The sequence below is a fragment of the Acipenser ruthenus genome, chromosome 1 (genome assembly GCF_902713425.1).
Source record: "Acipenser ruthenus chromosome 1, fAciRut3.2 maternal haplotype, whole genome shotgun sequence".
NCBI classification, from domain to species: domain Eukaryota; kingdom Metazoa; phylum Chordata; class Actinopteri; order Acipenseriformes; family Acipenseridae; genus Acipenser; species Acipenser ruthenus.
The window spans coordinates 67,968,225-68,040,313 of NC_081189.1; the positions used below are offsets into that span (position 1 = coordinate 67,968,225).

General features: G+C 38.3%; 2 protein-coding genes across 2 annotated transcripts; one reads left to right on the top strand and one right to left on the bottom strand.

Annotated features, from left to right (window-relative positions):
• The first annotated feature begins 6,305 nt into the window (after nucleotides 1-6,305).
• Nucleotides 6,306-19,795, top strand: LOC117420664 (protein phosphatase methylesterase 1-like). Its single transcript, XM_059028221.1, has 14 exons — nucleotides 6,306-6,373; nucleotides 7,229-7,326; nucleotides 7,849-7,943; nucleotides 8,296-8,353; nucleotides 8,954-9,005; nucleotides 9,622-9,776; nucleotides 10,630-10,720; nucleotides 10,809-10,874; nucleotides 11,367-11,493; nucleotides 12,364-12,493; nucleotides 12,971-13,015; nucleotides 13,846-13,910; nucleotides 14,486-14,553; nucleotides 18,180-19,795. Exons 1-14 carry the CDS (start codon nucleotides 6,345-6,347, stop codon nucleotides 18,259-18,261), a joined length of 1,161 nt encoding a protein of 386 aa, XP_058884204.1. The 5' UTR covers nucleotides 6,306-6,344; the 3' UTR covers nucleotides 18,262-19,795.
• On the bottom strand, nucleotides 19,179-58,901 carry LOC117421360 (TBC1 domain family member 9-like). Its single transcript, XM_059028205.1, has 21 exons — nucleotides 57,986-58,901; nucleotides 50,699-50,809; nucleotides 47,529-47,647; nucleotides 46,768-46,996; nucleotides 45,853-46,114; nucleotides 45,093-45,300; nucleotides 44,174-44,380; nucleotides 43,465-43,635; nucleotides 41,615-41,765; nucleotides 40,197-40,411; nucleotides 37,109-37,226; nucleotides 36,653-36,938; nucleotides 36,172-36,301; nucleotides 32,575-32,673; nucleotides 32,412-32,480; nucleotides 28,847-29,087; nucleotides 28,337-28,402; nucleotides 23,142-23,228; nucleotides 22,486-22,554; nucleotides 21,902-22,002; nucleotides 19,179-21,582 (listed from the first exon to the last, which is right to left on the bottom strand). Exons 1-21 carry the CDS (start codon nucleotides 58,095-58,097, stop codon nucleotides 20,551-20,553), a joined length of 4,083 nt encoding a protein of 1,360 aa, XP_058884188.1. The 5' UTR covers nucleotides 58,098-58,901; the 3' UTR covers nucleotides 19,179-20,550.
• Nucleotides 58,902-72,089: the final 13,188 nt, after the last annotated feature.

The window sequence follows — 72,089 nt, forward strand, 5'->3', positions numbered from 1 at the left end:
AAGTAACATAACAAAAGATATCCCAACCTGTCACTAAAGTTTGGCACAACTTTGTGTTTCATGATAGGAAGGCAGTGGTAATTATGTAGCAAGTTATTCAATGCATAACTAATGTGGGACGATAGCTTCAAATCTTGCTATCCATGGAGTTATTACTCAGATCTAACTAACTTTAAGGTTGTAAAATGGTTTAAATGCCTGTACAATAAATGTGCCTTTTAGAAACAGACATACACCCTGCTTATTTGCATTTATCTAACCAAATTATGATAACGTAGCCTTTCAAGAGCTTTAACAGATAATTATGCGCAGGGGTTAATTTGTTCCAGATCATACCAGATCCCAGATCCAATACCTTTTTGTCTGACAGGAGAGAATTATACAGTTTGCAAATGATGAACTGTATGATAAAAAATAAAAAAAATGTTGTTATAAAAAATATCTCTATAAACACAACATGTACAATAAAAATAATTCTCCTGTTCTGTGAATTGAATGACAAATGTAACAATATATTTTAAGACGAGAGTAAGAAAATGACTAGTTTTTTACAACTCAAATGGCAACCTGCCAAAAAAAAAAGCACTCTTAACAACAACAGTGTCATTACTCCTGTTCATCAGATTAGACGTCCCACCACTGGTAATGTTCAAACCTGAAGTTTATGTTAAAACATGGCTTGGCAAAGGTCAGCATGCCAATACCAATAAGGCACGAAACCTACAAGCATATGAGACCTTGAAGCATATATGGAAGCTACTGTAAATCAGGGTCAGTACATTAGGTCTAGAAAGAAAAATGCTATCCCTCTTCCTTAATTATAAGATCTGGTACCTTTTTTGTTTACAGATGAATCCCTAATTATGTTCATAAATCTGCTACTAGCCAGTGGGAGGTTTTCAGGGTTTTGGGGGAACCATTTGTTCCAACAATCTGCTATATTCCCAGTTTCGCTCCAAGTAAGAGCTCTGCTAACTGTAAAATTGTAAAATGCTCGAAAATTTCTTTAATCAAATGTAGTACCAGATATTATTTATTTATTTATTTATTTTATTTTTTTTAATAATACAAGTTTACTATAACATGTGTTTCTTTCAAAACTAGACATGTGAGACCTGTAGAGCGGACATTTTGAAGAGCTTTGAAACAAACTCTAAAGTTATAGGTGTAAAAAGTTGTCAGGGTGGTAACAATGAAAATAAAAATGACAAGTATGTTTATTTATACAGTTTTATCAACACATGGGTTTGTCTAACGCTATATTTTTCAGAACCCCACTACTTACTCTTTAAGCAAGTGTATGATTAAGTTAATAGGCATAACTGTATAATGTTTAGCTTCAAATGATAATCATTAATAGATCCTATGATGCAAATGGCTGGTACTGTAAAGGTGGTTGACCCAATGCTAATACAACTACTCCAAAAAGCATCACATCACTATGTAACAGGGGATGCTGAAGGATAACCATGGGCCCATAGCAACTGATTTTATTTTAAAGAAACAATAAATTAAGTCTACTATTTTATTTGAATGTAAAATAAACTAAACCAACTTTACAAATGTTTCGGCAAGTGCCTTCATTAGTGTTTAATACTTGCATACCTTGTTAGGTAGGCTTAGCAAACTTTTTCCCCATAAGCGTAAGCAAAAGCGAAAAAAATGTGTACTGGATCTGACGTCACCTAGGGAGGGATTGTGATGCAGAGCTGTATTTGAACAGTAACAGTTGCCAAAAGGTCTTTAAACTTTCAGAAAACAGGAGTATTTGATTGGCTCACTGACTCTCACACCCCTGTGTCTCCTCCTAATATCATAGAAAGAAAGAATAGACAAACGCTCATTAAACTGGTGCAGCAATCAGACATCACAAAGTCCACATTTTGCATTGCAGTAAGATAGATAAAGAGCCCATCTTGTTGCACCACAGAGTAATACATCCTTTGCTGTATTGTTAAAGAATTAGAGCACCAGTACATTTAGAGGTGGAGCTTCAGACAGTACCCTTTTCATTTATTTTTGTTATCACTGTGCAATTGAAATGTTGATGTCTAATACATTTTTTGTCAATTTGAAAAGTCTTGCATCCCTATTCTTTGTTTGTCTACACTACAGGTACGCACTTCCAGACAGGACTCCACCTAATTCTGAGAGATCCTGCATCATTGGAACTGTGAATGAGACAGAGTTCAATCTAGTACCATACTATGTTGAAGAAAGCTCTCAGCTTGCATGCTGTACATTCCGGTAGTGTATTATGCACTTGCTAATGACACCCTAATGGTTGATATACCGGTACTTTCCAGACATGGGAAGACACTGCTGATGAATGACCAAGGAAGGGCAAGTGTAACAGATACTCAGTTCTGTGCTGTAGCCCTTTTACTCAGACGCTTTCTTTTTGTAATGTTAAAGCACAATGAATAACCCTTAGGTGCTTTATAGACATGTCAAGTAAAACGGGTTTGTTAAAAAGGAGCAGCTGATGCTCTGTAGAAGAAGTACATATTCATTCTAAACTTATGTATAAATTGTTCTTTTTGTATAATGGGAGTGTTATTATAGAACTGGAGAGTACCAGAAGAGTTTCTTTACCACATCCCAGATAATGCAATGCATTGGCAACGTGCAAAGAATATTTGACACAAGCTGAAGCAATAACAGAAACCTGTGCTTCAGGCTGCTACAACTTCAGAATTAGGAACCAACTTTGATTGTCTCCCTCTAGTGGAAAAATACTGGAACTTTTAACTCATTCTGCTGTAATGCGATCCTCCACCAGGGGCTGGGTTTTCAAAATTTTGTAATTTGGATAACAGTGATCCTATGTCACTGCTGGATTACATTTATCCAAATTACATAGTCTGTCTAGTTTTAGATTACATTTTAACTCTGTTTTGTAAGCATTTTGTGAATATTTATGAAAGTCTGAAAATAATTTAATGTTTAATGTTGAAAAACTGTTTAATGATAGATGGATCCAATTTCCAAGCTGGGGTTTTTAATCTCAATTAGTTCGGATGAACATACACATACTGTATTTTACTAATATTTGATTAGTATTCTAATCAAAATAAACTGGAACAAGGAACATAATATAATTGTTATTTAACTAATACAGAAAAAACCCAGTATAAGAATGATACATCTATGTTATAATAAAAACAGAACAAAAAACAAAAGAACAATAATACCTCACAATTGTTGTCCATTCAGCCTAAATCTGCATTTTCAGTTTTTTGTTTTTTATTGCAGTGTAAAGGTCATTATAATGGTCCACTTTTACTTATAAAACAAAGTTAATTATAACTACGACTAACGTATATAGTGACACATATTGGTGAACCATGATTTAACACATTTCAGTAAAACGTTGCATCTCTGCAGAGGCAACTGTGGTTTCTCTGACATCAATTTATAATCAAAATATTGTAACTCAACAGGTGCTCTGCATCAACAGAATTCTCTCATAGTCCACAACAGCCATTGCCTGTTAGATTGTCATACAGTTTAAATTGCTTTTGCTATATGTAAAGTACTGGTCAAAAATACAAGACTACACTGCCATTGTTGAGAATCAATTAAAAAGCAAAAACCTTTTTTTTATGTTTCAAAATGAAAGTTGACACTTGAACACCCAGTCGCTAGGAAACAGGCAATGTCTGTCAGAACCATCTGAGGAGGCGAAAGGGACCAAACAATACTAACATTGCAATTCTTGAGTGATCAGTTATCAGCATGGTATTTTATTTAACAGAAAAGCAATCCATTGACTTTTAGTGCTTTGCTTTTAAATTGACCTGTGTTGTTACATAAATGGCCTGCCGGGACCAATCAGGGTGCTTCCGTCACGTACCCCTACCGCCTTGCTTCCCGTCAGCTGAGCCTGGCGGTCCTCTGTTCCCCGGGGCGCTTTTCCCGAGAGGCACGGTCAGCATAGCTGTAGAGTGGAGAAACACAGCTCTGCAGCTGCAGACTGCAACAAACAAATCTGTCCGCCAACCTCTGTTACACGCAGTGGAGTGATGTGTGTCTTACGGATCCCGCTTCTGCTACTGTCTCTGCCTCCTGGTCTGGCAGAACGCAGGCCACTTCTGGCCACTTTGTGAAGTTTTAAGGATTATGGTTTTATTCAGTATTTATTAATTAGGTCTTACTCCTGAAAAACATAACATTTGACTTATGATTGACATACACTTTATTAAACAGAATTTAAACAGAATATATAACAGACTTTAGACAGAATTCAATGGTTCCAATTAATACAGTTTTGCAAACTTCAATTCTAGGCGAATTAAAGTAGTTAACTAGCTTTTAAACAATGGTTAGATAAGTATATTCACCTCTCCATTGAGAGCCATGTTGATGTGGAGTCCACAAGTTCTGCCCATCAGCACTGGAGGTTAGGAATGCCTCTAACTGCAGCTTGGGATGTCCCCAGTCAGAGCGAGGAAAGGGACCTAGGATGTTAACACCCAAGTGCTCCATGGGGCCCCCCACTGGGAACTGCTGTAACGGGGTGTGCTACCGGTCTGGGGTCCTTTTCATGCTACACACTCGTCGTAGCGCCGGCTGTTGTCTTCAATGTTGGTGTCCCGGGGCTTGTTGGTGTCCCGGGGTGCTGTGTTTAAGGAGCCCAGTACCACCACCTGCCATCTCACCTCCCCAGCAGATCAGCACCAGTTATGAGGGTTCCTGGGTCTTGCCTCATACCACCACCTGCCATCTCACCTCCGCTAAAGTACTCCGCTCTGATAGCCAGGCTGCTCCACTGCAATCACAGCCCTTTGGTGGCTGCAGACTGAAGGTCGATCTCATCCCAGGGCGACCGCTGGTGCTCTTCCAGCCAGTGTTGCAGTGTCGCAACACTGGCTGCAGGTCAGGATCCTGTTCTTTCTGCTGCCTCCACTCCACCATGGTGACTATGGACAGTTCGCTGCAGGTCACAGAAGTGGCCTGGCTCCCCCGCACTGGCTGGTGATCTGCTGGGATAGTTCTGGATAGTGCTGATCTTCCACGGCTCGGTATGTCTGCCCTCACCACCCACTCTGTGTTCCAGGAAAGAGACTTCTCGCTGCATGAAACAACACTTATCTGGATGGAACTTCAAGCCAGCCGTCTCCAGCCATGGCATCACCTTGCACAGCGAGTGTAGTGCTTCCTTGAAGGTCAGTGCATGTACCAGCAGGTCATCCAGATACACTAGGCTGTGTTGCGGCAGGATCCTGTTCAGTACTTTCTCCATCAGAATTTTTAATGTGGCAGGAGCGTTGCAGCATTTAAAGGTCATAACTTTAAACTGCCACAGCCCTTGAACAGTGGAGAAGGCAGTCTTTGGCCAGGCTGTAGGGGCGAGCTCATCTGTCAGTAGCCACTTTTCAGTTCCAGAGAGCTGAACCAAAACAAGCCAAGTCCAGAGATTCATCAATGCGGAGCAGGACCGACGCAGAACCGGCACTCTCCATCCCTGAAGCCGCTCTCCACTGATTATTTTTGCCTCTCTTTTCTCCTTCTCCTCTGTAATGGAGAGTTGTTCCCGCAGCCACTATCGTAGTAGCCTCCAACTGCGCTGACACCCACCTCAGCAGTGGTGGCGTGTCAGCTCTGGTTGTGGCTTTCTCCAGCTTTTACAGTCTTTACGCTTTCAGTCCATCACACTTCTAAACACAAGTGTAACAAGCTTGCGAAAGAAGGAGCATAGAAGCAGGTAGTTATTCGAAAACAGCAGGTTCTTTTATTTTGAATAAAAGGTTAAACAGCACACAAAAGCTGGCATGCAGGCCGCTTATATAGCCCCAGACTCTTCAATGCTGGCCAATCAGGGTGCTTCGATCACGCCCATAGCATATGGGATCTTGGTTAAACATTTTACATAATGTGATTATCTATTAGATTAAATAAAACATAAAGATTAAACTTCCTAATTAAATTGTTGTATAAACTCTTGTGCTAGATTGTCACGATTTAGATTTTGGTACTCTTGAAAAAGAACCACATGGTTGCCTAACAGCTGTCTCTACAACAATAATTAGGGGTATCACTTTCAAGAAATGTGCAGTGTGTCTATAAAACTCTACACAATTCTGGTTTTGTCACAAAAGAGACACTAATACCCCTACCGGTCCATGACTTTAAATGCAATAATCACTTTTGTGCATTTAGACAATCCTCATGAGGCCATTGTGCTGGCTGTCACTTCCATCTGCTAGTTTACTGTTCACATGGACACTTGACAGGTGCTTACGTTTTGGTGTTTGTTGCTGCAGTCAGCTTTGTATGGCATTTTGTTGTTCTAAAGAGTAACTGCCCTGTTTTCCCATCACCTGGTCTACCTTCTTTTCAAAATGTGGGAAGAGGATTATGACACAGAACAGTAAGCATTTCTTTGACTTTTTTGGCTGATTGAGCAATATTTAAAGAAAATGTCAAAATTTACATGGTAATAGTGCAACATATTTTCAAAGTTACTTTATTGTTTTTGCAGAGGGGGATTTCAAGCTTCATTCATATTACTTTGAACTTGTTATTGGTCTCTCTTGCTAAATTGCAAACAAAGGCAGTCATGTTACTTAAGCCATTCAGTTGACAGTTGCTCCATACTGCTTTGTAAAATGCATAATACAAATACTGTAGCTGAAGAATCTTAGTCTCTGTATCTGCTGGAAGCAGAACCATATTCATTTATACAAAAACTGTTGGAAGATCTTCTGTAGAATAACTTTTTTGTACTCAGCGGTACAGTATTTAGAATCTGATTTGCATTAATTCAAATCCGAAGACAGGATGACCAGGCAAATCATACTGTTCCAATTTATACCTCATTGCTAAGCAGATTGAGAGCTTGATACAAAGAAAAATATTTTCTGTGTTTAATTTAAGTTTAAACTTAGTTTCTTTGCTATACATGCTTGTTACATACTCTATTGACTATTTCATGGAATGCTGTGTTTATTTCACTTGTGAAGATGGCTGTAGATTCCAATAATAATCACTGTACTGTTATAAAAGTTTGTCATAGTAACAGCCTGGCGAGGCATAGGTAAGCACTGTAAAGCCCAGAGAGAAACGGTAAAGCATATTAAAAGACATGGCAAGCCGTGGATTACTAACTGTGGGAAAAGCACAGGAAAACTGCAACATTACCGTGCAAAATGACTGTGGTAAACTTTGATAAGGGTAATCCATGAATGTTCATGAGGTATCCAATGTGTGTTTGTTTCCCTGACAGCCATGGTGTTGGTAGAAAAAGAGACTATTCCCCAGTGTCTTGGAGTGAATATTTTGAGATGATGGATGACGTGGTTGTGGGATCAGGAGAAAACAAAGATATATCCTTTTTAAAAGTCTTATAATTTGCAAACAGCATGGTACCATGGGTTTACCCAACATTTCTTAGTCAGACTGGTCAACAGCAGCACTACATATAATTAAGCTGGTATTTGTTGGTCCACGTTCAAATTTTATTGTAATCCTGGATCTATCACATTGAAAAATGTCTGAACTCCATGTATTTAACACACAGAACCCCATTGGACCTCAATGTAATGTCTGTTTTCTGTTTCACGGTGTATTGTAGCCCAGCAGTACTTTTATTTCAAATGCAATGAAAGATGGAAAACCCGGTGTAACATGTAAACACATTCCCCCTGTGATTTAATATACATTGAGAGAGACTGATAGTAAAGGAATAAATGTAACTAATGGAGGCTCCAAGTTTGCCTGTAGCTGTGGTTGTTAGATCGACCACCACCCCTTCCTGAAGTAAAATAAATATGATATATTTATTTATTTTCATAATCACTTGCATTCGCGCATGAGCTTCTTCAGTGTAACTCTTTAACTCTTCACACAGCTATCGAGTTTATAAGAGTGGGTTGGAAGGTCCCATACTGGTACTTCTGCATGGCGGGGGACATTCAGCACTCTCTTGGGCAGTTTTCACAGTATGACCTCTTTAAGATTGTTTTGCATGTTAACTGAAGAAAAGCTAATGCAGAGATCTATTTAGTTCTGCAGCTTTAGAGACCCAATAGCCTGATTTTAGAAAGACTGAATTCCTATCCAGTAAGAAGTGAAGAGCTACTGCTCTCAGAGGTTTCAAAGAGATCCCAGTGAAAGGATGAAGGAAGGGGGATTAAAGGGTTAGGGTTGAATTAAGAATAGGAAAATGGATTTTAAACCCAGGAATCAGTTGCAAATACACTGTATCTAGTTTGTTTAGTCCTGTATTAGTTGAGAAGGCAGTTTGTAGTTTTTTGTGAGAAATTTCTTACTGAACTAACCATGTGTCCTCAGGCTGCTATGACGAGCCGTGTTACCTGCAGAGTTTTAGCAATGGATCTCAGAGGTCATGGTAAGATAATATTAGCATTCTTTTAAATTTTCTTCAATCTCTAATACAAAATCGTATGTTTTTTGGGGTTTTTTTAAGTTTTATTACCAGGGTAGACAAAACATCCCTTATCAAAGTTTCCTATCGTAAAAGCACAGCAAAGTGTAATAAAGCAAGGTGAAACATGGTAAAGCATAGGTAAGCATTGTAAAGCACAGAGCAGTATGGTAAAGTATATTAAAACATGATAAATTTAAGTAAATGCATACTATAACCATGGGAAAAGCATGGCAAAATTACCATGCAAACTTGTATAAGGGACGTCAGGCATCTTTTCATTTTTTGTGTCTTTAAAAACATGCAGGTCAGGGTACTACCTAAAAAGCACTTTGTTCTGCTTTACATGAAAGTCTGAAAAGAGTACGTGCTAATGTCTACAAAACATAGTCCAGACACCCCCAAGCACCCACCAAAAATCCTGAGCAAAATGCATGTCCTTCAGATTAATTCAGTTGTAAATTGACATTTACATTGTTCTGTTACTATTGTATCCCAAAGTCTTTTTCATAAAATGAATTCTGCTGCTAACATGCATACCCTCCTCCTCAATAACCTCCACAGGCGACACTCAGGTTCGAAACACTGATGACCTCTCAGCACAGACAATGTCCAAGTAAGTGTGGAGAGCTGTTGATTGACCTAATCACCTTCTTTCACTTCTGTAAACTAAAACACCTATTAACTAAACCTATCTTGTGACAGAATGTAATGCAGTCCTTTTCCCTGACCCAGGCAACTAGGAGAGTAACAATACCATCACCATGTGCAGGTCACGAGGAGTATCACATAGCTTATTGCAAAAGAAAATGTAGCCATGGCAACATTACACAGCGTTTATTTATCTTTCAAGAGGGCTAATACCAGAATGTTGTTTTGACTATTATATCTAAATACATTTACTTCCCCACAAATTGGGTCTGGAATCCCCAGAACTGAGATGTTGCTGTCTTTAAATAAATATTGAAAGCTAGGTTGCTTTTTCCTGTTGCTCGGGTATATTAACAAATTGCCTAAGAGTGTTGAATTAATGAGATTTCAGTTAATGACCCCACATAAATAGCATTCCATTTATACCACTGCTTTGAAACACACACACACACACACACACACACTCAAAATCTCATGCAGGTTGCAGGCTATCGATGACATGATAAGAAAATGCATTCTATTCAAAGACAGGCAAACCAAGAACTCACAATATTTTCTAAGATTGATGTCTTCCTCTGTAGGGATGTGGCCAATGTGGTGAGAGCTATCTATGGAGAGATCCCTCCCTCTTTGCTCCTGGTGGGACACAATATGGGCGGAGCAATTGCAATTCACACGGCAACTGCCAATCTGATACCTTCAGTGGTTGGACTGGTCGTCATTGATGTTGTAGAAGGTGATGAGATCATTGCCCTTTTATTAGACTCAGGCTGTGTCTCCCTGCTAATGAGGCTCTGCTTCTGTGATACAGTCACCGAGTGGCAGTATCTTGCATCTTTGTTCAGTTATATTCTGCGGCTCTGCAGTCTTAGAGCACTGAGAGATCTCAATCGTGTGTAAATACACAATGTGATCTCTACTATTATTTGTAGTTGCTTTGTCTTCAGCAGCATTTTTTATATATATTGTGTCAGAATAAAGAATTTACACTTACTGTTTACATTTCTTTGTCAATGGCAATAGGAGGTCCACCCCCATATTAAAAGGTATTCAGCAGTGTAAGGTACAACAGATATAGAAAGCATAGAGCACCTTCCATGGATTGTTTTGGCAAACATTAGTATATTATTGTAGTATTTATGGGAATGCTGTATTAAGATATCGTAGTTATTACAGCTTTTTACTGTCAACTATATTGTGCCTGATCACGATCCTTTTTTTGTGAAAAATCTATTAATTAATTAATTAATTAATTAATCAATCAATCAATCAACTGTTAATGTTGCAAAACTAGAAAGTTAAAAGCAACTCTGGAGCTTCATTTAATTTCCAACTCACAACTTTCAGCTTATTGATTTTCTTTGTTACAGGTTTCACATAAACACGTTACACATTTATTTATTTGTAAGTTGATGCCGCTAACCAACATTAATATTTGGTTATCGATGATAACCGTGGGTCATTAAACCCCACAACCCTTGCCCCTGATACATTTTATAGAGTATATTTATAGCATTGTGACAAAGCGAGGTGTCCCCTCTTGCATTATTATTTATGTATTATTTTATTTTATTTTTAATTATTTCCAGGCAGTGCCACAGAAGTACTACACAGCATGCAGAATTTTCTCAGAGGGAGGCCGAAGACATTTAAATCTATAGACCATGCCATAGAGTGGAGGTGTGTTCAGTGAACATCAGCATTGACATTAATCCTATTGCCAGTCATTTCGCCTCTGAAGTTATTGTATTTTTCTTTTACTACACAGTGTAAAAAGTGGCCAGATCAGGAACTTGGAGTCTGCAAAAGTATCGATGGTTGGTCAAGTAAGAAGGTATTACTTTTTAAATAATATATGGTATATATATATATATATATATATATATATATATATATATATATAGATAGATAGATAGATAGATAGATAGATAGATAGATAGATAGATAGATAGATAGATATAGATATATGCTTTCTTCCCACCCTGTATTTCACTTTTGTTTGCCATCCTTTTGTTTTTGCCATTGTTTTTCTTGCCAAGTTTTTACCATTGTTTTTTCAAAACAGGACACACAAAGAAATTAGATTTGAAAAATTAGTAATAAAACAACTCAAAGTGTATGTACAGAACCTGAAGTACTGGTACCTAATCTTATTTATTTCAAAGCACTTTTAAGTAAAACTGAGATTCAAACAGCTGTTTTTAAAATCTGGTTTCAGCCATTGTATTTTAAAAGATTAATTTATATAATTCATTGAATTGATAAAATGGAATTATGTTAAATTAATAAAAGCAATACCATGTATTTAATATTCACTGCACTGCAGGTGTGGAAGTGTGGATTTGGCTCAGTCGGAACAGCTTCACCCTATCTATGATGTCATAGCCGAGAGACACGAGGAGTTCTATGACCTCAACTATGTCACTGATAAACCTGATAATCCAAGGACAGAGGTGAAGATCATAAACATAAAGGGAGTATTTGTCTTTAGTTGTATTGGGGTTAGTTTTGGCTTTACAGTATAAGCAGTGCTTTATTAAAAGTTCTTATATCTGCTGTGTGTAACAGGGTAGAGGCTAGGTGTGAACTGGTGACCCCACTTACCACAAGCAATTGTCTTAACCACTAAGCAAAAAACTGGGCTCTTTTGCATATGTGGTTATAGAGCTTTTAACTGCATCTCATCTCATCTCACCAATGGGACAGAATCCATAACAGCAGTACACAACACTGCCCATTACATGTACATGTATAACATTCAGTTTAATCATGGCAGAATCTCACAAAAAAATCACTTAAAGAAATTAGAAAATGCAAATGTATACAACCTATGAAACACAGCAGATTAAATGTGTATATTTGAATAACACTTCAGAGACACAGGTGATCCTGCCATGGTCTGGCCCATTTAATTGGTTCTAGGCAGCAAGACCAAATAATCTTGTGTTTGATAGTCTGATATCAAACAGACTGATAAGTACGTATGTATTTTTCCAACCATTTTACACTGTATTTGTATCTTTTTAATACTAGATGGCAGTATCACTGTTGCACTGTAAAGTACAGACAACAGGTGGGATTGGCCATACCTGAATGATATATTTTAGTATTTGTCAATACTTGAATTTATGCAGCTCTAAAAATCCTCACTTTATCATATTTTGCAACAAAAAAAAGTTGCTTGTCTGTGGTTCTTTTCAATTAACATGTAAATCGGTCTGAGTAGTAAGATGCATCACTGTGGTCTTTTAATACACATCTTTTGGTTCTTTTACGTGGAGCTGCTTGAGAAATTAGAAATTCTTGATTTTGTGTTTTATTAGCCAAAGACACTGAATAATTACAGTTGGAGAATCGACCTCTCCAAGGCAGGAAAGCACTGGGATGGATGGTTCCGGGGCATCTCAAACCTTTTCCTCAGCTGCAACGTGCCAAAGTTACTACTTTTGGCGGGTATGTGCTAAAGCTTTAACTCTTGGGTTACTGTATTGTATAGTTGTTGTTTTTTTTCAAAGTTGTATTAAATATAGTTTTTTATTGTTGTTTTATCATTTATAATAATTACCAATATAATTTTAAAAATTCTTTAAATAACTCATAAGTTTTGTGGCTAGGGCCCCATAAAGCAATGGGTGACTGTAAACGTATATGTTTGCACTACAATTCAAAAATACTATTTTCTTTTATAAATATGGATATTACTACAGTACAGGTACTCCATATTGAAATACAGATTTTATCAAATAAATAAAGCATATCTTACTGGTGTACAAATGGTCTTTCAGAGGGTAGTGGCTTGTTTACACATCTCTCTCTCTCTCTCTGTATGTGTGGACTGGCAGTCTGATTCTGGAAGTAGAACATGAATGTGACAGTCTGGCTTTGGACGTGTGATATGAATGTTTAATATGAATATTCTGTGACTTGCAGGTATAGACAGACTGGACAGAGATCTCACTATTGGCCAAATGCAGGGTGAGTTGAAAACATTTTTTACCCATTAGACAGCTTGAGCTGTCAAAAGCTAAACCTAATTAACAATTAAGTTCCAGCGATATTATACATCAACATAGGGAGAAAAGCAATAACCCTGAACAGGAAAACATTTTACTAGCCTGGCAATCACATCTTGTTTTATCATTGAAATGCATTGGATTCTGTGTGGCTGTGCCCCCTGTTGTTTGCTGTTCAACATGACTGACAGCAATCAGATGGGTTTCTTCAGTGGCTAGTCTGTCTATGATAAAGTAAACCACAAGAGCCGAGGGCAGAGCAGGACTGCTCCAGTCAAAATAGACTGGAGCTGACAACTTGTTTGTCATGTGGAAAGTAGGGTTCACTCCTTAAACGCTCAGTCAATCTCAATTCAGCGAGGGTATCAAATTTGTTCAAAATCTGTACAGGTAACTGCAAAAGGATTGGTATGAAAAAGATAACTGCATACTTCTAAAACATAGAGCTGCAGAAGATATTACGAATAGAGGCACTGTTATGAATAGCAGCTTTTGACTGTGTGTTTGTTTATATTTTCATTTGTGTGTCTGTGGTGGTCATTGTGTGTGTGTGTGTGTTTGTACTGCAAATGTTACTCAGTTTCACACAAAAGGTTTAATTGTCTTAAAATTAAACATGGACACACAAAATTGCTTCAATCAATGCTGTTCTAAATACTAATTTAGTGCATAAATTAGTTTTTTATTTTCAGTTGCGTTTTACTAAGCCATTTTGATAGTACATAAGCATAAAAGTACCAAGTTTGCCAAAATTCTCAAGCAACTCGTTTGATGTCATTTAATCTGTTACAGGAAAGTTCATGATGCAGGTACTGGCCCACTGTGGACATGCAGTTCATGAGGACATCCCAGATAAAGTAAGAGCTTGGGTGGAGAACACTGCAAACACAATCAGGAAGGCTAAAGTGTTTTCACAGAGCTTCATGGACTTTTCAAAAGTCACGAAATGTAAATGTTTTAGACATGCAGGATTACAATTGGATTTAGTTTACTGCAGCAAAATATGGTGAAAGCAAAGCAAAGTGTAGTAAAGTAAAAGCACAGTAAAGAATAAGCAAGCATGAAGAATCACTGAGAACTGGCAAAGCATCGTTAAAAAAACGGTAAATACAGTATATAGCATAAGCATGGGAAAAGCATGGCAAACCGCAAAAATACAGTGCAAATATATTACGATGATCTACAGTACAGAAGGTGGAACAATTGTATGCTTTTGAAAATGTCTCTTACATTACAAATATGACCCATTGAGCTACATTATAATGTACGGTACATGTTGTAGAACTGTCCTTTTCAGAAAAAAAATCATTTTATAATAGGCAAATGTATGCATCTAGCAATAGTGGCTTCACGTATATTACAAATAATAATACAGAACTTTGTTAATACTTTGTCTTAGGAGACTGAAGATGGGTGTTTTGTCCTCTTTTAGGTGGCCGAGGCCCTAGCAAGCTTCATGATCCGACAAAAGTTTGCTGAAGCTAAGAGTGGCAACAAGAGGTAGGCATTTATTTCAATTAGATAAAAAAAAAAAAACACTGCGGTGGAGCCACTTAATGAACTCCTCAGCACTGACATTAGACGAAAGAGAGGCATATAAATTGGCACCCATCAACAGCACTATAAAACTAGTATAGTTATAACCACAGTAAACGTGCAAAATACTGTAATTTTATAAGGGCGTGTTTTTAATGTATGGATAAAATACTAAAAGAAACTTCTACGTCTAACCTCTTTGTCAATAAGAACATAAGAAAATGTACAGACAAGAGGAGGTCATTTGGCTTGTCCGGTCCCTAGTAGGTGATTGGGATTAAAGGATTCAAGTGTTTCTGCCTCAAAACGTGACTCGGTATCCTATTCCATACCCTGTCCTAAGTCTATCTCCACTTAATTTCCAACTGTGTCCTCTGGTCCTGGTCTCTTTCTGTGCTTAAAGTAATGGTTTGGGTCAACTACTATTAATATTGTAAAGACTTCGATCATGTCCTCCAGATTTTTCTTTTTCCAGGCTAAACAGTTCTTTCAGCCTTTCTTGGTGACTCAGTCCTTTAAGTCCTGGGATTAATCTGGATGGTTGCTCTTTTTTGGACTCTCTCCAGGGCCACAATGCCCCTTTGTTGTGGTGACACAGTACTTCCAGTCTTATCGGTGCAATATAGAACCTCATCATATCCTCCTTAGATTTGTACTCTACACTTTTGGCTATAGCCAAGCATTCTGTTTTCCTTTCTGATTGCTTCCCCTGACAGTGATGAATCTATTACAACACTGAGGCATCTATCTTGGTGTGCCTGGTCTAGTTTAACCCCCCCATCCCATCTGGTATTTGCATTTTACATTTTTGTGACCGGTGTGTAACACTTTACATTTGCTGACTGTCTTGATTACAATGTCTTCAAGAAATTGAGAAAGACTTATTTTCGAATTACTACTGGCTTATTCTGCCTAACTGAACTATTGGTCAGTCATCCATAATTACAAAATAAACTGAAACAAATTCAGAACAAGTTATAACATGCTAAGGATAAAATGAAGGGTAGAGGTCATGGTTGCTTCTCTAACTGATCCCTCCCATCTTATTTAAACCTCAGGTAATCTCACCTGGATGCTGGGCAGTTCCAATCCCCCACGTCCCCAATTTTCATTTATTGCAGAAGTTACCTTTAGCAGGAGGGTATCTTTATTTCTTCTTGCCATTGTCTTTCAGAGAAGAGGGGAAAGGCTGTCAGATTGGACCAGTGGCCACATTAAACATCACTATTACCACCTATATGCTAAAAGAAGTGCACATGGTTCAGAAATATAATCATATACTTCCTTTTCTTATGCACTGACTAAACAAATATGTTCTATTCCATTTGTTAGCAATCCATCAAGTCCTTTTCACAAAACATCAAGTAATGCTTTATTTAGGGACTTGTTAAAAGCCTGTTTTGATTAATTAAATGTTTTGTCAAGTGTTTGCTTGCACTCTTTACAGTAACATACTAAAATGTGAATGGTAAAAGTGAAACACTATTTGATTTCTTTTTGATGTTATTCATATGCTTTCCACAGCTCCTCCTATCCGTTCATGAGGTGAAATGCAGGTTAGTATTAATTTGTGAGGGACATATTTTGAAATTTCTACAATGTACGTGCATAGATTTACCAAATAAGTCAAAACACAATATACAAATCATTTGATAGATTAACTTTTATAAAAAAAAGCACAACATTATACTGTGGTACCATAAATATCACAGTTATATGCAAATTATAGTAAACTAGATTATAGTAAAAGATAAATGCTAACTACAGTACTGCAATTAATATCTATCTAACATGCTTACTGTTGTAATTACACAGGCAACAAAGGAGAATACAATAATGACAGTATTTGATAAAGTGCACAACTAAAATCTATGTGGGATTCATTTTATATTAAGCATATTTAAATAATTGTTTTGTTTCTTTTTATTCTGTTTTTTAATAACCCAACTCTGTCCTATTTCCTATCTCCAGACTAGCTTATTTTTCTATTCCCCTTTTGTCTTTCTCCTTACAGTTTTTGTTTGTAATCATTAACAATGATTTCTTTGAAGAACATTTTGTAATGTTGGTTCAAAGAGATTAACTGTCTGAACGCTCTGTAATCATTTTCACTCCTACACAGTTTCTAAATTTAAGGGTTCATAAAAAGTGCAGTAAGTGAACATACTACTTCTGCCATGCCATTAACTGCACTAGAGAAGGGCAGGTGGCAAAACATCTTTTGCAATCCTTAGGTGCCCACGCAGGGGTTGGCAACTTGTTCGTGGCAAGAGTTATCAATAGAGCCCAGCAAATATGAAATAGCACAAAATAAAAAGAAATGCAACATATAAAATGAAATAAAACAAAATATAAAACCAAAATCATTATAAAGCAAACATAGAATGACATTTTTAAATTGGGAGGTTTATACAAAAATACTTGCAATTGTAGTTGTCAAGGCTCAGCCGTTACCATATAGGCAGAAGCAAAATTTGTAGTGAGTTGTTTGGGAATTAAAATTGTGATGGAAGAGAAAGACATTTGTTTCTAAAATGCCTAAACCACGCATAACAATTAAACAATGCTGAAAAAAATTGAGCATAAGAGGATGTATGCAGCTGACGGTGACAACATAATGATGTACAGATTTTGCAACGGTCGGCAGGAATGCAAGTTGAAAGATACAGTCGTTAAGCATCATTAGCTGTTTATTCCTTTTGGGGAAAGCATGGCTTGCTTGCTTATATTTTGTATTAGTATGCCAATTCTTTTTTTTTATTTCAAGTGGTGCAAACTTTGCACTGGAGCAAATGCTGTTTTGGTTTTGAATGAATGAATCTGCTTTGCTAAACAGATTGTTGAGTGATTTAAATGCAGTTTCAGTTGTATGTTGACATTTTTACCTACAGAAACACTGTTTAGATAATTGTTACTATTAAGGCGTATTAATAGTAATAGATCAGGCAAGTAAGTTGGTCCACGATGTCATAGCCGTGCGGTAAGACAGTTATTACTGCACGGTCATGTGATCTTGTTCAGCCAATCACAGCACTTAATTTATCCAAGCCATTTTATAATTACATTTATTCAAGAGGGGCAGTATGTTGCAGGGGGCCAGGTTAATGGTTAACACTGAGTGTGTACTGGTAAAACAAAAGAAAATTGAAGAGCTGTGAAGGAGGGCAGGGCATATTGAAGGGGTTATGGTATGGGATCAGGTGCATTTTATTCGTTTTTATGTGTTCCTTTAATTCCCTTACAGAATTATAAAATCACTGGCCAAGTGGAATAGCTGCATATTCACAACAGTTAATCCGATGTGAAGTTATTTTTTGCCAGAAACTCTTCCTGCATTCATAATCTTGTCAGAGAGATATATCCATTCGCTGAAGATTGTTTTTCAGGGAAATAAAAACAGCTTTTGGATAAGTTGCCCAAATTAAAGTGTTATTGCATTAAAACTAGCAGACTCCTAAAGCTATATTAATGAACTACTATCTTAAAATAGCATGAGCTTTTAAGACCTTCTAAATCATCTTTTATGTAGATTAGGACTGGAAACATCTCCATTAACTTTTATTTTTGTATTATTTTTATCCAATATTCAGAAAGTCGCTGAAAGAAAACAGGATATCTCCTCCAGATCTGAAGAATGGAACATCAAACCAGACACCATTTTCACCATTTTGACTGTTCTCATCATGTAAAATGAAAATATTTATGTCAAGATTACCAAGTTTATCCTCAGTGTTGGAGAATAACTTGTAAGAGCTTGCTTGTCTGTGAAATGTTAACACAATTATGACTTTTAGATCCGAGATCTAGCTATTTACCTGCCTGACTTAGAAGCTATACACGTATCTGTCATAATCATAATGTTTGACATTCAACAAAGGTAATTTGTGCTTAATGTGAAGCATGTATTGTCCTATTCTTAACATATTCCAGTTACATTAAAACCAGTTTGTTCTGTGACAGAAAATGTTCATTGCTCTGTCAATTGTGGCACAAGGGTTAAGGAGAACAATCCATAATTATAGACAACCTTCTGAAGAGAACAACAAAAATACTACCCCTTTCTGATTTCAGTAAAACATGACAATCGAAGCAAATCTCTGTACTGGCAGAGTGCTTGATCGCTGCAGGACTACTGCAGTTCTTTGGATCTGCAATATTGCTACCAAATTGTGTAAGTCTACAACCTGTAGTGACAGGCGTCTAGAGCAGGGATTCTTGGCTTTACTGGACTGTGGCCCTTATTACTTTTGTCTACTTGACTGAGGACCACCCAAGTAATCTATAGAAGCGAGATTTCTTGTTCTACTCACAATCAACCCTGTATAATTGCTCATTTTAGGGTGTTAGGCATTGGAAATTAAGATTACAAATGCACATCAAGGTAGTAAGTGTTACATTGAAGATAACCCCAGGTATCTACAGTAACAGCAGTATTGTTGTAAAGACTATTTCTGACATTGGAAAATAAGGACAATACTATTGTGTGTTCTGCTAAGGTGCTGTCACAAGAGTTTTTTGTCAAAAGGCAAAAAAGCAGAATAAAAAAAAGAGATTTCACTACACAGACTAGAAAATGTGCAACATTCCTGTGGATTTGGGAGCTGTTTATTCAATATTCATATTTTTGTGGCTTCACCATGAACATAACTTTTAAAAAATAAAAACACTGCAGCTTTAGTTCTACAGCAACAACATAAAAACAACAACAGCATAAATAATAACAATCATTAATGAGATCAGCTGTTTTTTGTGGGTGTACAGTATTCAAATATCAGGAATGATTCTGTAATAAAAAGCAGAAAAACAGTCCCAGTGTGGACTTAATAAAACCCCCAAGAACATAAACATATGTTCTGAAAACAAAGTAATCAGTGAATCAAAGTGCAGGTGCTCCAGGAGTCAATTCAGCAGCATAATTTCAGTAGCCTGCTAATATAGTAAAGCTATATAAAGTGACATATCGGGTACAGTATGTAGTTAAAACACAGAAGTACAATTCAGATTGGATACAGTCCTGAACATACAATGTTAGGCTTAATCTGCTTCTAATAGGAGAACAGGTGTAGATCACTACATAAGAATGCATTGCCTTACATGATCTAAGAGGTTATTAGTAATGTACATTATTCCATATAAAGTACAGCAAGCTGATTTTGTATAGTACGGTATAGATGTATAACGATTTTCAACTGATGGCATTTCCTTCTCTCAAAAGATAAACATTAACCCTGTGGCGGGGGGGGGGGGTATTTGGTTTGGCAGGGATGGGGTTAATTCCATTCATGCCGAATACACATGTGGAATGTGGTTGTGTCGTGACTGAATAAATGATCACCAATAAAGACCCAGCCACATGGTATAAAAGCAAGGATAAATCCTTTGTTTGGTGGAGGAGTGTAGGGTGAATTTGTGAACTGTGCTTTCTCTACTGTTCAGTGAAGGCAAGTGCCCAGCCTGACAGCAATGTTTGTGTTCAGTGTTATTTTGTTTGAACATTTTATTTTGGCCCTCGTGCTGTGTTTCTTTGTTTTGTCTATTCTGTTTTATTTAATAAAAGTACGCAACAGTGCTTTAAAACTGCAGCTTCTGTCTCTGGGTTTGCTTCCTGCGGCTGACCAGCCTTGACCGCAACACTACTCTGCTACAAACCCTCTACCTGGGAAATAGCATTTCTTAAGATTGGATAAATATTTGTTAACAGTCAGATAATACAACTTTTTCCCCCACTTAATAAAATACAGTGTCAAACTTTTTTTTTTTTAAATCTACTTAGCATATAAATAAAACAGTTAATCACTTTCAATACATTAACCAACATCCAGGCTTGCAGTTGTCTTACAGCAGGTGAAACACAACACCCACTTACAGGAAAACACCAGTGCCTGTATCTGCATTTGTGTCATATTCACATCTGTTTAAAAAAGGAAGGTTATTTCCTTTTACCAAGCATACGGTTATCTTTTATCCAGAGAGGGTGGAGATCTCATACTCGCTAGTGGACGAGACCTGCTTCCCAACTTTCCGAATGTTCTTGGCGTTGGTGATCCGAGTCATGATGGCCACAGGTTTCTCAAAGTAAAGGACTAAGGCTTGCTCCGTCAGCAGGGAGGCTAGAAACTGCTCGAAGGTGATGGCCCAGTCCTTGTCGATGCTAGTGCTGTGGGGCAGGGAGCTGCCGTGGCCGCTGCGCACCAGCACAGTGTCGTCAGCAATCTCCTCGCACTGCAGCTTCTCTTCCAGGTCATGAGAGCCGGCACTCAGCACCGAGTAAGAGGACATGGAGGTATCGTCCTTGGTCTCGTCGTCTGAGATAAGCATGGCTGAAGACATGCCGTTGTCCTTCGGGGATGAGTCCTCGAGTTTAATGTCCTCCATCTGGGAGCACAGAGGCTGCTCACCGCCACTGCAAAGCTTCGATTCCATGAAGGCGTCTCTCTGCTCGCCAGGGACGAAGGCGTCTCTCTGCTCGCCAGGGACGAAGGCGTCTCTCTGCTCGCCAGGGACGAAGGCGTCTCTCTGCTCGCCAGGGACGAAGGCGTCTCTCTGCTCGCCAGGGACGAAGGCGTCTCTCTGCTCGCCAGGGACGAAGGCGTCTCTCTGCTCGCCAGGGACGAAGGCGTCTCTCTGCTCGCCAGGGACGAAGGCGTCTCTCTGCTCGACAGGGACGAAGGCGTCTCTCTGCTCGACAGGGACGAAGGCGTCTCTCTGCTCAACAGGATTGAAGTTGTCTCTCTGCTCGCCAGGATTGAAGTTGTCTCTATGCTCGCCAGGAATGAAGGCGTCTCTCTGCTTGGTCTGCTGGTTGTGAGGGTTCTCTTTAGCCGAGCACAGCAGGGGGTCTTCCTTGTCTACAGGGATGCAGAACAGTTTGCCCACCTCGCCGATCTCCAGCAGCAGGCTGGTGACAGTGGCAGTGGCATGATACAGCTCCTGCTCATTGGGGTCCTCCCTGAACATGTTGTAAAGGGTCTTGCACAGTTCAATAAACTGCTCCTAGAGAAAACCAGATCAATACATTCTTACTAACGAGACTCTGGAAGGTTGGAGAAAATACTTAGCACATCACTTGTAGGCAGTAAATAACCGTGTGCCAGTGTGTTGAAGATGCAGGTCGCTTTCTGGCTAATCGTCTGGGTGATATTAATCTGTATGGATACCAGGGTAGCATTTTTTACTTTTAACTTGGTACTACTGCTTGCTAAATAATAGCCAGCATAACTTTGCTTTCAAGGACTGCTATTGTACACACTCACCACCTCTGTAATTCAGAACATTACAACAAAGTTCTAGGGCAATTCATGTGAGAAATTACCTGGTTTAGTTTAGGCAGCTCCTTCGTATTTTCTGTTTTGGACTTAGCCTCTTGATTCCATAATTTTATGTAAGTCCGGTAGTCTGGTAGTGTCTTCTTAACTGCAGAAAGAAATACAAATTAATGGTGAAATGCAGTATGGTTGCCATTTCATTAAATAGATTTGCAGTTATAGTTCATGTTAAATGTTCCAAAGAGTGTTTTAGAGATATTTTTTGTATAATTTATCCATTAAAAAAAAAAAAAAAAGATGCTCAAAAGAGCCAACTTCCCAACGTTTCGGTATATTTAACATATCTTTGTCAAGGGAAAGTGTGTTTGAAAACAGTGGTGGCACTTGTAGGCCATGGTAATAATGTACTGCATAATGTACTTCACACATCTCTGCACATTCAGGGATATGATTCCACTGAGCTAGCTTACCATTTCTGGGCATGCAGGATAAATAATGAATTTATTATTATTATTATTATTTATTTCTTAGCAGACGCCCTTATCCAGGGCGACTTACAATTGTTACAAGGTATCACATTATTTTTACATACAATTACAATATTTTTTACACATTATTTTTAAAATCTTACCTTTCTCTGTTTTGAAGGTGACGGTTACAAAACCATCATCTTTATCATTCTTAGATCTGGAATCAAATCCTACAAAAAGGAAAAATAGATTTTGTTTAAAAAATGTTCCAAGCACTGTGGCATACACCCTGATCCCCAATAGTATTCCTATACGTGTAGAAGAGTAGACTATATATAATGTAATTCCATTTATAGATGTTTACACAAATAAACAGTAGATTAGTCAAGTTAAAACCGAAAATAACAAAGTTCAGTGAAACAACATTTAGCTGAAAAGATTAAACTTTCAACAGTTATATAACAAAGCTAATTTCAACATAACTACATTAAAAAATAGTGAACAAACTAAAAGTAAGCTAAGAAAATATAATGCTAAGCTCAAGTTTATTGCTAACAGATTAAATATGAACAAAGCAACAATACATCTTGCCCTGCAGTTAATTTTGAGCTACTGTTAACTTATAAACAGCTAAGAGGCAAAGCAAAACCTGAAAAAAAAAAAAAAAACCCTGTGGAAATGAACCAATGTAACAAATTACCAAGGGGCTGAATAAAACAAAGGCAGCATTGAAGTAGTGAATAAAAACTCATTTCAAATGGAGTTACGAGTAGCACTAACATTTATCTTAAGAAAACACTGACAAATATATACACACCTTGTGAAGTCTCTGGTGTGAGATCTTCAAAGAAATACTGAGTAGCTTCAAAAGCGGAATCAGGTTCCCCATGTTCAGCGGCTGGCTCTGTGGCACATGAAAAGAAGCACCTAATTACATCAAACCTGCACGTTGCTGAAAGACAACAGCACATACTGGATTCACTGTACACCTTCAATATAAAGTGTGGCTCGCCAAGGTTTTAAAGGACATAGAGCTAATAAAAGAATTCCAGCAAATCTTACCTAATTTGAATTACTGTCACTTTGTAGGCCTGACATTTTAGACTTGCATGTGTATTACATCTTTTTATTGCATTTTTTTTTTCATAGCCATTTAGAGAAGACAAAATGTCCAAGCACTCCTACATATATTACAGTCCTGTGTTTCTGTAGTAAGTTCATTTCTTACCCTTCCTACTTCAAATCAAGGAGGTCACATGAAGAAGTGCAGAGACATTGAAAACATGCGAATCACAGGAAAAAGCGTGACTGACAATTTGTCTTCACTTATTTTTAAGAAAATAATATCATTAAAAAAAAATAAAAAAAATCACACATTTATCATAATGTGTGCATCCTTCATACAGCAAAAAATGTGCATAGTGATGCTGATGCATTTTATTATTAGGTATAATTTAATGGAATTATTTTGCTAGCTTTTGTCTTTAATGATATTGCACTCCGCAGAGCCAGACTGACACATATACAGTTGTAGTCAAAAGTTTACATACCCCAATGGAAATGTATAATTTTTAGAAATTTCTCGAAAACAAATTATAGGAAAAATCTTTTGGAGCAAAAGTTTTGGTTTTGTGGATGAGGAAACAACGTTACAAGAAATAGATGTCTACAATTATTTATTTCAGCAATTTTTTTGCAAAACTGACAAGGAAAACTCCTGACAAGGAAAATGAAATTAATAGCTAGTTGAGTCACCTTTAGCAATAATAACCTCTTTTAAAACAATTAAGATATTTGTTAATGAGCTTTTGGCATGATTCTTTAGTGATTTTTGACCATTCTTCAAGCAAAATTGTAAGGCTGAGGCGATACATCGATTTATCGATGCATCGTACCGTTTGACAACTACCGATAGTCAAGCCTGTGCATCGTTTTTGTGTAAAGGGTTTAAGTAAAGGAAAGCTTTTATTTTTTATTAATTTTTGAATCGGCAATTATTTTTTGCATTAAGCACAGAGCTTCTCTGCTCCCCTCAGGTCTGACTCACTGAATATGCATGCGATTGAGCTCACCTTCTCCCCCCTGCCCTGCCCCCTGTGAGTGTTTACTGATGGGATTGGGTCTGTGCAGGAGTCTTCAAAGTAACAGAGCAAGTTAAGAGCGTTGTGCTAGAATCACAAATACTGTATCGACCGAGATACAAATACAATGCCTGCCGATATCTGGCAATTGTTTTCTAAAATAAGATCGAAAGAAAAGCAATAATGTTTGGGATACTCTGGTAACTAATTTCTGTGACTATTTAGCGAGATGCAGAGGTCGCGCTAGCCTTTAAAAATGTGCATTTGTAAAAAGCATACCATCTCAAAATCTGCGTTTTCAACCATAACATCTGTGTTTTTACATAGTGCATCAACATAGTTATATTATTTTCCAGTTTAACTATTTCAGATATGAAGTTAACATGCAAAACAGTACACAAACAATATAAATAATGGAAGTAGAAATAGACATAGACAAGTTTACCATGAAAAGATTTCTTGTGAAAGTCCCCCATTCACAATGTAAAGATCAGTGTTGTAGAACATGTACCAATGTCTCTGCAGGTAGCTGTCAACATCATAACTATTTACAGTTTTGCTGTTCAAGAGTTCTTTAAATTTCCCTTTTAGCACCCAAGTCCAAAATGACTGGTGCTCTTTCTAAATCAAATAAAAAAATTGAAATTGTCAGTGTTTGCTGGTCTGCACTCTGTTCAAACAGCTAAAACCCTGTTCTGCTGGTACACGAGATACAGGTATTTCACTTGCAATTGCTGTAAGTTTTGCTAAAGCAGGAAAGATGTCGGAATAGTTCTCAATAAAAACTTGCAGGCCTCACCCATGGTCTTAAAACCATGATTTTTGAGCATGTGTTTTACTTGTCCAGATTCTCTGCTGAAATTATCAACAGGTAAGATGCTCCGATACAGATTACCAGGGATGTGCGCAGTGCTATATGGGATACAGAGACTCCTGCATCTTTTTTTTTTTTTTTTTTTAAGAGGATGCAGGGAGCAGTGGAACCATTTTTATACGTTTCATGCATAAAACTGATTTGTAACATAAACTAAATTATTGGACAGGGATAAAAAGGGGAAACGTGGTCTTTTACATCTGCGTTATTTTTTTGTTGCGTTTTATTAAAATGTCCGGCGTAAACGCGACCTCTGGAGACGGCACCCTACAAAACTTCAAACAAAATCTGCATTTATTCATCTGAACTACCCCTGAGTAAAAATTAAGAAAAACAACCAAGGTCGTTCCAAAAGTTGTATCTTTAGTCAGAAGTATTAAGCATCCAGGCAACGTCAGTTCCCAGGTATTCAGTAATGCTGGGCAGACTGTAAGCAAGTGCCAGTCATCGCTTAAATTAAAACAAAATGTGGACACTATCATGTTCTATAACACAATTAAAATATAAGACATGGACAACACTCTTGTTACTAAACTGCTGTGGACAGTGATAACTTTTTAAAATTTGTTTGTTTCTCGATTGATTGTTACTCTGGGGTTATGGATTTAAACAATTTTTTTTTTTTTTTTTTAATTTTGGTTTGACCACCAGCTGGTACAAATCCACAAGACTAAGGTAAAAAAATATAATTTAATATATATCATTACTATTTGCATAAACTGATGTAATCAATGTAAAATGCATAATAGTTTTTGAAGCGTTTCTAGCAATGTTACACAGTAATCCACAGCTCCACATGTATTACTGCGTTTTTTTACCCTTTCATAATGTCGATGAATTGATGAATCTGTTTTTTTGGAGAACGATATATATCGAGAGTGAAAAATTAGGCATCGCCCCAGCCTTACTAAATTGTTCCAGTTCATTCAAATTCCGAGGACTTCTCTTGTGCACAGCCTTCTTCAACTAATACCAAAGACTGTCAATCGGATTTAGATCGGGACTAAGCCATTCCAGAACCTTGATTTGATTCTTCTTTAACCATTCTGAAGTAGATTTTGATATGTGCTTTGGATCGTTGTGTTGGAACATCCAGTTGCGCTTTTAAAGTTTTCTAGCGGAGAATTTCAGATGATTGGCCAATATATTTTGGTATGCTATGGAATCCATTTTACCATGAATTGGATATTACAACCTCCATTCTTGACAGCAGGTATGGTGTTCTTTTCTTTGTATGCCTCACCAGACTTTCTCCATATGTAACGACTATCAGAGTGACCAAATAGCTTGATTTTTGTTTCAACACTCCACAAAACCTTTGACCAGAACTCATACCCATCATTCAAATGCCGTTTTGCAAACTTTAAGCGATTGTCCTTGTGACATTTTTCTAAGAGTGGCTTTTTCCTTGGCCTGCGACCATTGAGCCCTGCACCATGCAATACTCAACCTATGGTTGAAATGGAAACCCCAGTCCCACTTGCAGCCAATTCACTTTGAATATCTTAGGCAGTCAATCTCAGATATGTCATATAGAATCATAAGAAGATACAGTGAAAAATCAGAAGTAGCAAAGACACAACAGCTAATAACAGATATCCGGCTTAAGAGCATGGAAAGCAAAAGAGAACAAGTGGATCTTGAGAGTTGAAATGACAGCAATCATCCTATGCCTAACCCTTTTATACTCTCTAAGAATGTTCACCTACAATCCAGCATTTCCTAGACTTCTAGAATTAGGTTCTGCATTATCACATTGAAATTTCTAGCACCTTGTAGACAGTACTATCATAGCATCAAAGGGTATGCACACTTTTGAATTAACATTTTTGGACTTGCTGAAATAAATAATTGTAGAAATCTATTTCTTGTAACTTTTTTTCCTCGTCCACAAAAGCAAAACTTTTGCTACAAAAGGCCTTCCCAAAAATTCTTTGTTTTTCGAGAAATTCCTAGAAATGATAAATTTCCATTGGGGTATGTAAACTTTTGACTACAACTGTATATTGTACACCACAGCCAGACTACCAAATGTATAATACACACCAAAAGCCAGACTGCCACAGTAATCTGATGTCGTATGCACTGTATATGGCAGTCTAGCTAAGAGGGAGTTATATGCAGTACTTAATTCAACTGTATGCAGTGATGGAAACCTTCCTATTACCCAAGGTTTTCTGCATTCAACCCTTAATATGCTTTTGTTAGCTTCTCAAATGCATATCCATGATCCTGAAATTATGATTAATCATAGCCTGCTGTAGTGTCAGACATTCATTTGGACACCAGTCTGAAAGCACCAAGCAAGTCAGCAAGGATTTTCAGCAAACATTAGCTTATAGCACACCAATGATATGTGCAGGAATATAACACCCAAAGCCAACACACAACAAGAGCAAGCTCATTTCCACTGGCACTACTGTATCAAAACACAAGAAAGTAATTGACCTGTTAGGGCAAAATAATTAACAATTCTATTTTCTAGTTCAAGGTTTCCCAGATTTTGTTCTTCTAAAGCTCAGAATTACTCTTGCTCAAATTAAAACAAGCAGCACAAACCAAGTTCTTCATTAACATAAACAGAATCCTTATAATGTCTTAACCAATCTCCTGTTGTGTGGCTTTGATACAGTTTATATTAAAATGTAAAGCATATATTTAATAGGCCTAAATATGTGTGCAGTGTACATACCAGCATGTTCTCACATTTTTTACTGTCCACATACTGCATGGAGGATAGGAAATGATAAGCACCAGTTTTAACCAAATCAAATATTTGACATCCACAAAACATGCAGGACCTCTATTTCTAAGAAGTTGCATCTCTATTTGTAGCATACTTTAGAAATGTTGTAACCCAAAACAACACACCTAATAAGATCATTTCTGCTATCCCACATCTGTTGTCAGTGCAGTTTCACTTCACAATATGCTGAGGCATTCAGAGAGGAGACACTGTATGCTAACCCCATCCTTGATTCAATAATTTGGGAAGGGAGTACTGCATCCCTTCCGAGTTCTAGTTACGTTTACCAAATTTCTCAAGTTTTTACTTACCAGCCAGTATGTGCATTTCATACAACAGTTTTATTTTTTCAGTCAGATCTCCGTGACACAACACACCTACAAAATACAGATACAAATACATTATTTTTTTATGAATAAATAACATTTGAATGACCAATTCCTCAAAGAATATGCATCAACTACCGTTTAAAGAATACCAACATAACCTGCCAACCTCCTGTACAACTGTATTTTCAATAGTTAACGTCAATGTGAGTAGTAGACTTTATTTATCTCAGGGAGGAGTGTTAGGAGTTAGAGTATGTATGTCATTGTACACGTTGGGAGAAATCTAGGAAAACAAATTCCCCAGGTGTTGCAGCTGTAGTATTTTAAGGCAGAAGAAAATGTAAGATAAATACAATTAGGAGGAAAAACAATATTTACACAGAAGGAAAAAAAAACAGACATCAAGTCTGAACTATAAAAAGATGTTAAGTCAACTGTATGTAGTTTCTGCAGTTTTCAAGACACAAGTATAAGCTGCAATATCTAACATACTTAAACCAGTGACAAACTCTCTGAAGTTGATGAAGGAGTCGCCGTTCTGGTCCAGCAGTCTGAAGAAGCGTACTGCGAGCGAGTTGGAGTGCACCCCACAGGCCCATGGGAAGAGCAGTCTGAAAAGACCCTTAAACTGCTCCAAGTCAATGCGGTACTGCTCCAGGTAGGGCAGGCTGGGGTCGTGTCTGTCTGTAGGATTGCTGTTCCCACCCCAGTAGCAGCTTGTCAGGTGTTCAGCCTGCCCAAGAAAGGAAACAATATACAGGAAAATGTACCGCGGGGAAAAAAAAAGAATGCTATGCACATTTCTATTTTTAGAGGATACATAATGGCACCCCTAATTTACACCAATAGACACAATAATTTGATATCTAATCCATTTTTTTTAATTTTTTTTTTAAATTTAGTCGTTACCAATTATTTTTATTATTTTCTCCCAATTTGGAATTGTCAATTATTTTTAGGCTCAGCTCACCGCTACCACCCCTGCGCTGACTCGGGAGGGCGAAGACGAACACACGCTGTCCTCCGAAGTGTGTGTCGTCAGCCGACCGCTTTTTTTCACACTGCGGACTCACCATGCAGCCACCCGAGAGCTACAGCGTTGGAGGACAACACAGCTCTCGGGCATCTTACAGGCAAGCCTGCAGGCACCCGGCCAGACTACAAGGGTCGCTGGTGCGCGGTGAGCCGAGGACACCCTGGCCAACCTAACCCTCCCTCCCCCTGGGCGACGCTCGGCCAATTATGCGCCACCCCCTGGGAGCTCCCGTCCACGGTCGGCTGTGGAATAGCCTGGACTCGAACCGGCGACGTCCAGGCTATAGAGCGCATCCTGCACTCCACGATGAGTGCCTTTACCGGATGCGCCACTCGGGAGCCCCATCTAATCCATTTTTATGTGAACAGGTTATATTTACTGTTGTATCGAAAGATTTCATTTTCTTCACTTACAGTTACATTCAACTTTTTATTTTTCAGCAACACTTTTTTTTTTTTTTTAAAGAAAAAATATAATCTCAATACTGTTGACACACAAATTATTCAAGGTGCTATTGCTAGATGATAGGCTTTCTGCTTCATTACTATCAGTTTTCATGTTAAGTCTGATTGTATGTACTGTGTATCAAGTGTATATTGCACTGTTGTCTGCTGCATGGTATACTTCAGTATAATTATTTTTTAAAAGCTAAAACTTGAATTAAGCTTTCAGACCCTTCATAAACCCCTTTCATGTTGACATCTTACACCACTATGCAAGACCAGACAGTTATTATCTTTAGGCACGGTACATGTTCAACTGTCAGGCCTGGTGAGATGCAGAGTCCCAGATCCCAAACCAGGTCAGCCAGCAGCTGAAGGAGACTCTGTGTCTCTGCACCCTAATTGACAGCACTCAGTATTATCACAATTCAGTAATGTTTATCCTAGATTGTGAAATAATGTGGGAGCACAAAGTGTCTGCACAGACCTTACACTTCCAGTAAAGAATGGTAGTGAAGGACATGTTTGACTTAATAGGGCGTTAACAACGTGCTATGACTCTATGTTGAAAGAACTTCAATTACAGAACAAACTCTCCAGCACTCTCCTAATTAAGGAAGAGCACTGTGCACGGATTACATTCCAGTGTAACATGGCGAATCAAGAAGGCGATCAGTTCTATTTATGTAAAACTTTAGTAAACCAGACGCTTATAGAAGCTGTTATTCTTTCTTGTAGATAAAACATGCATGTGACGTTTTTGTAGAGAAATATATATAAGCTTTACTGTTCTCTCTGAAAGCAGGAAACCGTGTCTGCTAACAGTAATCATGCTTTGGTAAACATTCACAGCACTACAGTGATTCTAGAGTAAAATGTGTCTTGGGAGTTGTTACGGGTTTACAGGAGAGATCATGATACTTTTTTGCCCAGGCGAAACGCAACAACGACAAAACCTAGCTGTTTGTTTTGGCTGCTGTCCGTCCCCTTATGGAATATTCTATTTGCATGGAGTCAATGTTAAGAATGTTTGTTTCCGGCATTGATAAAACACAAATGTTACCTGCTTGGAAATCCTGCATGTTTAAAGATGGGTTCCTTGCTACTGGTGCTAGATTTATGTATTGTTTTTAACATGGAATATTTTTAACATGGGAGTTATCAAATTCACTTTCAATCCGTCTTTTCATTTTGGTTCGGAAAACTGGGTCTTGAGAATGCTGTCTACAATAGTGTATAGCATGAAAATAAAAACAGCGACAAAACTTTCTTCAATTGCAGCATCCATGGCCCGGGCACCAGCCCTGGCCTGCAGTGGAAACAAGGCATTAGTTATATATAGGGCTTTTGATTTTTGGTTTTAACCAATAAAACCCGATAAAACTCCCCAGATACAAAAAAAACTGAAATCGGTGGATAGCTAATAAACACCGGAAAACACCAGAAAAACTGTGGAAATGGTCAATCTATTCCCATTAAAAAAATAAAACCTACTACAAAAATAATAATAAATACATTTCCCAGTGCTGCTGGGCAATGTCCCGCCTTCTGACTTGCATCTATCATTGATTTGTTCTCAATACTTTAAACCCACCCCAACTACTGAGTGACAGCACATTCCTACATTTCTATTGGAGATTTAAAACTAGATTACAATCAGGTTGGAGGCTTGTTAGCGGGATTTCAAGCGTATTACAGTTAAGGTACGGAGGATTTAAAACAGAATTGTGGTGAAATTTACAAAAATGCCTAGCACAAAAACCCCAGAAGAATGTGCTCATAGGGATTTCGTTGTGGAAGACAGCAAAGGAAAGAAGGTACAACTTAAGTGTGCAAGTACTGTCGATTTACTACTATACATATTTTGACAGAAAAAAACCCCCTTAAAAACGCTCAAGCATTTTGGAAAGTAACCGAAAACACAAATTTCATACAGTATATCAAAAACAAAAGCCCCCAAAAAAACGATTTACATAAAACTCAAAAATAGCTAAAAATAAGCACCGAAAAATCCAATGAATAAAACCTGAAAAACAGAAGCCCTAGTTATATACTATTACAATTGCTTGTTTATTCCACTCAGAAAATGCCCCTTTGCCTTTCCACTTGCTTCAAATGTAATATTAATATTTAATATTTAATTTTCTACCTTGTTAATACACTGTGTCACTGTGTATTACTGAATCTATTTGCCTAAGGCCTGTGTAGAGACAGACTTCCATTTTGTGTCACATTATAGGCCTGACTTATTCTTCTACCAAGAAGCAGTCATTGTCACCACAAAACATTTAAAGAAATTAAGTAATCTTATGGCTGTACTGGTGCTCTATCATTTTTCACTCACAGCATTTATTTATTAAAAAAAAACTAGAAAACTAAAACTAGAAAAAACTGAAGCACACTTGCTCAACACAGCTTGCTTGTTGAATTCAAGGTGGCTACCACACATGGTCATGGGTATCTTATATGGCATCTGATGCTTTCCTAAAAGCATTGTTGGAAAGGTCAGGTCCTCCACAGAGTAAATATAGAATCATGTTTGAGGCCAGTCCAAACATATTACTTAATATTAGATTACCTTGAAGAGGACATACAGTTCTTCAAGCTCATCGATACTAAATGCTGTTTCAGTCACAATAGTTCGTACCTAGAAGGAACACAATAAAAACATTACCATCCAAATCTCTTTTGCTCAGTTTTACACAATTCAGTCAGACAATCAAGTTGTTGTTCAGACTCACCACGCTGCGTTTTGTGGTGTCTTCAATTGTCTGGATCACCCGCAGCCTCTGTTTAAACCGCATTTGTTCAATGACAACTGCCCTGATGGTCCCGAATTTCTAAAAAAAAAGAATAAATAAAAAAAAAACAATACTGATTAGATTTGTGGGGTTCATTTAATAGAATACATCACAAGAATTGTAGTAAGACAAAGCTTGATCTAGCTACTGATCTTGCTGTGCGAGTGTGTGGAAGAGTTCAAAATGTCGCCACAAAAAGAAAATCATGCAGGACTGAAGCTATTTTTGTCATCCTGTTTGTCATATTTTGCTTCACTGTATCAGTTAGTTAGTATACAGCATTTCAAACAATTTCTTCACCTGTTTTACACAAGGTATTTGTATTTGTGTATGCTAAATCGTGATTAGATTTTCAGCATCTCTCTTGACAGTTCAATAGATGGATAAACGAAACATATTTTAGGGATGCAAATTACCACTCGCCTTCATTTTTCAAACAGGAAGGACTGCATCAACTATACCATCCTAACACTATCTATGTTTACTGACAACAAATTCACTTTAGTGCAGTGTCAAATTCAACAATAAACTAAACTAACCAGCAAGAAACACTAGTGATTAAAATGAGTAGCTTAAATTGTCATACTTTTTTATATAAAAAGTTGCTTTATTCCTTTAAGAAAAAAAAGGGTAAACTGCTAAGTGAACCTGGCCCAGTGAATCTTAAAAACACACTTTGAATGCCAAGAACTAAAGCATGCTTTGAAGCATTAATCCATTTTCCACAGTTATCTTTCCAAGGGTTGCAGTTAATACAGGATGTGCATAAATGGAAAGACACAATCAAAGTTACCAACATCAACTGCTATCCATCTACCTATGCCTTTCTACATTTCGTCTCCATGTACCCATTCCCAGTTCCCAGGATCTGCATTGTTGTATAATAGATTACTGAAATATTATTTAACATCTGCTCCAAAGAACCTTGAAGCTCTGAGCATGTGACTAATGCCTGTGGTCAGAAAAAGATTAGATGGTTTTCCCTATTTTAAATTATAGCGGATAAAAACTCAATGCAACCTATTCAATTCATCTAAAGACTGACATGGTTTAAATCACTGAAAGAAGGGGACTTGTGTAAAACCCAACATCTGTAACAGTGTGTGTGAGTCACGTAACCGTTTTTTGCGGTCCTATGTCAGACCTGGTCCGACATTGCAATTTTCCCTTTCCGGTCCAATGTCGGACCCTGTTCGACATCATCAAAAAGACGTTAAAAAAAAAAAACAGGTCTCTAGTTGTTTTTTCTCCGGAAAAATCAGAGAAAACCGTTCAATGGCAGAGCGAGACCGATGGGAGCCGGAAAAAAAGGGGCAGATCTGAGCAATACACATAGCCCCGGCACCACAGAGATAACATGGACATAAACAAATAAGATAGCTGCTTCCGCATCCAACGCTCAATGAATATCACAGACATTTGCAGAGCTTTTTGAGATGTTACAGTAATAAAATAATGACTTTGATTGCATTATTGAGGAGTTTGGTGATAAAACGAATGATCAGGAGATGATTTATCGGTAAGCACTACTATGAAGAGGTATGTGAAAAATACAGCAAACAAGGGGTGGGTAGGGGCTGGAGATGCAGTACTGAGTGTCCTGTTTATATGCAGTGCCTTTTAACCCTTTGTGGTCCATTTATTCAGAACGTGTCAGGCGCGTCAGGTCCAATTTATTTTCACACGCGCAGTTTATTTTAGACGCGCTGTTTAAAAGTATTTTTTTCACAGTAAAACAGGTTTAAAAGGCACTGCATATCAACAGGACACTCAGTACTGCATCTCCAGCACCGACCCACCCCTCATTCACTATATTTTTCAAATAACTCGTAATAATAGTACATACTGATAAATCATCTCTTGATCACTCGTTTTATCACCAAACTCCTCAATAATGTGATCCAAGTCGTTATTTTATTACTATAACATCTCAAAAAGCTCTGCAAATGTCTGCGATATTCTCTGAGCGCTAGATGCAGAAGCAGCTATCTTGTTTGTTTATGTCCGTGTTATCTATCTCGGCTCCTATCGGTCTCACTCAGCCATTGAATGGTTTTCTCAGCTTTTTCCGGAGAAAAAACGACTAAAGACCTGTTTTTTACGTCTTTTTGATGATACGGACCGGAAAGGGAAAATTGCGATGTCGGACCAGGTCTTTTAAAACAGCGTGTCTAAAATAAACTGTGCGTGTGAAAATAAATTGGGCCTGACGCGTCTGAGACGCGCGGTATAAATGGACCGCAAAGGGTTAAGGGTATTTTTGAAAGCATGTACAATGCCAGGTTTGGTCTCATGTTAAAATGTAAACAGTTGTTGTATTTAGATCTTCCACTGTGAAATGTGATTGTGGTCCTGGTCTCATAATTTGTATTTCATAACACAAATATTTATCTGTAAAAATAGTTTGTATCAAATATAAAAATACATGTACTTTAGTATAAATTTAGTTTTTTTCACATTTTGACAATTGACATGGGTGATTAAAATGTAAAATTAAAAAATCTGTTTATCTTTTTATAAAGCACATAAGTACAAGGCAAAAATGGTGCAGAATAACCTGTAAAAAAAAGTTACAACACATTTCCTCCCTTATAGTGGTTTGATGTTCCTTTAAAAAATAAATGGTTAATTGAACAAGCTGTTTTTTTTTTGTTTGTTTTTTTTAATAAAGTTATTGGTGACCGGCATATAGGAGGGCGATGAAAATGAGTGGTGTAGCCAGTATATAGATCAGTGTTCTCCCCAGGAATTCTGTACAGCCGGGCAGGAGAACATTCTAGATGGGAGCGCTTTTAACAGAAAAATAAACTTGCCTTACATTAAATATATAATACAACAAAGAATTCGAACAATGTGTTGTCTTTCAGCTGATATCCCATCACGCCTTTCTTCTTAAAGGCGTACAGCCTCTATACATGAACTCCCAATATCTCTCACAAGACTTTTTTTTTTGGTGCATATGTATAGCTATTATGTACTAATATATCACCTTACAGTACAATAATGCAACAACAAATAGACAATGATAATACCCGAAAATAATCTTAATATGTTTTTAATAAAGTAGCCAGTGCAAATATAGTATTAGGCTGTGGATTGCGGCGATTGCCGGCTTATTTTCATTGTCACTATTTTTGCTTTAAAAATAATCGGTTATTTATTTTAGCAGTCGTTTTTAACACTTTAGCCTCTCGAAGTGCTTAACACAGAAAACCCGCCCCTTCAACTCTCTGATTGGTTTAATGTTGTGTCAAGACGTAACACAGCTGTGGTTCGAAGATTATTATTATTTTTTCACTCAGCAATCCTTTTTGTTAAAGGCGCAGTAGCATCTGCAAGACGGGCCGATGGGGTTTTTTCAGCCGGGCGACGACAGCCACTTCGCTGGCCAGTACGTCTGGCTGAAAAGGCCTGGGGAGAACCCAGTAGATAAAGTATATACATTCCACATTTATGTATGTATATTTTCTGTGAGCAGGCCAGTAAAATACTTAATTTAAAGCAACGGGTCTAATTGAGTTTTAAAAAGATCCCCACCTCGTATGAACTCCTCACAAGCTTGAAGATGTCAACCTCAGGGTGTGGCTCCCCATCGTCAGTAAGAAGAGAGTGCAGGTGAGGGATCGGCGGCAATGTGCTGTCCTTGTTGGTCACACTGTCCAAATACCTGCACGAAGGTATAGTGTCCCATTATGTAAATAATAATACACACAGCCACAACATTCTGTACATACATACTGTGTTATATAGACACCTGGGGTTCAACCACTCGAAGTCCACACGTTACAGTATGAAATTACGCCACGTGTCGTTTTGTGCCTCAGTATTTCAGTGTACACTTAAAAAGATACTAGCCAAAATGTGTGTCTACTTGACTTGCATTTGTATAAGGTTTCCTTTTTTACTGCAAACAAAGAAATAGAATAAACAGCAGGGACTGCCTTAAGCAGACTTCCCACTTGGTATACCTTGCAGGTTTACCATCAACAGACACAACCGTGGGAAGATGACTCCTTACCTTCCCAAAACAGTCATGGCCTCCCCATCGTCCTTGCAGTTAAGCAGCTTGTCTATGTTGGAGTCGAGCACGGCGAGGGCCAACTGGAAGATGACTTTGATCCCCTCGTAGAAGAAGCAATCCACCACCACCACGGCACTCTCGAAGGGCATGACGCTGAGGAACATTGTGAGGAACCAGGACAGGGAGATGGTGGAGATCACGCCCAGGTCCTGCATGCAGTCGTACAGCTGGGGCACATACTCGTGGGCCAGCTCCTCAAACACACCCTGATCCACCAGCGCGCCTGACAGACAGAGGGAGTGAGGGAGGGGGGGATGTGAAAATCATCCCTATACTGTTAACACCATGGTACTAAGGACATAATACAGGCGAACTACATTCTGTTTTGCTACATAACTGGAACACGTGGTTTAAAAAAAGTTATGCAATGATGAATTATGGAGCTGTACTTGCCAACAACCCTTGTGTTGTAGTAGTCTGGCAGCATTCTTTCACAAAGAGCCACAAGCAGCCAGAAAGCCTCCTCCTCTTTTGCATACAGCAGCAGCACAGAAGTCACGATATTCATGGCCTGTCAGGTACACAAGCAGGGGTAGAAGAGGAGAGGTTACACAAGGGCACATCATCTGCGGCAAACAATAACAACTTTCCTTACCAGTGTCACAGACGGTTCTGGCACGTTTCTTTTGTGCTATAAGTCATTATATCCTTTTGATTGGAAGGCCTCGGTTGCAAGGGTGTGCGGTTCTTTGATGGACCCAGATTCAGCTGAAATGTGTTTGCCCACTAATGATGGGAATGAGAATGCAGAGCTAACAAGCTAACAAGATTTAAGTTTTTGCAGGTATCAGGCTTTTAAAGACCCGTGGTGGCTTTGACAGACTCACTGAAAGCAGAAACTGACCCAAGACTGTCACAGCTACTGGAAGCAGGCCAATTTTTGGGAAACAAATTGAACATTTGTGAAACTGCAACAAATACTGTAATGACTGTAATGTGTTTTAGAAAATATTTTAGCAGATGTGCACAGGCCTGTCATGGTGTTCGCAGAACCAGTCCAAGCTGAGCCTGGCGCAGAGTTCAAATCTTGTGGGAACGTGCCGAGTTATTGGATGATTTAAACTAACCTGTATTGATTGAAATAATATGATATACTCTTTGTCAATAATTATAATAATACTGTATATGTCCCTTTAAAAAAAAGATCTGTATACTCAGTACAAAACAATGGATAGCTGTTGTGTGCAGTCTATGAAAGCACCTGCGGGAAGGAGTCAAACTCGGCAGGCTCTTATCATAAGGCCTTGTTAGCGCATTCCAGTTTTATTAGAAAAAGTAGCTTCTTTCATTACTTTCATTACTTCATGTCTCATATTAATCAACACCAAAAAATTGGCAAAAGGCTAGGATTAAAACCTGCTTCAACTGGACTTTCTATGAACAGAGAAAGGGGTCAGACAATTCAGTAAAATAATATTAACAACTATTATACTGAAGTAACTGAATTAGAAATACATGTTATAAAATAATTTAAAGTTAAACTGTTATACAAATAACTATTATTGTTGAAAGAACATATTACAGTTAAAAACGAAAGTTCAGTACTAACTGACACTGTCAGAATACTGTAATAATTGTACTGTATTTTAAAGAATATAAAACCAGCATAAATAATATTGCAGCAAATTATGAACAGGTTACAATGCTTTGAACGAAGAAAACTGAACAAGTGGTAATGCCTTTGTTATTAGTGCACATACACTCATGGAAGTCTGTAACCTTGAAAGAAAGGCATCTGGGGGAACTAAACACGGAGGCTAGGTATTGCAAATTAGTAAAAACAAAAGGGTAACCCTTTTAAGACAGAACAATATTTGAAACTAAAAAGACCTATTTGATTTTATTTGATTGTGTTGTTATTAAGCATAGAGGTTTTAAGAAAAGTATTCTGATCTAGAGTGACAAAACTCTCTGAAGATAAATAATATGTTTTAAGTATTTTGATCTAATAAGAAACATAATATATAAACTAAGAAGTGTTTTTGCTTGTTAAGGCTCTACTGTAATACAAATAAGACTGTAAAAGCAGGAGCGAGCATTTAATTTAATCAATTTAAGAATTAGTTCATTTTCGTTCTCCAACTAAATGGCTAAGAGGGCCAGACATTTTTTGACCCAGGTTAATATCACTAAATAGATCTGGTGTTACATATTAAAAACATCTCTCATATATACACATATACTTATATTATATTATAGCAAGGATTCTGTGAACTTTGGTCCACCTGACTTTTCAGAAAAAGGAGGAGTTGGAAAAAGAGAGCGATGAAATCATGTTCCAATATTTTTTGGCAAGAAGTTATATCCAATCAGTTTTGAAAAAGGAGTTGACCAGATCCTTCTAGAATGTATAATTAACTTAAAGATAAGAAATGTCCAGGCCGAGTGATGATTAGATTTACTTGGGACCTGATGTATTCAATGGAGGGAAAATCCTATAAAAACCAAGGTAAAACCCCAGTCAAGTATCGTGCGACTTGCTAACTACAAGTTGTGTGGTCCATGCTCTGAAGATCTCTGAAAAACGGATTGCTGTTTGGTCGTATTCACAAGTCTATGTATTTTGAAGACAGTTCTTATTTTTCAATATATCCTACACTACACTTCTATATACTGGAAGGTAAACATATATTTGAATTTAATATCTCTTTTATATTGATGCATTGCTATAAAGTATAGAAATTATGTTTTGGTCTTTAGTTATATATATTGAATGTTCTAGAATTTAGCAGAGGGCTAAGCATATAATTGACCATATTTGTATTACTGTATTGAAGTATTAATGCTGTTAAACCTGTAAAGGCACCAGATCGCCTGGACTGCTTATTACTTGGGATTTACGGTGGTCTGTGCAACCAACCAATCCAATTTTTAACATAAGCATTTAATAAACCGAAGGGGCACTACTATTGCTCTGATTCGTTAAAACTTCAAATTAAATGAGTCTGTGTGATTTTCTTGATTATTAAAAAGTCATCGAGATACGTTGCAAGACCAGCACACGAACAATCCACTACAGGAGTTTGAAACATCTTCATGTCCTCCTGAACATCTCCCCTGAGTTTAAGAGTGTGCTCAGAGCATATACATAAATAAAAAGAGTATGTTGTGAAAGCGGATGCACAAGTTGACGGCAAAGGTGTATACTCAATGGCACAGGAGAACAGAAACAAAAAAATTTAAAAAAGCAGAAAATTATGGTGTCTGTATCCTCTTCACGGGACTGAAGGTTAAATTCTCAAAGTTATTTATGCAAAATTGGCAACCAGCACGCTTTTTTTCAGAAAGGAAGAATGCACTGCATTTGATTTAGGGACTTGTAAGTAGGCAGAAGATAATCTGACTGAGTGGCTAATTAGGGGATCCCATGGGCATGATTTTTTATCCAGGATGCCCTCAAGCACATAAGCTTTAGTCTACTTGACAACTAGTTACACCTCAGAATTTATGCCAGAGTGTTTAAAGGTATGGCTGCATTTACCTGACAATATCCAATGTTAGGGTTCCTGAAAGCGTACGCTGTTAGCACCCGTCTCAAGGCAGAGATCCCCATTTCGTTCTGGAAGGCGGGGTGCTCAGGAAGCGAGCGGTGCAGGTCCCTCTCTATCTCCTCGGTGGCCAGGTTATACTTTCCCATGGACTTCTCTACCAGATCTTCGTAATAACCAGGGTGGGTGGCCATCTCATTGATAGCACCTGCAGAAACATCAGGGCGAGCCAGGCGTGTTTGAGTGCCGGGAACAGAATAGAATTAAACATTGTTTTGTTTTTTTTTTAAAGAAAATGAACAAGACTTAAATAACCACCTCATTTTAATATCAAGTTCTACTTTCCTTCCTCAGCTTTTTATTTTCAAAAGCTGTAATTAATAAATCCTAGCGTAATTGGCACAGGTGTTGTCAATCAAGTACCCCTAGAGATGCCTTTCATGACACAAAGAGCAATTTCCTGTTTAGTTTCCAGTGATGCATTCCTTAAATAACATGTGAGCACTCACAGCTGTCAAATGAAAACATCCTTAACATTCACTCAAATGAAAAACCCTTACTATTCAAAAAGGCTTAAAATAAACACCCATCACTGAGATTGAGACATCAGCTACCATGGCTTCAACTGAGGTGCTTAAAAAAAAAACCACACAGGGCTGCTCACAGCCAAGCATAACAAATACAGAAATTCTGAATCTAAAAATATACATTTGACTGCAGTTAGAAGATGCACAGCGATCACATGAAGCCAGCAGTCCACCTTTTAAACACCTATGCTCTTTAAATAAAACGTTTTAGTATTATTATTATTTGTTTATTTAGCAGACGCCTTTATCCAAGGCGACTTACATAGACTAGGGTGTGTGAACTATGCATCAGCTGCAGAGTCACTTACAACTACGTCTCACCCGTAAGACGGACCACAATGAGTCAGTGGCTGAGGTGGGATTTGAACCGGGGACCTCCTGGTTACAAGCCCTTTTCTTTAACCACTGGACCACACAGCCTCTATTATTATGGTTTTGAAAGATCTTCAGCATTGCAATATATATATAGATGCAATCCCGTTCTCAACCTGTTGCATGCACTTTGTTTAGCTAGACTTATCTTGTGGTGTGAATACAACAAAAAAGTGTAAAATATATCTTGCTTTCAACTAAGACGAATCACATTTACAGCACAGGCTACAGCGAATTGTAATTTACACTACATTTAAGGACAAAGCCATGGAAATTGATGCATTTGGGAAGTATGTTGCACTGCAGGTGGTACTCTAACACAGTACATTACAAAAAGGGCATGCAGGGTGGTGTGTGGGGAAAGAGACTACTGCATGCAAATGAGCATTGAGAACCCATGCCTCTGCTTCAAAGGGCACACGGATGTTCAGAGCAGACAGTCCCCTGCTTACCCGAGAAGAGAAGCCAAAGATCTCCCCTCATGTTCTCCGGAATGCCTTTCAGTACAAGCTCTTTGGTCTTCTCTGTCCGATACATGCAAACACCCTGGCCATACTCTGCAAAATGGTTCTTCCAGGCCTGTTCTTTCAAAAACTCTTTTGCCTGTAACAGCAAACACGTGAAGAATAATAAGCAGTGTTCTGCACACAGCAGCATTCCAGCACAATCATAGCTGATCAAAATGAAAGATTCTTTGCATTAAATTCTCCATAAGTATTTAGCTCAACTAATATTAGCACTGCTTTCCACTGTGAGCAAGCACTACAAGACAACATTTATCATTGGCCTGGATTTAAATGTATGGGTGCACTGATCATTCAGATACACGCAATGTCCAAACTGTATTATAAGTGTGCTAAACAAATTTAAAAAGAAAAAAAAAAAAAAAAAGTGATTTTAGCTACGAATCCCTTATACAGTATCTGTCACGTAGCAATACTGTGCATTTTTCTAATTCATCCTTTCTATATATTGTAATTTCATGTTTAGGTGTGTTTAGGAATATGTATGCGTCACAAATTGTAGACCAAACTTGATCCACATTCCACTTCTATTTGTTACAAACAAGGATTAAAACCTTTAAAATGCAAATAATACAACCAGAGCTGTTGTGATACTTGCCACAGATTCAACAATAACTACACTGTTATTGTTATCTAGTATTTATATTTATAATTCTCCAAAACCAGATATTCTTTCCTTTGCAATGTTTAAATTACAATCCATGTATATACATTCTTCTTAAGGCAGTGTACCTGTTAATTCGCAATGATTACTGATTAGAATTAATCATAACAGTGCACTTTACAGGATTTACCCTTATAAAAGCATACCATAGTAAATCTGCACAGTAATATTCCCTGGTTTACAATATGCATTTACTGCTTTGCTGTAGTTAGTGAAAGCAAGGGGAGAGCAATCAGGAGATGGATGCTGTGACAATGAAAATGCTTTCAGGGTGGGGAAAAGGGACCAAATGACACAGGCTAGTTAGTTCCTCGTCTGCCATGTTCCTTTTTCGTACCCGACAGGAAGGTCTTGTGGACTGCGTGAACTATCCATCAGCTGCCATCAGAGTCACTTATAACAACGTCTCACCAGAAAGACGGGTCACAAGGAGTAAGTGACTCGCTCAGGGTCACACAATGAGTCAGTGAGTGAGCCGGGATTTGAACTGGTTACAAGCCCTTTTCTTTAACCACCGGACCACACAGCCTCCTTTTATAATGCTATGCCACACCTCACTTCCTTTTGTTAAGTGTGTAGAATTCGGTGCAGGATTCAGTACAGTATGTCAGATTGTAAGATCAGGCCATTGACTGGTGACCTCTAGCTACTGTAATTATCAGTATAAAAGGATGGTGGGGAAAAAGGAACCAGAGTTCAGGGAGGAACTGAAACCAATGTTTTTTTATTGAGCAGTCAGGTCATGTTTTTAAAGTTTTGTTCTTGAGTATCTGGGTTTATGCAGGAGTCTGTATGTACAGACTCCTGCCCCAGATATTGAAAAAGACTCTTGCTAACATGTTTGTCTCCATGTTTCTCTTGTTTTACTCTTATTTTAGACGTTGAACATATGAATGATATATTGAACCCCAAAATAAAAATAAGGCAGAAATAAATCACTGTTTCCACAGCGTTGTGAACTAAAATACATGAAATGCACTTCAGTTATAACATTGGGTCCGGAATTGTAAGGAACAGACAAATTATCACAGTTAATAAGTGTAATAGAACGTTATGCACACCTTGAAAGCAGTGTGATTCACCAACGTAAAATGTATTTATTCATTTATTTTACCAATTTGGGGTTAAATTCTTCAGGTGATTTTCTGCGGTACATTGTCATCAGTGCCTGCGTCGCCGTCGGGACGCTGTTGTCGTTCAGGTTGAACTGGCGCTCCCCATCGGTCTCTGAGCCCAGACTCCGCTGAGGGCTGGAGGAAAGGAGGCTACTCTGCCTTGAATACACCTACAGCACAAGACAATCATCTGTCAATGCAGCAACACTCCATTGGTTTTGCTATTAAAGAAACAGGAGTGACATCTGGCAAAGGAGCAGGCTGGAGTTGGTTTTGAGAATCTGTTGCTCTGTTGCACAAATAATAAAAGTAGTATGTAGTATAAATAATGAATCAGGGGCTTTACTTTTAGAAAATGCTCTGACTAAATTAACACTTTTGGGAGGATTATTAAATCAGTTCAGTTATTTATTTTCTTGATACATTTTTTCAAAATACATTTCATATGAAATTAAGGGATTCTTTTTTTTCCCCAAAGAGACTACTCCAGTCTTTTATTAACTCCTGATTTTTGAAAGGAGAAAAACAATTCATTATTTTGCCCCTATGAACCTTATGAATACCAGAATTTGTAACCATTTCCACTTTACTAACTGCTTGGTGCAGCAGCATAACAGCACACATAACAAAACTAATATTTTATTTGTAGGATGCTCTGTACTGAAGGCAGATGTTTAAGGGTATAAGAAAGTGTATGATTATGGATACCTCATCATCTGAACTGTTGTAGCTCCCGGTAAGTTCCCTCTCAAAACAGATCTTCGAGGTGGTTTGTTGCAGGAAGTCGGAAATCCTCTGGACAAGGAAATCCCGGTCTTTGAGGTTGGCGAAGAGGAATGTCATTCTGTTTTTGGTGCTGATGGACAAAGGACTGGGCAACACATTTGAACTGTCAGCCTTCTCCACTATTGTCACCTGGTATAAAAGAGCAATGGCAATCAAACTCTGCAAAGAAAGCAAATCTACAGTGCAGCAGCCACCGTAGAAGAGGGGTCCTAGTAGTATAAAAGCATCTGACAGCCAAGCAACATTACACAGCTTTTGTCCTCTTGGCAAGTTCACTCAAGCCCTTTTTTATTCTGAGGCAATGACAAAAATAGTGAAGCCTCCAAGCACACACTTTTAAACAAATCCCTTTGTCTTGACAAAAGAAAACATTTCTGCGTGAGCTGTGTATTTTAAGTGGCCCAGTCAAGAACTGCTATTGGAATATTAAACAATAATGAACATGGCCTGTTTATCTAATGCATGTAGACATTCTGTCACTAATGACTAATGGCACTGTGACACATTAGATTCCTCTTAATAGCTTCTTCAGAAACAAAAAACAACAAAAAAAAATATATAGGAAAAACTGTTTAAACTTTAATATTCCCCTATGGGTTTTAAACTACAAATTATGTAACAAGCCCTAGCTGTTTGGGATATTTGTTATATACCAAGATATTCAGTATCAGCCCAGGAGTAAAGCAGGCAATCTCCCATTCCTACTCCTTATAATTCTAGAATATTGGTAAGGTTTTGGAGTAATAGCTCTCTTGTCAGACAGCTTGCTTATTAAAAACTTTTCATATATCAGCAGAGGGGATTCACTTGTCCCAAAACGTGTTGTGGATTGCATACACACCTCTCTGAGCGGAATGATGAGGCTGCACAGGGCCTCCTCTTTGCTAGTGAAGCAGATGTAATTAGTCGAGACAAACATTTGGCCCAGAATGTGCATTTTGTTGAAGGGGGTCCAAAGGGTGCAGCCTGTGTGCCCATCAAGCTTCTCGTCTTTGGGCAGTCGGAACAGGGCCTTGTACCGCTCACTCTTGGCTCTTGCGTCAAGGTCCCTGTAGAAACAGGCAATGAGACCACTAAACTATACAACAATCCAATTGGTGATCCTAAAACTGTTTCTTCGAAGATCAGTGCAGTGCAGTGCAGGTAACCCCATTATATGCACGGCAACACTGCCCCAACAATTAAAGTAAAGCCAGACTAGGAAGAGCACCTCTTTCATTTACTGTAGGTCCCAAATTACTGTATTTCAGTCACCGTATGCATTCCATTCTTTACCGCCAGCCAAATATGCCTATATTAAATGGTACTGTAGGAGTGGATCTCCGACAAAGAGTAAAGCATTAAGAGCTAGCAAATACAAGCTCAGCACCTTAGTCGCAATGTAACCTGGGCAGGTTACTAAACCTCCTCCTCGGCCTCAGAACCTCCTTACTGTAAATAAAAGCTGAAGCAGGTCCCTGGTGGAAATAGCACATAAGTACCAGTAGTTTTCAAAACATTAAGGAGCAGGAGTACAGTATTCTGTGCTCAAGAATATGGCACACAGTAACCAGTTGGCCACTGTCACATGACCCTGCTGCCTAGTTTCCATGGTTACCCACCTTTTGAGTATAGACACCTTCTTGGGAGATTTCTTCTTCAGTTTAGGCAGAGACCTGTCCTGTTCAAAGCCCTCGTTGTCGAGCAACTGTCTCATAGCAATGTTGGCCAGCTGCTCCATCAATTTGAAGGTCTCGTTAATGTTGAGGAAGACGGAGAATATGTGCTCACTGGACCTAGTGCTGACTTTAATGATTTCAGGTAGGAGCAGGGTGGCATTTTTCTCCAATTGCGTGATGTCTGTCCACCGGATCACTAATTTTGCTAAAACACAAAACAGACAAGCAATCAGAACTTTTCTGGAACTTTCCATTATTATTCCTGTTTTACATATTTCAATTCATTATAAACTAGTTTTAAAGGAGTGATAAGACATGTTTTAAATAAATACAAAAAATGTTTCTTATTATTTTAACTTTAATTAGGGAAATGCATATATATATATATATATATATATATATATATATATATATATATATATATATATATATATATATATATATATATATTGTTTTTAAGTACCAGTACTTGGATTTCAAATGTTTAAGCCACTGCTATTTGGTAGCTAATATTAATGTTGTAACCAAATTTCATAAGAATTTAATAAGCAGCTCTATAATTAAATCTAAAGTTTGACCGACGTGCGTTCCCCTTGCAGGAGATAATAAACACTATATCAGCTGTTAACAGCTGACTGATGAAAACAGTACAGCAGTATGTTGTTTAGGCCTACAGCAATCATGAGAAGAAAAAAAATAGCCAATGTGCACAATTTTCTCTATCACATTACCCTAGCGTATATTTTTCAACAAAGAGAACAGCCCCATGTGCTGAAAACACTGGTAGCTATAACACAGTATCAACAAGCAGCACAAGTATTCTATCCAGGGAGCAGGGTGGGGGTGGGCTCAGGTTACCTTCTTTCCCCAGCAGGAAGGAGTGGAAGCTCAGGTGGTTGATGCTGAGGTAGACCCAGCCCTGCCGCGGCACCTTGCCTTTCCAGTAGCTGCACGAGTAGTAGTTGACCAGCTTCTCCTCCTCCGGCATCCCAAACAGCTTGCAGAACTTCGCGATGGCTTCCTTGAACTTCTCAGTGTCATCATCCTCCTTGATATCATGGTTCTTATTGTACTCTGCTATGATACCCTGAAGAGAGAGAGAGATACAGCAGGGTTCTTAGTTTTCATTGTTCCAATTACGTTCCAGTATTAAAAATCCCATCTTTTTTAACCTTTTAACCCTCCAATAATTTCTAGCTCGCTTCCTAATATCCTGTCCCCCACTTTTTTGATAACATGCGAGCGCTTCAGATTCTCAAATTGCAAGACAGTAGGAATGAAACTTCATGAAGGGTCAAAATAGATTTCCCGTTAAAGAATTTTGGGAGGCGAGATTACCTTGAATGCAGTGCATTCTTAATGGAAGCCTGTGCTTTATAGTTTTGCTAATTTCATTGACAAAGTTAATAGCCAATGAAAATCATACTGAATTCAAAAGGATACAATGATTTATAAAATCATATTTATGATTTACAAGGATCTTAACTAATAGAATTAGAAATATCAGACTACGATGTTGTCTGACATTGGAAGATGTAAACTGATCCTAGGTGACCCTGGCTGTTCAACTACACTGCACCCAGCAAGCAATCTACAGATATGTGTGAGGTTTAATATACCTGAACTTTTCCTTTAACAAATGTAGTGATGTCATTCTCGTTCTCAAAGATAGACAGAGTCTGCAGCAGGTTCTGTTCCAGCCATTCCCAGTGTTCTATAATCTCCTTCCAAGAGCCGCCTGGGATGAAACAAAAAAGACCAGTTAGGATTCCTTTTGTAACTAATTTCATACTGGAATTTATGCAAGTATTAGGACGAGGCTTGTAGCTTCAGACTGTACAGTAGTCACTGCTTTCATTCAGCTGACTGACATTTACTGTATAGCATGTGACGTAACAGTAAAAGGTGGCGCAGGTATAGAACGAGACCGAGATGTGCTGTGTTTGAACCATCTAACACGGCTAACATGCAGAATAACTGCACTGCTGAGGGTATGTACTGGATATTACATGACTGGATTTATACTATTGCAGCGTAATAAGCCAATGTCTATCTGTGCTCTGGTTGACTAAAACAATGTTTTCCAATAAAGCAGATTTATTTTCTAACTCAAGTGAAACAGCTGTAACTATGGCTACTGTAGACTCTTTGTCCCACTGTAGACCAAGGAATACACATCCATGCAACATCTGAAAAAAAAAAAAAAAACAGACAGGTGCATTTCATATCTCTAATTGAACTCTAGTGGACCGACTTCAAAGAATGCAATACATTAGAGAAATCCACCCAGCCCAGGATTTACTTACTAATATTTTCAGATCTCTGGGCTCCCAGCCCACCAGCAAATTAACATGTATTTAGTTACATTGCCCAAATATCTGCTTGGCGGCTATGTCTTTGTTCCTGCACTGTAGATAATGTTTCATATCATGTGGCAAAGTTCCATGGCAAGGACCGATGACAGGGCTGCCTGTTTTCTTTATGCTGAAGATTATTTTTTTCTAACACCCATTGCTTTGATGTTTTGAAACTATGAAAAGGAGATTTTCAAACACTTTACCAAAGCTATACTGTAGCCCCGCAGATTTGTGTGCAAGCACTGAAACTAACATCATCCGGAACGCAGTCCCATGCTCATGAACTTTTTTAAAAGGTCATCCTACTGTACCCACTGAACAGTGCAAAATGCATGCAATCATTAACCAGAATCAGCTTCATTTTTAATTTACAACTTTGAGAAAGTACAAAGTACATGACTAACATAACGTGCATTATAATTAGTGCTGGGACAAACACAGGATTTTCATGTTCGCTCATAATTTAAATATATTTGTCTGGATATTCTTTAGTTTTTCAAAAAGTTATAAAAGCTATTATATTGCTCAGAACGCAGGCAGAGATAGCATAGCAGCAGGGGCAGGGGGGCGTGGCCCCTGTGTGTGTGCCTTTATTTTACAGCAAGACGTTACAATATGTAACATGTTAAAGTAGAAAAAATATCCCAGGAGTAAAGATTACATTGTGTAGGCCTTACTTTACCCCAGTGAATTAACTACAAAACAAAGGATGCCAAATAGCAGTTCAAGTTAAACGCTTTTTTTTTTTTTATTCCCGACATAAATAGTACATAAATTTGACACCGCATTTTATTTATTTATTTATTTATTTTTCATTCCTTGCTATTGCCGTTTCTTCACAGTAAACAGTGGCCATAGACACGTTTTCGTAAAGTAATAACATAAGGTTTACTTGTGGCTTTCTGTAGCTGAACAAGCAAACAAAAACTAAAATGTAACTTCAAACACTTCAAATAAAACAAACGTGGAAATGGTGTTGTAAAGTGAAGGGGGATATTTGGATATTTGTCCCAGCACTAATTATAATGTATGTTGTGATACAGACTGTGCTACCCACTGTGAAAGGAGGAGACAGCACTAATATTTGACTATGAGAATGTGCTGATTTTTACCCATATAGGCTTTTTTCTAATTTTCAGTTCCTGGTTTCATTCTTTAGAAAAGCACAGATATTTAGCCTAGGTCAAAGATGACTTTTACATGATGACTTAAACTTCACAGAGGATTCATAATGAAATGAGCATCAGTAACTATACAGCAAAGTAAAACCAAAATGTATCTAATTAGTGTTGAAGGAAGTTTTTTGATCATTTTCCCTGTTTCTGCACTGAACCTTTCAGCATAAAGGTTACAGAACCCCACCTTTGCACTAGGTGGAAAGCTATAGTATTTTACAGTGTAAAGGAAGAGGCCTGGGATTTAGGGATACTTTTCAATAAGGGGTTTATAAGACAACAGCATTTAACACATTCACAAAATGTTAAATTTGTATTACTGTTGTTTTGAAAGAATGTTGTTACATGGGGAATGAAAGGCTTACCTTTATTGAACAACAGATACTGCACCAAGGCCTTATATTTGAAAGCCATGAACTTGTACACCTTCTGCAAGATGCTAGCTCACCACATGCCTTGCTTCCATCTTTCACTACGCACACTACAGACGTGCAAGGGTATCTATGCAAGTTTAAAGCAAGAACTATGCAAGCATGATACAAGAATAATTAATGCATACCTTGCACAGAAAATACCTAAGTTATACTTGGATGATGCAAGGAATCCAGCAATGTACACAAAGGAAAAGGAAAAATACTGCAAGGATTATGCAAGTTGTATGCAAGGCACGCATGAATTTCTTTCTTATCCTATCATACTTGAATAGTTCTTGCTTTAAACGTGCATTTTATGGTCTTAGATGTCTTGCTTTTTCCTAGCATAATCCTTGAATTTTATTGGTATGGATAGTATTGAGACCAAAGTGTTTTTTTTTTTCAATCTGATGAGTATGCGTATAACAAGTTCATATGCAACTGACTCCCAGTGACACAGGGCGAGAGGAGAGTGCAAGTGGTTTTATTTTTACCTTAAACAGAACAGCATTCTGTATTGTATTATCTTTGTTTGACATAGCAATTATGTCACAGTTATTGTTTGTGATTCAGGACAATCTGAGGTCATTAGGGAGACAGCTTTTGACTTTTTTCTGCAAACGTCCAGGAGTAGATTCTTCCTTGCTGATGGAAACTGTGCCAGTTGGACTATGGACATAGATCAAGTTGAGATTGAGTTTTTGAACTTTATTCCAGTGACAAATTAAAAGTCATTTAGGAATAAAGCTTAGATTTTTTTGTATTTTAAATAGCTGTTTGAGAAAAGTGAAAAATAAAAATACAACAGCAGTTACACAAATGATCAGAATATAACACTCCTTACCGCAGGCAATTGTCCAGTATATAAGGGAGTCGGGAGTTTGGTACAGGATTCTGTAGGGAGCAACTCTGGCACTGGAGTCCAAGACAACATCAAGGGTTCCCACCAGCAACCCTGCAGAGAAAAACACAGTACTGGGCTCAGTTCAGAACTGGGAGGGAACAATAAACTGTTACCTTGTTCCGTAAATTCAAACTGCTTAAAGTAATCACTGTTTTTCATGTCTGCCATGTAATTCACCCTAACCAAGCCACAAAAAAAAGAAAAAAAAAAAAAAAAGCTTTTTGTCATTCTCTGAGCAGGGCTGTTCATTTTCCCCTCACTGCTGAGAAGCTGCTCCACTCAGTAATCCCGTTTTCCTCTCTGTTATGTGACTAGCCCATAATAAAAATCTCTTCTGACTGTCACATAATGCCCTTACACACTCCTTGCAACAGTAATGAACAACAGTTCCAGTATTATTGGACGTGCTTCACCATCTGAAAGAAATATTGAAAAAAGTAGTTTCCACCACAGGGTGTTTTCGTATCTATATTAAATCTGAAAAAAAACAGAATTAATAAAATAAGGAATAAGCAATACTGTGTTTACTTTGAATTTCTAAAGTCCTTTTAGACTACACCCTCCCGTGGGATATTCAGTCGACAACTGCACTGTAACGGGATAGGGTTGCTCAGTTTTGGTATAGGATTACATTGGTTACTCTTTCATATATTTTTTAAGGAATTAATCTCAGATGATTGCACCTGACTTCCGTTGCAGAGTCTTGAGGTCTTAAATCTCCTGCATACAGAACTGCTGCACAGACAGCTTGGTTTGCTGTTGTCCCTTTCTCTTCAGTGATATCACGCTTTCATTTTGCAGAAATATTTTGGCCGCGCAACCCTGCTGCCACATAGGACAGTATGTGTGTCAGTGAACAGAATAAGTCTTTGAGGTCACAGTGTTTTGTGGGCAATGCATAAAGTACTTCCTTGTAGACACATCTGGACTGTTTCAGGAAACACTCTGAAAACATGTTAGCTTAAGCACTATTTAAATTAATAAAACAAGGGGAAATAAAACCCATTTCAGCACTCCTTTCCTTCTTTATTTTATTTATCAATTTAAAATGTGCACGTACACACCAGGGAAACTTCATTAAGCTGGCACAGCCAGCTTGTTTTTCAACAGGGACCCAGGAAACAAAGTAGACAAATGCATTCCCGCACACATTTCTTGTTAGTCAGTGATTATATATATTTGAACAAGAAAGTAATTGAGAATCAAATGTTTACATTTGCCCAGTGAAGCTGCATTTCAGATGTCAAGCGGGAATGGATTCCAGAATTCAGGAGCTCTGTACATAATCTATTTTTGTCTGATCTATCTTTGTTCTCATAAAAGGAATATTTGTAAGTATTTCCTTAATTGCAAAGTGTTGATTCACTCGTTAAGTATTCTTGATACTGGCTAGGCTTGAAGTATCTTTATTAACCTTTTGCTGCCCAGTGTCCAATATATTTAACACTGAGAAAATAGGTATTAAATAGGTATGACTACATACCCAGGGCAGTAAAGGGTTAACACTGGCCTGGAGACTAGAATGTAGCAAATCCAAAAAGAACAGAGAGACTGGCTGGTCAATTCAAATTAGTTTTACACATGTTCCATGTAGTAGGACTGAAGAGGGAGTACTGTACAGTACTGTAACTAGTCTTGAATGTGTACACTTGGATGTTTCAAGAATGCTGGGACAGCACACTCCCCTCAGTGGTTAGGGCTCTGGACTCTTGACTGGAGGGTTGTGGGTTCAATCCCCAGTGGGGGACACTGCTGTTGTACCCTTGAGCAAGGTACTTTACCTAGATTGCTCCAGTAAAAACCCAACTGTATAAATGGGTAATTGTATGTAAAAATAATGTGATATCTGTATAATGTGAAATAATGTATAATGTGATATCTTGTAACAATTGTAAGTCGCCCTGGATAAGGGCATCTGCTAAGAAATAAATAATAATAATAATAATAATGATACATACAGTAAACAGAAGATACTGTTGCAATCTGTGTGCATTATCAAATGCGATTTGAAATTTTGCATGCTGGTTCCTTTAACATGTTTTTTTTTTTCTATTTCAGGTTGAAGTTACGTTATGACAAGGGTTTTGTGGTGGCTGAACAGATTGTAATTGGTTGTCTTCAAGCAGCGAAGATGCTGCACAGTAAGCTGTGTGGTTGTAACTACTTGGTTAGGGTGTCCTTCGTGAAAGTCTGCATCACTTTCCTTATTTTTATTTTTTATTGTTGTATACCTCAAACGGAACATGCAAACATACAACACTGTACATTTTCCACATTTATGGTCCCCCCTCCATCAACCTCACAGCAATAAAAGAAAAAATAAAACACCTTCCCCTTCTCACCCCCCTGATCATTATATATATCTTTTAAGTTTACCAGTAGGGAGTCCTATCTTGAACTGGAACTGGTTGGAGTGATACAAGAAAATAAGTATCTAGTAAACTAACCTATACCACGTCTAGGTTCTGTTTGTGGTTTCTGTACCCTGTGCACCCCGACTAAAAAAGATTTCACACCTCTTCAACACCTGCATTCTGTTTTGTATTTTGTATATTAGTCTTTCAGAGGATGCTGTTATTGAAAGTGAGAAAAAAAAAAACACATTGAAAGGTCTTTACAGACAGATGAACGATTCTACTCTAATCCTAAGGCAAGAATGTAAAAATACTAGTTTTTTTCAGTCAGTTACATGTAGACTGTTTCCGAAAAACTTGTGAATATTCATACAGAACTGTATTTTTAAATGTGTTGAGAACAGGAATGTGTTTTAATGTTTTAAATGTGTTTATCATTTTCAAATCATTCCACAAATTCTGAATCTACATTTAATCTATCATCTATCATTCCTGTTCCTGTTTTTTTACATTGTTTTGTTGTAAAATTTATGATTAGAACTGTTGTGGTGTGTGGCGAGTGAAGGTAACATAAATTGCTATAAAACTGTACAGCAGTGACCCAAAACTGCATGTTATATTTTTTACAAGGCAGCTTGAAATTGTTATTAAAACCTCCTATTGACACAAACGGTAGTTTTTGTAGTATATAATATATATATATATATATATATATATATATATATATATATATATATATATATATATATATATATATACATATATATATAGTTGGTGGAGATATGGGAAGCTTGTGTGGCTCCATCTATAGTTCAGGGAAGTGTAAACACCCAAGGCTTTAAAGAAGATAGCAGTTTGCAGAAGTATAAACTGTCTGTGACGCCCTTGTGAAGGCTGATTAGGTCACACAGGCAAGGAATCCAAATAATCCACAGTATTACAGGAGGATAGAGTGGGATCATTAAGCAACCCTCCACATGATTTCACTTCATCTGTGGACTTTCCAAAGTAACACCATCCTTGTTTTAATCACATACACAAGATGAGGAGTCTTTGACCTCGAGTTCCAGCCATTTTGAATATCAGAAGAGGAAGTTTTATCACAAGCTATAAAAGAAGAAGAAAAAAATACAAGAGCTGAGATTTAAAATGCCTTCCTGTCGTAAGGTCCGAGGGTTTAGTAATACACACTTGTGTTGAAATGTTGTGCCAATCTAGGGTTTTTGTTTATTGCTTGTGATTAATTTGTAATAAATAATACTTTGTCTCACTCACTTTAAATACACTTTAACCATTTTGTGATTCTATAAATAGCCTTAAATTCAAGTACAGTAGTGATGCGTGTATTAAAATTGCCAACAAAAGACATGACTACTTAGTACACAAACAGCAAAGCGACTGACTGCCGAGAAAAGACGAACAAAGACATCACTGCCCAAATACACAAGCAGCAACGTCACTTACTGCCGAGAAAAGACAAACCAAAACATTACTGCCCGATCTCGAATCATCCGTGACATACAGGCAGCCATTTTCAAAGAAGCGTCATTAGCTTCCTGAGGCTTCCAAGAGAAGCTTTTAAAATTTCAACGTTTTTAACAAACAGTACCAGCTTGGACAGATGGGAAATGCTGATCAGACCCCTGTATTTTTTGACATGCCAAGAAATACCACAGTTCACAAACTGGTAGAAAAACAGGTGTGAGTAATCGCGACTGGAAATGAGAAGCAGCACATAACTGTAAGGCTCTGTGTGATAGCAGACAGCCCAAAATGCCTCCACATGCGTAATTGAGGTTGTATCTTTGTAATGCATATTTATTGCATAATTAAATGCATATTTATGCATACAAATTGAGGGTGGGAAATTTGGTCTGCGTCTTAAATTCAAGGGCGTCTTAACTTCGAAGGAATACGGTTATTCTTAAATGAAACTCACACATACTGTAACTCAGGAGGCGGGAACTTGTGTTGTCAGGAGCTCTATTGTGTCAAGTTTTAGCCTGTAGCATTTCTTGATTAATTCCACTTAAGCCACAAACAAACCAAAAGCATTCAAAATTGTATATACCGGTATGTGTTTGTTTGTCTTATTGTTGGGCACAATTCATTATTCAGTTAATCTCTCTCCCAGTGATTTCTGGGTTATTGCCTCGAGGAGTAGGAGATAGTCTGCCTTTGTCTTTTGCATCAAGCAACAGGACTGTGCACTCTGTTTTTAAAAGACTACTTAAAAAAAAAACACACATGAATAAGTTGGATCCATTTGTTAGCGGTTAACAATTTATTTTAAATTCTTATAATTGTAATGAATAAATCAGTTACAATCAGTAATATAACTGGGGTGTGACATTGTAGGATAACATACCATTGATTAGAGCAGGGTAGCAGAATGTCCAAAATAAATCGGGGCAGACTCCTAACCTTCCAGAACTAAATAATTATACATTTACAATTAACAAAATACAAAAAAAGTTATAGGCTAATCTTAATATTTCTATTTCACTTTGAATCCGATAAGAGATTTGATTGGCTATGCAAAAAACAGAAGAGGGTTTCCAGGGGCTGCTGATGGTGACATGCGAATGTTCCTGTTGGCTTCCAATAAACGATGGCTAAATGAAAATCTTCACGTCCCGACCAAACCCTTTGTTGTGTGTATGCACAACTATTTTGAAACCCTGGATTAGAGTAACCCAATCTCTTTGTAGAGCCAGGGTGCTAGTCAAGCTGACCCTTGAGACACCATTCAGATGAAGGATTGGAGGAGTCATTGCTCTCCAAAATTGCAATGGTGATTACCAGTTGTTAATGGATAAGTGTACAACCCCTCCATGACTTCTCCCCTGGGATCGACCCTCTTACTCATATGCCATAGGATATTACAGTACATTCAGTGAATATATTCTTAAGATCTCGTAAAATAATAAAAGAGAAGTCATTTTAAGCTGTGCAGCAGTTGTCTACTTTAAAAGAAACACTGTTCCAGGGTGGTGCATCTGCTATGCCAATGCTCCTAAACCACAGAAAGTCTGCTGCACAGCAGCAGCTGGCAGGCTGTAGCAGTGAGCATGTGCCCTGAGTGGCCTGCAAGAGATTTACATAATGAGGACCATTCAAACGGAAGCAGTGAAACCTTGCACTGCTTTCAGCCAAAGTCACCGTGGAGAGTGCAGCAGACGTCATTAAGAGGATATGGCAAAACAAACAGCACTACATTCAATCTCCCTCTTACTGCAACACAAAATGTGGCTTGGACTGTCCTCGGTATTAGGGAGCAAAAATGTGGGAAGTGAATCCTAAATTGCAGAACATGCATTCATAATGTACAACATCATGTGTTCACTTCCTTAAATTCAGTCTTGTTTCGTTGGGAAGAGGTGGTCCTCATAGAGTCCCAGAATGGGAAGCATCATTTCAGAAACCAAAGACGGCCTGTTACAGGAATAATCATCTCTCAACATCCAGATACTGCATCGTCACCACAATGCCCCAAAACATAGCACCGACTGTTCCTACTCCACAGCGTTCTGATAGTCCAAGTGAAGAAATTCACAGCCAAAGCTGTCAAATCATGGTAACAACAGGTTATTTTTTTATTTGATAACTGTCATACTAGTATTTTGATATTACACTGCATTTTAATACTGCATGTGAAAAGGGATAGGAGCACCAGTGTGAAAGGTGCTTAAATTACAGACTTTAATAATAGACTGTATTAAACTAACGTCAGGTAACAGTTGCAAAAAAGTAATAGGAAAACCAAACAATAAACAGATACTGTACAGTACTGGCACCTGTTCATGGGTGCGCAGGGCTGTGTGTTCAGACTGCTTGTTCACAGTGCCCGCTGCCAATAAGGCTTCTTGGATAAACATACAGCAGACTGTGACATTGTTTAGAAAAATAAACAAATAAATACCTTCAAAACTTGGTGGCATTTTAGATTTTTGTGGTTTCTGCTGACTGGAACATTTGCTAACTATTGTATGCCAGATTCGTTTTTCCTTCAAACACTTACTTGGTTGATTTTGATCAGTGTAGCAAATCTACTGAGAATAATGTATATGATGACCGTGTAAGACAAGACAATAACTGAAAATACGGGATGCCTTATCGTTGCATACTAGATAGATACAGTATCCTATTTGTATGACATACAGTTTTGAGTAATATTTAATTACTGTAGAGATGGTGGCGTAAAGGCGAAGACTGAGTGAGATAGCAACAAGCCATGTAGCTCCTGTGTGCAGCACTTATGGTCTGAGAAGACGTGTCCTGGAACAATGGGGCAAGGTAGCAGAGCTAGACATTAATGCAATTAAAAAAAAAATTCTTACCACCTGCCAGGGGTATTCTGGTACCATTGTATCACAAAAACATAATCTCTGTAGGAAACAGGCTGCAGTGACCCACGTGGATAAAGAAAGCCACCAGGGTTCAATCCAGCACACTGGTTTTAATGGATGCTATATTTAAATCACGAGTACAGTGTGGAGATAGTATATGAATCGGTGTGTTGGAAGAAATTCCTACACTGTAAACATAATACTGTAGTCATAAATACTGTAGCAGGAATGCATTTCATTTTCTAAAACTATATCTTATCCATTTACCACATGCAAATATAGTTATGTGTTTAAGCTATGTTAATTCTGAACGCTGATGATAAAATGTGTTTTAATAATTGATTATCATCAACATTCTGCCCCAGTGAATTGGCATTTTTACTGTGCACGTAGGCATGGTCACAACAATTCATTTTCAGCAGCTCATATTGCAGGGCATAGAGAGTATAATGAAATAAGGTCTATTTTTAATGTAAAACGTGAAATATTAACCTAGTTGGTTGTGTGATGTATTCTGAACTCACCAGCGAGCCCTCCTCCACGTCCCTTTCTCCTCTGCAATATGAAGTAGGGATTGGCTCTCTCGATGATCCAGAGAGCGTTGGCCAACAGCACTTCGTCAGGATTAACCCACATCGTCACAGGTATTTTATATTACAAACGCTTCAAATCCAAAACGAAAACATCCGATCCGTCCAGATTATGACCGTAACGGCGGCAGTACAAAAGATTACAGATGATATTTATAGTCATACACAATCAAAGACGAATGAAACATCACCTTGGTATTGTTATTGTTAAAAAAACGACCAATCACATTTGACAGCACAGAGCGCAAGATAAATCCGCAATAACGATCAATTAATTAATTAAAAAAAATAAAAATAAAAAACACATATTTCTAAAAACAATATCTTAAAACGCTCCAAGTATATTAAATCTCATTACGCAGTGTATTTTTCTGAACGCAATCCAAAGTTCTTGTTAGTGCAAATTTCAGATGTCCTGTCAAACTCAAATTACAGAATACAAACAAGACTGCACAAAAAAAAAAAAAAAAAATCCTGGTGGATTCAAGGGAACAAAGCGATTCAATGGCTCAGCCTTTGTTTCTGTCCCGTGGAGAATCACTGGAATGAGCCTGCAGCCAGGATAGTGAATTTCCTTATTATCGTCTGATGGCAGCGATCGGACACGAGTTTGAACTTCACTGTAGTACATTAAAAAAAAATAAAGCTTAAGCCAAGATGCCTTTATTTGACCTCGCCCTCCCTAGTTCTCCTAGTAATGTAGCACACCCACCAAACAACACTTTCCACAAGCAAACACAAACAATAATTGAGGTCTTCACTGCACAAGCGCACACTCAACAGCGCCGCACTGCCGTGCAGTATCAACAAAGTGCGCGTCATGGGGCGGCCGCACGTTGTCACACGTCACTGGTTCTATTGTTTATCAATGTAATTTGAAGAAGGTGTGTATGTTAACCTAATATACCCTTAAGGTTTTTTTTTGTTGTTGTTGTTTTTTTCAGAAACAAAGAATGTTTGGTTGTGCTTTGTTTGTCCAATCACACAGAACATGTCCAAACACCATAGTTTCTAATTATGTAAAACTACAATTATGCAACATACCTACATTGAGTTTTCAAAATAAGGGGGCATTTATTTTGTAAACTGAAATCTTAGTGGCCTGAATTGAAGGGAATACCTACATATGACAAAGGCATACAACTATTCCTCTTTATTACCTGGTAGAATGATAGGCTGTGACACATGCTCTAATTGCTTTTAAAAAGAAAAAAATATCAAACAGAAAAACAACCATGAAATGCTTCACAAATGCCCCTGGGTTTCTTATTGTACTGTAGTTTATGTTCGTTTTTTATTGTTATTATTATCTCAATCCTAAAATTATAGGTGTATAAACCCTTCTTTACTAATCCAATATGTGGAATTCAGTGTCAGATAAATATATAAAGGGACCCCTGTACAAAAAAGAAAGATGCATTTTTATTACATCAAACATTTAAGAAAAAATAAATGCCATGTCTTTTTCATGCACATTTTAACTGGCAGATCATACTATTACATGTTTGCAGAATGAAGATTTGTAAAAATTACATTTTAGGCATCAAGGGTACTTTCTTAAGCTGCTTAAAAACAATTAGCCACCCACAACAAAGTCACAGAATACAACACAGAGCCCCATCCCCACCACAACAGATCCCCCACAGTGGTGTCAAAAGTCATCCTGTGTCCAGGATGAACGGCAGGTCATGCTGCGGGAAGGGTAGTATGGGGGCAGTAGCCAGGGCCTGCAGCAGTTACTGGAATGCCTGATCACACCCCAGAGCCCATGCAAATTTACTCCCCTTCTCGGTCAGCTGGTCCAGCTGCAGAGCAATTGTGGCAAAATCCTGGATAAACCAGCGGTAAGATGAGGCGAACCCCACAAAACTCCAGGTCTCATGGGTGGATTTGGGGACAGGCCAGCGCAGTACCGGCGTGACCTGTTCCGGGTCAGTGGCTACCCCCTCCTGGCTCACCATGTGCCCCAGGAAGGCCACCCATTGCTGCAGCAGCCGGCACTTCTCCAGGTACAGCTTCAGGTTAGCTTATCTGAGACGGCTGAAGACCACCCTGAGGCGCTGGGCAGCCTTGCTAAAGGAAAGCCTGTGGACCAATATGTCATCCAAAAACGAGAATCTGGTCCCGGGGAATCCCCCCTAGCGCTGCCTCCATGAGGTGCTCAAAGGTGGCAGGGGCGTTACACAAGCCAAAGAGCATGACAATGAACTGCCAAAGCCCCTGGCCCATGGAAAAAGTGCTCTTGGATTTGGACTTGTCATCCAGCTCTACCTGCCAATACCCACTATTGAGGTCGAGGGAACTGAACCAAGTCAAGCCAGACAGCGAGTCCAGGGCGTCATCTATGCGGGGGAGAGGATAGGAGTCTTTCTTGGTCACATGGTTCAGTTGTCTGTAATCCATGCAGAACCATAGCTTCCCATACAGCGCTCTTCCTCCACCATGGCTGCATGAACAGACCTGGTGAGTTGCTCCATCGCCCAAACACCTTATCGCTCCAAATCCTCTTGCAGTGTCTCAGGGTGTGCAAGGCGGACCTGGGCATGCAGCTCCCCAGATCCCAGGGCCGGCAGGTTCATTTCGCACCAGCCTGGGCTGTTGGCTGCTGCCAAAACATCTCTGTAGTGCTCGGGTGAGAGCGGTGTAGTCCAATCTCTGCTCGTGAGCGAGTGTCAGGAGGCAGGGCAGTCCGTCATCGGTGGAGGACTTTATCATGCTCAGTCCACCCTCCAAGCTCTGCGATTTCAATGTACTTTGGGGGCTTGCGAGCTGCTATCCCCTTCGGCTCATCTTTCCGGCCCCACTGACTGGCTAGCATCTCAGAAACCATCCCGCGGTCCTGCAGATCTGCCTCCGGGATGCTGCAGGGGACCTCGGCTTCCTCAAGCCTCACCCAGTGGTCCCCCCGTTGACTGAAGTGCCTTCCCGCGCTGCAGTCTTCCCACATCATTGCCCTGCTCCTTTGCAGCATTCTCCAACACCATCTTCCACATCTTCCTAGCATCTTCATCCACTGTCTTTTGCAAGGCATCTTCTGGTATCCCAGCAAGGTTCCATGCAGCAGCAATCTTCTTTTGGGTTGTCATGGTGACAAATCCCACTACTCTTACACCAATCTTGCATGTTTGTAGAATGAACAGTAAAAAAAAATACAAAAGTTTAATTCATAAGGGAAAAATAAGTTCTCAAAAAAAAAAAAATATATATATAACTATAATTTACAAGCTATCTTTTTACTTCTGTATTATAAGACAGGTAATGAAAGAGTAAATTCAAACAACTTCAACTGCATGGGCATTGGATTTTACCATCTTGGACAAAATATTCCTCACAGACTGGACACTTCATTGGAAGCACCCCCCATTAAAGTATACACAATATAGCATAGTGTTAAGCAAAGGAACCACCAAATGGGGCTGCATAATATATACAATTTAGAGCCATATTCAGAAACAACAGTTATTTCACACTTAGGTGTGCTTTCATGTGGAAAATACAAAAACTTGGAACACTTAAGTAAACACAGGTGTTATTTCTGAGCATGTCTGTTACAGCTGTTATAGCCAGTAGAAGTAAGGTATGCAAGGCTCGGGTATGGTTATTTAGTATATAGTGTCTGTATCCGATACTGCAATGCCAACTGGGAAATTAAGGACAACTGTTGATTGGTTTATGCAGGACTGGAAGTAATGGTACATGATGATAAACTCACCCAGGGTATCCCCTGCAGCTGTTGTCTACCCTTCTCAAACACCTGTTTCTTATAAGGACAGTATGTACTGTATATACAGTATTTTGTTAACAAGCCCAAAATGTTTTTTAATCAATAAACATGCTGTGGATTGTTGGCTAATGTTGAGGACTCTTAAAAAAAATAACACAAATTCAATTTTTTAAAAACATTTACAGCTAGAACCGAACTGTAGGTTTTGTTTGACCGCATATGTGCAAAGAAACTGAAAAAAACTTACTTTCTTTTGCTGCTCCTTGCCATTAGCAATCATGATCTGCTGGACTGACGGCCCTAGCTAATTTATATTACACTGGCTTTTATATTAGAATAGGCAGTAAGTATAAGCATTTGTCAATTAAATTTTTGCTGTCTGATATGAAGAGAAAGGCAGAGACAGCTGTTCTGTCTCTCACTGATTCATCAGGGTTATGGGACAAATACATTATAAATGAGGTTTCAAGACTGCATACTGAGTATTTAGAGTGATATGTGTTGTAAAGTGGTGGACGATCAAGGCTAGTAAAAGGCAGGAATTGAGGAATCAGAGGCAGTAACTGCAGTTTTAGTGCTTTTTCACACTTTTATTTACAAAACAAAACAAAACCAACAGGGGACTAAATCAGAAACAAAACAGCAAACACAGCAAAAACAGCACCCAGTTTTAAAAGCCAGCCATTTTTCAACAAGTCCCATATTGTCCATCTTTAGACTCTGGGTGGGTTTGAGGGCGGGTCAGTCCACATTCCTGCGCCTTCACAAAGGGACCGAGGCCTAGCAACAGGGGACCCGAATGTGGTGGGGGGGCAACTGGAGCGCAGGCCAGTGACCCTGTAGCTGGAGCTACAGGCACAGGTGTGGCACAACGACGTCTGATTCACCAGGGGGAGCAAAGTAGGCAACATGGGGAACAATTGTGATGTCTGGTGCCAGCACAACAACATCTGGTGCATCAGGGGAAGCACCTGTGCCTGTAGATTCAGCGACCTGGGAATCAGGCCCAGCGACAGAAGGTCCAGACGCAACAGCAGTGTCTGGGAGCACAGGTCAAGGGACCTGACCTATCGAGGCTGGATCGGTGCAGCAGAGAGGTGGTCGGCGGTCTCTTAATCTCCCCCTGCTCTGTAGACAGTGGGCCCTCTTTCTCTGGCTCTGGAGACAATGATGCTTCCTTCTCCCTCTGGCTCTAGAGACAGCTGTGTTTCTCCCTCTGGCACTGGGGATGGCAATTCCTCCCTCTTTGGCACCTAGGATGGCAGCAGCAACTCGCGCTCCAGCAGGAGCAACTCTTTCCTCAGTCGCTGATTGCTCTCTCGCTGTTGGCGGTTGGTCTCTCGTTGTGCAGCAGTGGCCTCTGTAAACGCCCTGAACACTTCTTCAGGCTGGACAGGGGCGAGAATAGCACACCCAGAAGCAGTTTAGCATCCAATCACCACATGATGGCCACATTCCGTACTTTAAATCAATCAATTAAACAATTACCCAATTTACAGTGGGTGGCTGTGCAAAGCTGAATTATTATCATAGCTTTGTTATCATGGCCAACAATGAATAACCTGCAGATATACTTTTAATAAATTAAACACTAGTTCAAATCAAAACAATACATTCAATCAGGATAATTCTTGTGATAAAACAAATTAAGAGGGTTCAGGTGTGGAATTTGACTTGGTTTGGTGTTGCATTTAATTATTCAGCTGACAAAGAGAGAAGATCGGTTTGTATCAGCATCCCTCTGGGATACAGAAATATTAAAGACGAACCTTTAAGAAAATGCTGGACGCCATCTCTTTGAGAGAAGGGATACTGCAGGTACTGTAAGTGCTCATTGACAATGACATTGGCTGTGGCTGTTTACCTGAGATGACGAGGATTTGTGGCTAGTAGAAAATTATAAATCACATAATCTATCACAGTTATGTATTTGTCAAAATGTAAGTACATCTTATCTTGTATACAGGTGTCATCCTATGGAATATGCAGCGTAATTCTAAAGTTTTTAAAAAACATTTTTACTAGCAGTTCTGTTTTATAATTAGTTAATACATTGTGTGTAGGGTGTTGCTTATTATAAGAGACGTAATGCCATACAGATAAACAGCCAGAATTTGTAGCTCTCATGGCAAAAAACGCTCAAGTACAATAAGAGACTATACACAATATACAACCTTTTATTAAACCCTTAGAATCAAACAAGCACCCCAACACTAATGCCGGGTCACATGAACAAAAACAGTGGTGTTGTCCAAACAACAGTCTAAAGTCAAGCAGTCAGTAGTGTCCTATGTTTCCACCCAGTGGACCAGCCTTAAAGTAAGACAAATGGTAGGTACATTTTGTGTTGTGCCAAAAATAATCTAGTACAATATGCAATTAGTTTATACATGTTTAGAGATGACCCTGTTTTTCAACCTACACAACCTATATCAAGTGCCTGTAATTACTGCTCCACTTTTGGTTGTATAACCTTTTCATCATTAATATTTTTTTCTTATCTGTATTTAAAAATAGCAATATGTGTTCACTGATCTAAAATGAAAGCGGGTGTTAAATAAAGCCCCCTTCTTAAAAGCAGATAGTGAAATATATAAATGTAGCTACTTTGATGGCTAACCACACAGGCTCATTCAGCTTAGCACCATCCCGCTCTTTCCTGTTTATCACAAAGGCCTATACAGGTAGCCCAGTTCTGAAAGTCAGTTCTGGTGTGAATGGCCTGAGGTTTTTAAACCTTACCTCCAGTGACCACATGAGCTGGGGGAAGGTGACTGGTGGTAAGCGATGAATCTTGTTTGTCTGAGGAGACTAGGCCTGTATGTCAGACAGGACATACAAACATCCGTTCATGATCTAGGTGTGTTCGTTTACAAGTCTAACAGCAGCGAAGGGGACGGAAACTCAGAATTAAGCGACAAAAATAATTAAATGTTGCTTGTTATTTTCCAACACTAGCGCAATTCTTAACCTGAATAACTGTCATGAAAATAGGGCATTCAAATTTACAGCCAAATCTTAAACAAGAGATAATTTAGCATAGTCTGGAAAATTCATCTGAGGAGCAAGATTGGCAAAACAAATTATTTAAACCCAGCAAACTGCAGCCTTTTCAACACAGCATCCACCAAAGTACATATAAAATTTGAAAAATTCTCTGCACTTCTAATTTGTAATTTTACAGAACCAACACAGTTTTGTTGCCTACAGTTGCATCATAAAAACCCTAAGTTTATAAATTAGAGCATTCCTATGAATATACAGACATGTTACTTAGCCATGTTTTGTCCAGCCCATTTCTAAAAGAACTGAACTTATTTAGGTTCAAGCAAATTCAGTTCTGGCAGCCCCACACTTGCTGTTATATTATGTATTTTGTGGGTGTATAATTTGTTTTGCAACAAAGGTAGTTGTGGCAGTGCATGTATGGAACCACTAGGTTTAAAAGAGGTAGAGGAATGTCATTTCAAATGTTTTTTAATGTTGGAAGTTGGGCAATAACGGAACCCCTAACTTTTCAGTACTAACAGATTCTGTACATGTCAATTACTTTACTAAATCATGATTATTTATTTTATTTTATTTTTTTAGCCAAATGACAGTGAAACACAAGTGTTGACATTTCTAAAGGCAGACCTCTAAAGTACTGCTCCTAGCTAGTATCTTTGCAGCCTTTTGCTCTTGTTCATTCTTATTGTCAGGTTAATTAGCCTAAAGACTAGGAAATAAAAGAGTCCAGATAAATAATCTTTAGAGTGGAACAAAATGGAGGAGTTCCCTTAAGCCCTATTGCTTAAACGCGGTGATCTGATTCAAGCATTCAAAATCCTAAAAGGTATAGACAATGTCAACCCAGGGGACTTTTTTGACCTGAAAAAAGAAACAAGGACCAGGGGTCACAAATGGAGATTAGATAAAGGGGCATTCAGAACAGAAAATAGGAGGCACTTTTTTACACAGAGAATTGTGAGGGTCTGGAACCAACTCCCCAGTAATGTTGCTGAAGCTGACACCCTGGGATCATTCAAGAAGTTGCTTGATGAAATTCTGGGATCAATAAGCTACTAACAACCAAACGAGCAAGATGGGCTGAATGGCCTGCTCTCGTTTGTAAACTTTCTTATGTTCTCTCTGCATGTTGTTTCAGAAAAGCCAGTTGGTTTTGTTACACTGTACTAATGAGTGTGGAGATAAACTTTAAAACTACTTTCAGCCAAACGGATTTCACAATCTCTATCCCAAAGTAGGTACCCCCAAAAAAATCATTAAAAAAAAGATCTTCATACACAAAAAATCAGTTAAAAACGGCATAATTAGTATCCACAGTACGCATTTCTGCTTGATTGGCTTGGACTCTTACCTATTACCAAGGTCAGTTTTCTGGCAGGGGTGTTCCTGCACAGGATATTGATTCCTATTAAGAGTTTCTTAACACTTATAGGATCTAAACAGCTGCAGATTTTAACAACGCCATCTTGAAACATGAGAACCTGCGCTGTCAAGTACCCATTTGACTGCGTTTTATTGTATTTAGTGTGATGTGTAGTTTTTTTAATGTTCATTTGTCTTGTAGCCATATATACTTACCTCACCAAAGGGCATTATCTAAAGCACACTGGCACTGCTACCCGGGCTACCCGGGCTACCGGGTCACAATCCAGCACAGTGTGAAACCACGTACCTGGGTCATACACGCTTTGACCAGGGTTGAGAGAGACAAAATGCATGACAGCCGTTCGTAACCCGATGAAATAACAAACAGCCATGCCTGCGTGAAGGTTTCACTTCCTCAAGGAACTTTTCTGTTTATTCTGTTTAGCCATATTTTTGTTGATTGAGACCCACCATGAGCCAGATTGCAGCAGGGATGAAAAAAAAAACATTTGCTGTAATCAACATTTGGGCTGACGGTTCAATCTAGAGAAGCTTGGATGGCTGCGTCCGTATCAAGCTGCTTCCGGGGCATTGATACGCGCACTGTGTACTTGCGTCTGTCACCCAGTTCAACCCTGCTTTATCAAATGCAGTGTGAAATCGCATAGCTGACCCGCATGACACCAGGTCCTGACCCGGGTAGGTTCCGATGCAGGTAGAGCATGTGAAAGGGACTTAACATAACTGTAAATGCCACTATAGAATTGCACCTATCTGTGAAGTTATCTGCATAATTCATAATTCATTTAAATTACAATGTAATTGTAGCTGAACCATGGCACACCTGCGCAATTGTGATTGTATTTGTAGTTGTAATTGTAATTGTAATTGTAATTATACCATATAATTGACCAATTACAGTTCAGTTACACATTTATTTGCCATTGAAGTGTTATTCTTGTATATTCAACCATGTTTAGTGACCCCATTTGATTGAAAAAAATATCTGGACCATTGCCTATTACACCGGGCCTTGGTTATTCATCATATTCCCATATTGATGCTGAAATTGCAGGAAATTTAAAGGCAGTTTTAGGCAATAAAACAAACTGACACAAAACTGAAATGGCTCAAGAAAATAGTTGCGCTCCTGTTGCAGGCTTGAGCTGTAAATGAGCAGTTCCGAGTAAACCACACGTTATCTGTCTGAAGAACAGGCTCTCTGAATTGAATCGTATGCAGATCTTTTGTGGGGCTTATACAGACAGTTTTCTTTCTCATCATTTTAATTGACAGGACCAAATTACTGTCACTGGTATATATTTACAATATCTGGTAGACAGCACTTACTTACAAGGAACAGTGCTTTTTAATTTTATTTTTATAAAGTAAATCCAACTAAAACCACACAGTGATTTAGTGTAAAATGTGACCACTTGGGTACTACTGGGTTAAAAATGAAATGTTCTCATTTCAGTACTGGAAACACCAACCTTTCCAGTACTTCAGAATATTATCTTCGGTCAGAGACAGGTTTCTGAGTATTTAGGTCTGAAATCCCCCAAAACTTGGACGAATGCACAAGCAATACTATCACTAATGATTTCTCACTATGGTACATGTGACAGTAATTCCATTTACCTTGTTTCTTTTAACTGCACTTCCCTTATTTACTACTTTAGATTTTACATGTTCTTTTCGGTTCCCTGCTTATGGTGATAAATATGAACTTTCCAGTGGCAAAGTAGGAAAGACCAGAGCAGATTGAGACAGTTCTGTGGCACAGTGTTAAAATTCCCCAGTGGTGGGTGATTGATCAAAGATGTCGAAGATGGACCATTCCCTAAGAGGGAAATCTATCCCAGGTTTCGATATGCAGCACCAGAGAAAGAAGTCTCAGTTTTAAATAGCTTGTCTTGTACATGCATATTTTCTATGAGCAATAGCTCATAACTGTCTCAATTTTCCTCCCCTACTCAAACACACCGAAAAACATTAAACTTCGATATGTGACGTCATACTTTTCTTGAGAACAATCAACAACGTGGCTCACATGCATATGGATGTGTGAATAGAAATAGATCAAATCACATAATTTGAATTACAAATTGGACCCTGGGGGTTAATAGTGACACAACATAATGAAGTGACACAACACTTTGGTGTATAGTAGCAGTAAACATACAGTAAGCTTTCACCATTATAAGTCATTTACTACTGCTGTGTGTGATTTTTGTTGTTGTTGTTGTTGCACAGGTCTAAAAATCAGAGGAACACCCATAGAATAGAATAGCAAAGAGGTAATGTTAAGATAAATTCATCAAGGCTGTATAGCTATAGAAGAGTCGGTTATGGTTGTTAAGGTAATGCATCTTTTCATATGAAGCACAGTTATTGATGTTACCTGTGGGAGAGTACTGTAAAGCAGATGATTAATACCGAAAGGGCTTTAGGGGGAGATGGGAAATCCCACTTCAGTAAATATTCTATAAATCAATATAAACCGGCACCGTTGTGGCTGAAAGTGAGTGTAGGGAGAAAATAAACCATGGTTAACATTTAAACCCTACATAGCCCTACTGCGGAAAATGTATATGTTTTGTGTTTTTGGTGACTCTATTTTTAGATGACAGACGATGACTCACAAGATGCTTTCAGAATCTTTGCAGGTTGCTCAAGCTTGTCATTTATTACTGTAGCTCTGTCTGTGAGCACATCAGTACTGTGCTAGAGGTTCTGTTAAACCACAGTAACAGAAAGCCAGCTTGGAACAATCTATTCCAAGCCCTAGGCAAAGCTCAGTATCGGCAGTAATCACACCTGCAATTTGTAGAAATCTATTAAAGCATGCAAGTCACCTTGTGCTTGTAGAAGCGGAGAGGTCATTCAGAAGTCATCTGCTGGATTGTTATCTGGCTGCAGCAGAACGACCAAAGGTGCCGTACTCCCAGAATCCAAGATGTGGAATGCAACTTCAACTGATGATTGAATACAGTGAATATACACTACTCTTTTTCAATAGCCCACTTCTGAATGTACATTAATGTGTGGACTGTTCTGTTGATATCAGTTTCCGCTTCATTGCACCTTTTTCAAAGTTATTATTAGGTAACTCACTTGTGACATGTGGCTCAGGGTGCCATCTTGTCTCTGCGTTAGTGTGAAACTGGTAGACCACTCACTAAAATCACCACTCTTAAAAAGCTTTATGAAGTGGTGAAAGATGTAATACCCTGTGCACATAAAAAAATGCAGTGTGGTTGACACTATTATTCGTTTTTTTTATTACATGATATAACACTTTTTTCACTTGTTGGTATTTCTGCTTCCGCCTTCTAAATGTGTGATCACAGAAATGCAGGTTGTCGGTTTGTCTGGTGAAAAGTGTGCCACAAACAGCTGAGGCCCCAGGAGCATGTGCACGCAAACCTGTGAGGGAATACTCAAACTACCTTGTCAGGCAACGTTATTTAAAATAAATATATGAACCTAGTCTTAAGACTATTAATATAACTACCGGTTTCCCTTTCTCAAAATGTAAGGCTTTCTTCGGCCCTGATGTTATTTAGTGAAACCCTATCCAAAAAATCCACTAGCACTAACCACTTTAAAGAAGACAAATAGCATTTCAAACCTACTCAAACATTGTTCTATACATGATGCTAAAAGGTAGCAACAGTAAAACTGCAACCTAACAATCTATAAACCCACCCCCTACAGAAATTGTGTCAAGGTACAGTGGGGGAATGCCTCTTCAATAATCTCTGTCTCTTGTATGGTTAGAAACAAAAACATGCACCTAATATCACTCTAACAAATAAAGACCACAAACCCCAAGCCAAGTGCAATCTTATGGACAGTAGCAGCACAGGCATGTGAAGAACAACATTTAAGTAAACAACTTTTTTCCTCGACCCAACTTTGTAAACAAGATGAAATATAACACACCAGTGAACTTTAGTTTAGACCTTTCGTGTTTTTATTATTATAGTGAAGTGACCTATTGTTCCTCCTACACTCTTACCACTGTGGTATGCATGCTGCTTGTTTCATCACCCAATGGAAATTACAGGGCAAGAGAGGAAAGAATGGAACTCTACCAGCTAAATTAGATTACAGTCACATTAATTCGTTGTTCCATTGTCTTTGGTGAAGGTGTAAAGTTAAAGCAGCAAGCAGAATAACTCTTTGCCAACACAGAAAACATGCATATGACTAATATGTGATTTCAAAATCACATTCCCCATTTTTTAAATGCATTTTTATAGCATTAATAGCAAGAGGGTTTACAATTCTCCAAGAAAGCAATAATACACAACAGGGTTTTCAAATATGGCCCAATATCTACACATCTAGTGGTGTTGCTTCTAGGCCTGCAGATTTTGGATTGTATTTTAACACACCTGAGTGTGTTATTGTGCTTATAAAATGGCACCCCTACCCATCCCTCCCAAAGTTATTTGGTTGCCATGTGAATCATGGAATGATTCTAAAAGTTCCTAGTTTTTCTGGTATGGTGACATATCTGGACGGGTTTGAACACTGAGGCAATGAGATTGTTCCCTCTATTTTTGTTTGTGTTCAAATGTGGCCCAATATCCTCAGGCCTAGACTGTTTAATGGCACTTGGCTTCGTCTCATGCTGAACAACAACCTGAAGCATGCGGATATTGGACCATTTTTGAGCACTCTTTAGTGTTTGCTACAAAACCATTTAATGACAAATTGCAAGTAAAAAACTTTTCATCATGCAATTAATGTTAAGGTTTCTTATCATTCTATGTTGTATAACACTGTGTTGTTGTAGTCTGTTTTAAAGTGTAAGTCGCAGGGTTCTGAAAAATATAGTATTACTCGTCCCCACGTGTTGTTACAACTATTTAAATAACGTACCGTTAATTTGTCTTTTCATTGTTAACATCCTGACAACTTTTTACACTTAGAACTTTAAAGTCTGTTTCAAAGCTGTTTTCAAAATGTCTGCTCTATGCACTGCTTTTGAAAAAAAGCTTTGAAACAGACTTAAAGTTCTAAGTGTAAAAAGTTGTCAGGATGTTAACAATGAAAAATAAAATTACAGGTACGTTATTTAAACAGTTGTAGAAACACGCAGGGACGTGTAATACTATATTTTTCGGAACCCTGCTACTTACTTTTTAATGACTATAAAAAATGTTTATATCATCCTTTATAACACATTTATAAATGGATTTAAAATGTATTTTGAAAATAATACCAGAAATGCAGAAAACATTTCTAACCATTACAATCCAAGGTAAACAATCAGAGGAAGTGGTTTTATAAACAGTATAATTATTTCTTCCTTGCTTGTGGTTTCCTTCAGTTAAATGTTAGAAGTAGTTAACTTGAAACAGAGCGATCCTTCTCACTATGTTACCAAGAGAAGTTGCCACTGACATTTTATTCCACCAAATTACCACACAGCAAACCACCTACAGCACCCTGGATTGACAATGCAAAGTAATACAAAAATGGACACAGAATAGATTATTTTAAAATAAAGCAGAGTATTGAATAATAGTTTTGTCCACTACTGTACCACTTTTTTTCAGCCCTTGAGGAATGACTATGTAAAACACATTAAATCAATGTGGTAGTTAATTCTCATTCTTTACTTTACCAGACAGGTAGGGAAATGGAGACTTGTTTAAGAATTCATTGCAGTAGGGGATTTAGCCAGAGTTCTATTGAACTTGACTGGGATGTATCCATCCAAAATGACCACTGTCCCCAGCTCCACCAAGTATTCAGAACCTTGATTTAATTTCTGGCTCATCCCACAGCTGATTGTCCCATGTTGGGGCACAGCAAAGCATTCTTACTGTGTATGGAGGTTGGCTATATGGGCAGTTTCTAATTCAAGTCAATGAGATGCCTACAGTGACACCTGTTGGTGCAGGGAGACTGACTGCTCTCACA

Bases quoted from the DNA above. Each gene is read 5' to 3' on its own strand.
- LOC117420664 (XM_059028221.1), top strand. From the start codon at position 6,345: ATGTGGGAAGAGGATTATGACACAGAACA. The intron at 9,006-9,621 runs GTAAGTGTGGAG...CTTCCTCTGTAG, and splicing joins TCAGCACAGACAATGTCCAA to GGATGTGGCCAATGTGGTGA. The intron at 13,911-14,485 runs GTAAGAGCTTGG...GTCCTCTTTTAG, and splicing joins ATGAGGACATCCCAGATAAA to GTGGCCGAGGCCCTAGCAAG.
- LOC117421360 (XM_059028205.1), bottom strand. From the start codon at position 58,097: ATGTGGGTTAATCCTGACGAAGTGCTGTTGGCCAACGCTCTCTGGATC. The intron at 28,403-28,846 runs GTATGTTAGATA...TGTATTTTGTAG, and splicing joins AGAGTTTGTCACTGGTTTAA to GTGTGTTGTGTCACGGAGAT. The intron at 22,003-22,485 runs GTAAGATTTTAA...TTCTTTCTGCAG, and splicing joins CACCTTCAAAACAGAGAAAG to TTAAGAAGACACTACCAGAC.